This window comes from Rhinatrema bivittatum, chromosome 7 (assembly GCF_901001135.1).
Source record: "Rhinatrema bivittatum chromosome 7, aRhiBiv1.1, whole genome shotgun sequence".
Taxonomy (NCBI): Eukaryota; Metazoa; Chordata; class Amphibia; order Gymnophiona; family Rhinatrematidae; genus Rhinatrema; species Rhinatrema bivittatum.
The window spans coordinates 240049455-240121543 of record NC_042621.1 but is presented as its reverse complement, the minus strand read 5'-3'; positions in this window follow the sequence as shown (position 1 = coordinate 240121543).

Below are 72089 nucleotides of genomic sequence, written 5' to 3'. Positions count from 1 at the left end.
CACTATACAATGTCAATCACTATGAGCAATGTGCATGCAGCCTGCAGATAAGCCACATATGTCAGGGACAGCACACTGCAGCTCCCTTGAAATCAGAGATGGTTGTTTTGCATTTATTGCCAAAGGATCCATAAATATTATATGCAATGCAATCTACAATTAGCTTTCCTCACAATGCATTTCAGACAAATGTAACCTGCATTTCAAGATGTTGATGCTTTGAATTGAAAACTCCTTTGAAATATGTCTTCTTGGAAATAAGCTGCAAAATAAAATGTTTTCAAAGATTGTAGGAAGCATTCAATTAAATCAAAATCCATTTAAAGTGTAGAAAGTTAAAAGAAGATTGTTCTGTAGCTCTTTTCCTGTATTGTCAGTCTTCTGGTCTTTTTCAGTAGACAAGACAAAATTGATGATCTAGAAAGGCATTATTCCAATAACCTGTTTTTGGCTGCAGGAACAAATATCAGTTAAGAGTGTAGGACCTAATTTATCAAGAACTTTTATTGGCAGAGAGGAGGATAATCAGTTAATAAATGAGCAGGAAGTCAATTCATGTTCACCTATCATTTGCCATTTAGAAATTGTCACTTGGGGTTCAAAGGAAAGAACTATGGAACAGGGATCTGAAGATGAGAATCAAATGCCCAGTAGTCAAAAATATGAGTTAAGAAATATAGTAGGGATGGGCATTCAGGGAAACAAAATAGGAAATGGGACGAAATTTCCTATTCCACTTCGGATCATTTTAAAAATGGAACAAGTTTAATTTTGATGAAATTTCATCAAAATCTTGTTTTGTTTCTAAAAGCTTTTTTTTTTTTTTTTTAAAGTCATCAATTGGGCCTAGACCTAGGCCCAAAGCCAGGGGTTCCAGCTTATGCCTGTGACTCTGGCACCTTGGCCTTGGCCTAGATTTGAAGCCTGGGCCTCGTCTAGGCAAATGCAACCAAAAGAAGGGATCTTTGCCTATGCCCAAATGGGATGCCTGGGTCTCGGCCTAGACCAAGACCTGAGCAAAGGCCCAGGCCCAGGCCCAGGAAATTTCCCAATGACCCCCCATACTTACCAAATTCAATGTGATATCCTGGTCCAGTCCTGATGCCTGGGCCTCAGCCCAGACTCAGGCCAAATGCAGCAACATGGCCAGGAGGCTGGGTCCCGACACCTGGGCCTCAGCCCGGACCCAGACCCAATTCTGGGGCCTGGCCTGGAGGCCAGGTCTCTATACCTGGATCTCAGCCTTGGCTTGGGCCTTGCAGGCTTAATGCTGCAGTCTGACCAAGGGTCAAGTCCTAGTGCTGGGGCCTCAACCCAGTCCCAGGCCCAATGCTGATCCATGGACCATGGCACTGATTGGGATGGGTGTGAAAATGCACCCATCCCCGATGTGGGATCTAGAATAAAATAAAAGGGCTCCGTAGGGAGGTGGGTAAAGGGATGGGGGCTTGAGCATCGGGGGGCTGGAAGGGGCGCTGGGTTCTTGCCATCGGTGGGGCCAAGGTAGTGTGGAACTTGTTGTTGAGGTGACCAAGGGGCGGGGGTTGATGGTTCTTGCTGTAGGGAGGGCCGGAGTGCCGAAGGGGTTAAAACTTTGGGGAGCCAGGGGTTGGGGGTGGAGGTGTTAATACTTTGAGATGCCTGGAGGTGTCAAATTTCCACTAATTTGTAATTTTTGGGGGAGTGGGGGCCGCCTTGACTGGGGGCCCCAGGTTGAAACTGGGATCAGCACTGACGCCCACTCAAACTCCCCGTTTGGCTACAGTTTGTTTTCTTAATGGCCCCTTTAAATGTGCGATGGGAGCCTTGGGACCCATGTTAGGGTCTTGGGCCTCCCGCTTCACATCTAACGTTTCCCTAGGAAATGTTGTTATTGTATCATGGTTGACCATCTTCTCAGTTAACCGCGTTAACATATTAGAATCAAATTGCTTATTAATGATATTCTTTGTTTGCAGTTTCATTATTCATTCATGCAAATCACATGCAAAGAAGGTCATTGTAATATGGGAAGGTATTTGGGTGCGGAGATGCAAAATATTGCATATATCACATGACATATGCAAAATAACACATGTTAGAACCCTAATGATGCTTGATGAATGGCCCAGTTAGTTATTTAAAATGAGGATTTTTAAAATATATATATTTAAAAGTATATATTTAAAAGGGGATATATACTATCACTAGGTTGTTGTTTATAACAAAATAGACTTTAAGAACTGTTGACTCACACAGTTGAATTGTTTTTTATTGAAGGAATGCATGTAGCACCATTGGATGATAAAAAAGATTAAAAAAATATGAAATTAGTTACAATAGTTTTAAATTTGTATTGATGACACAGTTAAATTAAACATTTAAAATATCTATAAGAGATTCACTTGAAAATCAGGTTTGTTTGGGTGGTAATGATTAGATCATGAGAAGCTATGAACCACCTGTTGGTACTTTGGCATGTGAAAACCATATTAATTGGTTTCTTAAGCTGATATAACACTATGAATTGGCTAATAATTGGCAAAACACTTTTTAAATCCTAATACGTTGTCCTAATATGTTTTTATTTGACTGTATTTAAGGACAAAGCTTTGATTGGGTTAATATACTACCTATGTTTTATGTGTGTGTATATATATATTAACCCGGGCAGCTGTGACCATCTGTCACCAGTGCAAGGGGGGGGGGGAGAAGTAACAGCAACAAACACTCATGTATACAGAGTACCACAGAGACCAGATGTGGAGCAAATTGGCAGCAGCTTTATTACAACAATAACAATATACAATCCCAACTACGTACCCGAGCCATAACGTAGATAAGCTGTCAGAGCACCCCCTTTCGGTGCAGGCTGCATACCACCTCTGGCCTGGGACCTGCTGCAACCAAGCAAGGCCCTGCCTTCTGGGAGGTAACGACTTCCAGGGCTTTCTAGTCACCCGCCTCATCCAAGCAAGGTGACTGCCCCCTAGAAGGATGGGGGGGCCTCTGGTCTGCCGCCGCACTGGGCCAGCAGGCTCTGGTGACAGACAGACCTCGTAGCATTGAAGTAGGGTATACCACATGCTGTGTACTGCAACTGCCCAATCGAAAGATGGGGGTAGCTGGTCTCTGCCATTCCGGGGCCAGCAGGCCCTGGCGACAGACAGTTCCCCATCGCATTGAAGTAGGGTATACCATGTGCCTTGCACTGCCTAAAACTGGTGCCCCCCCCCCTCCTCGGCTTGGGTACCCCTGCCATAGGGTCCAGATAGCCACATGGCTGATCCAGGACCCTCCCCCAACACAACTGCGGCCAGTGACAAGGAACCAACAGCTCCCTGTGAATAGCACATTTCAAATTGTTCAAGAACAGATCCTGTCCCATTTCTGAGAGATGGACCCAAGAAGCAAAGAGGAAGGTGATCTATGATAGTCGTAGAGGAAATAACTGGCCATCTTCCCCCCCAAACAGAAAGACCTGGATGCACTCCCTGAAGGTAGCAAACAGCACAGTGAAATACAAAAGACCCAACTAGACACCACTAGCCTCCCACTGCATGCAGCCTTGAGGACCAGGCAAACGCGACAGGAAACACAGAAATTCTTCCCTCTCTCCATTCCCCTAGACTCAGGAGAGCAAGTGTGATATCCAAACACATCCTGCAATGTGGGTTGAGAGTACCAGCAAACCAAAGAAGTTGAACCCTTGCTGAGAATACCACATGGCCCAGCGAAACATCCCGCTGAACACTTCTTCCCACAGAACACTTCCTCCCTGCTATTCCCTGGAATCCAAAATGCAAGCTGCAATTCATCAGTGCTACTGCCTGGACAATGCTCTCCAGAGGTATGGTGGAATGAGCCTTGAAATGCCAAAATAGTGAACAAGTATGGAGGCTAGCCATACTCCTCTGACTCCAAGCCAGGACAAACCTTCCAGGGAATAGAGTCAATGACCATGAGCCAACTGTAATACACCCTGGCAGAGGAACCCATGTGAAGCGGAAGTCCTCACCCCCAAGAGAGTCCATGGGGTAATCCACACAGTGCGGCAGCCACCACCCCCAACAGAAATATGGGGGCAATGTGCAATGAGTGGCAGCCACCACCCATAACCATAAAGGGGGGGGCAACCCACATGGTGAAACAAAACATGGGGGGAGGGGGGGTGAAACCCAACTCCACATTCATGGCAGCAGTAACTCACCTTTCATCCAGAGCATACACACTCAGATCCCCATCTCCGCAATTCACCAGATCGACGCCCACTGCAGGACTAAATGCATCTGATCTACATCTTCAAAGTTGCGTCTGTCACCCCACTGATGACATAGTGGGGGGGGGGGGGGGGTCATTGATGCTGGTTCAAACATAACCTCCCAAACTCCAAAGCTGGATTCCCATCAATTCCAGGGACCCAGATGAAGCCGCCACTTGATCTGGTCCAACTGCCGCTGCAAGACAACTCAAAGAAACAAAACCCAATGCAGAGGGCTTTGGAGCAGTACAGGAAGACCTTGTGAGACTGGAAAATTGGGCATCAAAATGGCAGATGAAATTTAATGTGGATAGGTGCAAGGTGATGCATATAGGGAAAAATAACCCATGCTATAGTTACACAATGTTAGGTTCCATATTAGGTGCTACAACCCAAGAAAGAGATCTAGGCGTCATAGTGGATAACACATTGAAATCGTCGGTTCAGTGTGCTGTGGCAGTCAAAAAAGCAAACAGAATGTTGGGAATTATTAGAAAGGGAATGGTGAATAAAACAGAAAATGTCATAATGCCTCTGTATCGCTCCATGGTGAGACCGCACCTTGAATACTGTGTACAATTCTGGTCGCCGTACCTCAAGAAAGATATAATTGTGATGGAGAAGGTACAGAGAAGGGCAACCAAAATGATAAGGGGAATGGAACAGCTCCACTATGAGGAAAGACTAAAGAGGTTAGAACTTTACAGCTTGGAGAAGAGCCGGCTGAGCGGGGATATGATAGAGGTGTTTAAAATTATGAGAGGTCTAGAATGGGTAGATGTGAATCGGTTATTTACTCTTTTGGATAATAGAAAGACTAGGGGGCACTCCATGAAGTTAGCATGTGGCACATTTAAAACTAATCGGAGAAAGTTCTTTTTTACTCAACGCACAATTAAACTCTGGAATTTGTTGCCAGAGGATGTGGTTAGTGAAGTTAGTATAGCTGTGTTTAAGAAAGGATTGGATAAGTTCTTGGAGGAGAAGTCCATTACCTGCTATTAATTAAGTTGACTTAGAAAATAGTCACTGCTATTACTAGCAATGATAACATGGAATAGACTTAGTTTTTGGGTACTTGCCAGGTTCTTATGGCCTGGATTGGCCACTGTTGGAAACAGGATGCTGGGCTTGATGGACCCTTGGTCTGACCCAGTATGGCATGTTCTTATGTTCTTATGTTCTTACAGGCACACAGATCTGGCAATGTCTGCAGAACTAGGGCCTGCCCAGTGTGTGGGGAACTCAACTCTTTCAGGGGAATATGCCACCAAAAAGGAAAAACTCCCATTACCGCCGCAGGGCCCACCCCTTCTCCCCATAATGCATGCTTCCAGTGCAATCTGCCACAATAGAAGGGGTGGGGGATAGCACTCCCAGTGGTCCCAGCCTTGGTTTGCATCATACCGGGCTGCCGAAGTCATGAGCGTGAACTCCATGCCCCATATATACCTCCCTGGGATTACCTCTGCACCTGCAGGGGAGGGCTTCTGATCGGTGGCCACCCTAGTTGCCACTGCCAAACCATGGCACACACACTGGTGGGGCTGATCCTATCATCCGCTCATGAGACAAAAGTATCCAGACCCCCAAGAGCCCCCTCAGTCTCGTGGACTGCAGTGAGCTCCCCCAGCATCGTCTGAGTGTCCCATGGTATGGGCAGCTCCCGGATGAAGGCATGTCTGGTGAAGGACTCAACATGCAGGAGCCCCCAAAGCCCAAAAATGGAGGAATGCCATTATACATGGGAAAGACCTGCAGTAACAATGCCAATGGGGCAAGCAAGTCCTCCCTACCAACCCGACTCCAGTGCCACAGCCAGCAATGTACTCAAGACAACACAAAATATGCCTGCACAAGCTTAATATCACCCTGCACACATGCTGCATCTCTGCACCTGGAGACAGATTGACTAGGGGAGGGACCACGGCTCTGAGCCCGAATTTCCAAACAGTGTAAGCTCCTTTCGGAACCCCGCCCTTGGGCCTACGCCATGTGCTTCAGAAATGCATTTGCCACTGTTATGCTCCCCAAACTGCTCACTCCACTCATCTCAGGTCAGCTGAGATGCAACAAGAGCTCCCCACAGTGAAGGCAGCAGCATGGGGAGCAGGAGCCAAAAGGGATTGAGCCAGGGTGTGCCAGCCAGGTAGTTCCCCATGCTGCTGCCCTGCCCCTCGGAACGGCCCCTGGACTTCAAATGGCCAAATGAGCCATCCCAGCTGTCTTGACTTGCTCCCCCATTGCCGGGACACTCCCCCTTCCCTCAATTGCCTTTCCCTTCGCAGCTTCCCGGCACTTGCCGCGCTTGTCTGCGCCAACGGTGGGGGCAACGTCGGCGCATTGGCGGTATCATCATGCCTGCGCCGATGCCGCTCCCACCAGCAACACCGATGCCGCCATGCCATGGCTAAAAGCCATGTTTTCCCCTTCACTCGCTCTAGGCGCAGTGCCGGGTTATCGGCGGTGCTTTGTGCCTATATATGAATATCTGTGTATTGGGTCATTATACTACCTATTTTTTATCTGTGTGCATATATTATATATATGAATATTTGTGTGTGTGCTCATATAGTACATACACCTATAAAAATCTCTCAGAAGTAGAGTACATTGCCATAAATATAGAAGTATTTATTTATTAAATATTTACCATATGCCTATATCAACACAGTTTAGAGGTTGATATTCAGCACCATTTGTCCAGTTATATTCAAACTTAGCTGCATAAATAGTAAGATTTGAAAGTCCTGTTGCTGACTGCTCCAAGTTAGCAAGATAATGTGTTATCTGGCTAGGTCAGGGGTAGGATGGGTCATTCCAGGGCAGAGCTGGTTATCCTGCTAAATTAGCTGGTTAATTACTAGGGATGTGAATCGTTTTTTGATGATTTAAAAAACCGTCCGATATATTTTAAATCGTCAAAAATCGTTAGAGGGACGATACAATAGGAATTCCCCCGATTTATCGTCAAAAATCGTAAATCGGGGGAGGGGGAGGGGAAGGGGGAGGGTGGGAAAACGGCACACTAAAACAACCCTAAAACCCACCCTGACCCTTTAAAATAAATCCCCCACCCTCCCGAACCCCCCCAAAATGTTTTAAATTACCTGGGGTCCAATGGGGGGGTCCCGGTGTGATCTTCCACTCTCGGGCCACGGCTGCGTTAATAGAAATGGCGCCGGCGCCATTTTGGTTCCTGTCCCCCGACGTCACGAGCGCAGGAGATCGCTCCCGGACCCCAGCTGGACCCCCAGGGACTTTTGGCCAGCTTGGGGGGAGCTTCCTGACCCCCACAAGACTTGCCAAAAGTCCAGCGGGGGTCCGGGAGCGACCTCCTGCACTCGGGTCGTATTGCCGTATTGCAAAATGGCGCCGGCCATACGGCCATACGGCCAGCGCCATTTTGCAATACGGCAATACGGCCATACGGCCGGCGCCATTTTGCAATACTCGGGCCGTATTGCAAAATGGCGCCGGCCGTATGGCCGTATGGCCGTATTGCAAAATGGCGCCGGCCGTATGGCCGTATGGCCGGCGCCATTTTGCAATACGGCAATACGACCCGAGTCGTATTGCCCCCCACTGGACCCCAGGTAATTTAAAACATTTTGGGGGGGTTCGGGAGGGTGGGGGATTTATTTTAAAGGGTCGGGGTGGGTTTTAGGGTTGTTTTAGTGTGCCGGTTTTCCCGCCCTCCCCCGATTTACGATTTAAACGATTTTTAAAAAAAACAAAACCGCGACGATCAGATTCCCTCCCCCCCCAGCCAAAATCGATCGTTAAGACGATCGATCACACGATTCACATCTCTATTAATTACTGATTTTCAGCATTCTGCAGCTAGCATAGCCAGATAACTGAGGTCAGCTGATGAACAGACTTAAAATTAGCCAGATAAGCTTATCCAGCTAACTTTGATAGCTGTGTATATTTAGCAATACTGGCATGCTGTTAAATATCCCAGCTAAATTAACCATATAGTCTATGCAGCTAACTTTCTAACCAGCCAGCAGATAAATATGGACTTCATTGTTTACTGCATTTTAATAGTTTACTATTCAACTGAAATTGTGGTCTTTAACATGTAAATAATGAATAAGGGCATGCAATATTAAAGGAACCTGAATCATTGTCAGACTGTTGTGAGTATGATCTTGTGAATTGAAGCCATATGATCTGAGGCTTGACACACTATCTTAATAATTTTTCTATTGTATAAACTAGAAAAAAATATCATTAATAGGTTAAACATTGTTTCTCAAGATCATGGACCACACAGGAAAATAATAGAAGTATTAATTGCAGTAGGCCAGTGTTTCAATAATATAAAGTGAACACTGAGTGCATGCATGTTCTTTGTGTTTGGTAGGCTATTCTATTTTGGAAGTAAATAACATAGATTTTTCAGACCACAATGAAACAGACACAATTTATGGTATTCATGTGTAGATAAAACAGTTTTAAAACTCTTGCCTTCATTTTATGTAACAGGAAACTAATTGTTGTTCATCAAGTTTCTCATAGTTCTAATAATTTTGCTGATGAATTTTAATTTTATGCTTTGTTTATTAATTGTTGTTGGTGTTTACTGTTTTATTTACAAATGATTACAATTGCTGCATGTATTATTTCCCTCTTGGAGCCTTTGATTGGAAAGGTGGTATCAAAAATCAATCAATCTATATATGCATGTACTAGAATGATTTCATGTATGTACCCATGTCCCCAGTTTAATTGATTTTATGTAGACTTATAAAAAAATAAGAATAAGTAGTACTGTATGTACTCTCAACTTTCTGACTAGCTGACAGACAATTGAAAGAGAAGGTAATTGCTTCTGAATAAGAAACGGGTCTGAGTTATCCTGAGGGATATCCTTGCCTAGCACACCTCTAATTAACCTCATTTCTCACTGGATGTCAGCATTGCACCAACCAAAGTAATATTCTGTAATTTAACAAAATTAACAGATTTTGCAATAGTAAAAGATTGGAATTTCTAATATATTTCACTTTTCAAAACATAAGCAAATATAATCATAGAATGTGGCAGCATGTTTTCCCTCTTTTCAGTTTCAATACCTACTCTCTAGCCATCCAAACTCAGTATTTATGTGTACCTGGTGTACACATAAAAAAAAAATGTATGCTGAGATAACATTGGGACTTCAGAAAGCATGCAGATGGATGAGATTTTGACTAAAATCAGTATGAAAGCAGCATAATGATATGTACAGAAGAGGTGGGGTGGGATTTAACCTAGCTATTCCTGTTCCCTTTTTAGCAGTATCAAAAGGAATTTGGTTCTTTGCTGTTTCAATTCTTGAATTTTCTTGGTGGACTAACTTGGGACAGAGGTGACCAACACAGATATGGTCTAAATCACCTGACTAAGCTACATTCAAATATTAAACCTTTGCATACTGTAGAAACATCTCAAATAACATGAGGCAGAATACTCTCTGTCTTACTGTTCTTTGAGCTGTCTCTTATTTGTTTCACAGAGATCTGCTCCTTGGTCACCTGGACTCAGCTGTTTTGATAAGACCTGCACCTCTGAAGCATTCATTCCTGACGGCGTTTCACTTTGTGCTTCAGCTTTGGCTGGTATTTTGAATGACTTCAAACAAAGTGCTACAGCTCATCACTTCAGTGATTTTAATTTCTTAAACACCAAAAGAAAATTTTATTTGGAGTGCTTAGTGCTAAAAAGCAGTGATACTGTATCAACAAGTATTGATCTCATGAAAATGCAAGAATAAAATACTAGCAATAAGCTTTTCAGTGCCAAATGTAAAAGGAGAGGCAGTGTGCCTATACTGACATGCAAGTTAGTACTTTATTCCTGGGAGACGCTCAGAATACAAAGGAGTCAGTGTTTCATCTCCTACTGTGATTTTGTCAGGACTCTAGCCTTTTTTTTTTATCTTTTTTGCTTCCTATTTATACCCACTTCACAATGAATGATGAATGCCAACACATCAGAGCTGGTGTTGGACACTATCTACAGTTGTTGAAGTGTGATTCAGTTTTCTTCACTGTTATCACAGATATCTCCTTTCCTGCTTTAATATTTTCTATTCTCTAAGATGCTATTTGCCTAGATGTAAATTTTAGAAGAAAAAAAAAAGAGAAAAGTGAAACAAAAAATGCTGCTATTCAACCTGTTTGCACAATTTTAAAATCACACATCTCTTGCTCAAGGATATAATTTTCCTGGTTTTATTTGGAGTCAGCTTAGTCCCCAGATGGCTGGGTTTGAAGATTTTTATTTGAAATGGAAAGTATAGGGTGCAGTTTGGATTTATCATCCACCAGAGCAAGCTAGTATTGATCCTCATGAACTGGTGGATTTAGTTACAGCATTAAAGATAGAGATGCATAATTAGGGGACTTTCATACAGGTGGATATGAAACATTTATCTGCAATGTCACTGACTGGGTTTTTGCAGGTCATTAATTTCCAGTTCATACATCCGGCCATATCATTTGATCTCTTCTCTCAGCAGGATGTACCTCTGGTTTCATTTGATATTTTGGAGATTACTTCAACTTTGCCATGGACCATTTGTTGATCAAATTCAGGCTGACCACTATTGCTAACAAGAACACTCCTATGATTAAAAGTGAGGTTTCATCTAGAGGTACTATTAATAGTTTTAAGTTTAAAGAATTTTATTTGCAGTTAATTCATGAACTAAATAGAGAAAGTTCTGTTTCCCTTGTAGACTCCTGGAATTTGTTGATGCATGCTAGATTCTGTGTCTCCTTTAAAAGGGATGCTTAAGTTCATTGCAAAATGTGTGACCTGATATTCACAGGAGATCATTCAGACTAAGCAAATGTTGAAGAGGTCAGAATAAAGGTGGAAGAAATCTAAGGCCTCTATTGACAAAAACATGCATTTGTTGCAGCTGAAGATATATGAGGTGGGCTGGGGTAATCAGGTAATCAGGGGTAATCAGGATATCTGAGAATTAGATTTCAAGTGTCATTGACTAAGCCATGTGTATTATTTACCTTGGTAAAAATTTGAACGCTAATCCCAAGATGTTGCATTTCAGGCCTGTTTTGGATTTTGAATCCTTAGTCTTTTATTTTGTAGATAAAGTGATGGCTTCTTTACAGAGACTGTTTTTCCACAGGAGGTGTCAGAGGTTTCATCTTTTGCTCCCTGGGAAACTTTTGTTAGGGTGGACTGTAACTGGGTAGTTCAAACACTATGGCAGATCAAACCCACTTCTTATGAGACTGCCCCTTTCTGTTTTGGTGGCTGAGGGCCTGTAAAGTCTCCATTTCCTAAACGTTGGTTACTATTGTTGTTAGCTCTTCATTGGCTGAAAGGATATTCCCTGATCCCCGTAAGAGTGCAATAATGCACCCCAGCTTTATAAAAAGCCTTTGCTGGATGTTATGTTGGTGGATAGTTATAGATCAATCTCCAACATTTCAATATATTTATGGATGATCTAGAAAAGAGAGTAAGGAGTTGGGTGGTCAAATTCATAGATGACACAAAATTATTCAAAGTTGTTAGATCATGAGCTGATTGTGAGAAATTGCAAGAGGACCTTGTGAGACTAGCGGATTGAGCATTTAAATGACAGGTGAAATTTAATTTTGAGAAGTGCAAAGTGATGCATATAGGGGAGAATAATCCAAGCATGATGCTGAGTTCCATATTAGGTGTTACCACTCAGGAAAAGGAATCACTTTGGACAATATTTTGAAATCTTGACCCACTGTGCGGTGGCAGTCAAAAAAATCAAATAGAATGTATTATTAAAAAAGGATTAAGAATAGAATGTATTATTAAGAAAGGAATGGAAAATAAAATAGCATGACAACCCCTTGGGATCACCACTAAATGACCCTATCTTCAGACATGAGTTAGGAGTATTACACAATGTACTAGGGGTGTGAATCGGGCCCCGGACGATTGAAAATATCGTACGATAATTTCAAAATCGTCAGAAATCGGGGGCTCCCCCAAAACGATAGGAAAACCCCACGAAATTGTTTGTGGGGGTTCTCTTATCGTTTTGGGGGAGGGCGGGAAAAACGGCACACAAAAATAACCCCTAAACTCACCCTGACCCTTTAAAACTAATCCCTTAGCTTCCCCCACCCTCCCGACCCCCCCAAAAACATGTTTAAAGATGGCGCCGGCCATTAGGGATGTGAATCGTTTTTTGACGATTTAAAATATCGTCCGATATATTTTTTATCGTCAAAAAATCGTTAGGGCCACGATACAATACCAATTCCCCCGATTTATCGTTAAAAAATCGTAAATCGGGGGAAGGGGGAGGGCAGGAAAACCGGCACACTAAAACCCCCCAAAACCCACCCCGACCCTTTAAATTAAATCCCCCACCCTCCCGAACCCCCCCCCCCCCAATGCTTTAAATTACCTGGGGATCCGGCGGTGGTCCAGAACGGCGGCGGTCCGGAACGGCCCCCTCAATAGAATCGTGTTGTCTTCAGCTGGCGCCATTTTTCAAAATGGCCGCCGCAAAATGGCGGCGGCCATAGACAAAAACGATTCGACGGAGGAAATCGTTCCGGACACCCGCTGGACTTTTGGCAAGTCTTGTGGGGGTCAGGAGGCCCCCCCAAGCTGGCCAAAAGTTTCCTGGGAGTCCAGCGGGGTTCCGGGAGCGATTTCTTGCCGCGAATCGTTTTCGTACGGAAAATGGCGCCGGCAGGAGATCGACTGCAGGAGGTCGTTCAGCGGGGGTTCCGGACCGCCGCTGAACGACCTCCTGCACTCGATCTCCTGCCGGTGCCATTTTCCGTACGAAAACGATTCGCGGCAAGAAATCGCTCCCGGAACCCCGCTGGACTCCCAGGAAACTTTTGGCCAGCTTGGGGGGGCCTCCTGACCCCCACAAGACTTGCCAAAAGTCCAGCGGGTGTCCGGAACGATTTCCTCCGTCGAATCGTTTTTGTCTATGGCCGCCGCCATTTTGCGGCGGCCATTTTGAAAAATGGCGCCGGCTGAAGACAACACGATTCTATTGAGGGGTCCGTTCCGGACCGCCGCCGTTCTGGACCACCGCCGGATCCCCAGGTAATTTAAAGCATTTGGGGGGGTTCGGGAGGGTGGGGGATTTAATTTAAAGGGTCGGGGTGGGTTTTAGGGGGGTTTAGTGTGCCGGCTCACGATTTTAACGATTTTTCACGATAGTTTACACACCCAAACGGCAACAATAGGATTCCCTCCCCCTCCACCCGAAATCGATCGTTAAGACGATCGAGGACACGATTCACATCTCTACCGGCCATCCAGTGCTCCCTCCATGTGACAGGGGCCGGCCAATGGCACGGATACCCTGTCACATGGTAAGGGCAAAGGCCATCTGCGCCATTTTTATTAGTGGCAGCTGATGGCCCGAGAGCGGGAGATCGCTCCCGGGACCCCCACTGGACCACCAGGTACCTGTAAAATGTTTTTGGGGGAGTCAGGAGGGTGGGGGAAGCTAAGGGATTAGTTTTAAAGGGTCGGGGTGGGTTTTTTGTTTATCGGCTCGGGCGCAGCCGATAAACAAAACCGCGATCGGGCCGGACAAAAAAAAAACACGACGTGAATCGGAACCAGAATCAGAACTGATTCCGGTTCCGATTCACATCTCTACAATGTACTATTCTTAACAGCAATGCCTATGAGGATGCTTGAGTGGTGAGTCCCTGCCTGCATAACTATAGATGGGTGTAAAGAATAGTGTGGCAATTTTTAGTTTACTTTTGATGGAGAAGTTATTCATTATTGAGTTCCCTTGCTCCAATTTTATGTCCCATGATCAGAGATTAAGGAGAAAGGGAGAGGCACATCTCTGTCCAGTACACAGCTTGTCTGGAAGGGTTTGTCTCAGGTTTTTGATAAGTGATATATTCTTTGGAAATTACATACCAACCAAAGCCCAAAGCAAGAAAGGATATAACTAATCTAAACAATAATCTTCCTCCAAAATTGTTTTATATAAACCTCAAGGGTCTTAAGTTACTACATTTCACTGGTAGGTTCACATTATGATAGTTCTTTATTCTTCATACAAATAAATCTGTTGGTGGTCTGTACCAATAACCATGTTGGACACTTAATATGGGTGTTTACTGTAGCAAGTCTTCAATGATTATCATCTGGCACCATATACATTTTTCCACTGTTACATCCATAATTTGTCCCCAGTTAATATCCTACTTTTCTGGGTAAGTGTCCCACAGGGGTCACTAGTATAACCTCTCCTCCCAGCCTTGAGTAACTTTGATATAGTTATCAGTATTCTTTAGAAAGTCATTTTTGGATTTTTCGTTTGTGAATCCCTGGTCCTGGCCCAGAGAAGAAAGAGCCTCGGAAAAGACAGGAGTAGAGAAGACCTACTGTGCCCTCTCTCAACACATAGAAGAAGAGTGGTGACTCACTTCAAGAGGGCCCTGTTTTGATATTTTTGAGAAAGTTTCCCTTTTAGAGATGGAAGGAAGTTTTGACCACCTTTCCTGCTCAGAAGAGGAAAGTAAGGATTGTCCCTAGCTGTACTGATGGTTGGGACTTTCTATCCAAAAGATGCAGTGTAATATCACAGACCAGAGTTGTAAATATAAAAAACTTCATTAGGAGACCCCCATCAGAGTCTATACTCCAGGAGCAGAGAGGAGTGTGCATATCTGAATCTTTGATAGTCATCTGTGACTCCAGGTATATTTTTTGTCTTGAAAAGTGAGACCTATTACAGATAGGGGACCCCTACCCTACTAGGAGACCTTCTTCCAACACCTGGGAGGAGAGGTTAATACTAATGCTCCCTGAGGGTCGCTTATACAGAGAAACAGAATATTGACTGGTGAGAAATTATAGATGTAACAGTAGAAATGTGTATGTGCCAGATGATAACCATTGAAGACTTGCTACATTAAACTTTATTTTTGGAACTCTCAGCTCAAGTGTCCAACATGGTTATTGGTTCAGGGACAGGGCTGGGGGCTGTTTTGGACTTATGACTGTGTATGGAAAGTTAGCACCAGGACTGCGTGTGCCCCTGACTTTAAGGATAAATTTAAAAAATGGACCAAATATAAATGCTACCCAATATGGGTCCCAAGGGTATTAGGGTTTAAAATGGGTATAAAATATGACTTTGCGAACTTTGGGATGTTTTGGAAAGCCTGAAAAAAAAAACCCTTCATAGGAAGGAATGAACTAAAGATGATCACCATCCCTGTCTTTGGGGGAAGGGATGAGAAGAAAAAGATCACATGGTACTTACCAGAAGGAGGAGGAGCTGATGTCAGTCCATGAGGAGCCTGAAGGTTCTGGTGATTTCAGCTTGAAGATGGACAGGAATTTGCTGGGACCTGTTGTGTGCTGCGGCTGCCTGCGGCCGTGACCACCTACCTGAGCTGTGGCGTTGGGCCGCTGCAGCAGTGCTGAGGAACCCAGTCCGGGCATCTCTGCACCCTGCTGCACCTTTCCGCAGTGATGGCCAGCGGGGGAGACACCCCGGCCTCCCCTCGCAGCGTTGGGCCAGTCTGCAGGGCTTCCGAGGATCCAAGATGGCCGCCCTGCCCTTAGGCACGAGGCCATGCCCCCTTGACTGATTTAAAGGGGCCTCGCCCTCCTAAATTGCCTGCACCTGTTTCCAATGGACCAGAACAGGGGAAGTATATAAGGAGACTTCCTCCGCTCACTCCTCGACTTGGCAACTTCGTTGTTACGAGTCTGCTTGCTTCGGTGAGTATTTCGGTTCCTCGAGTTCCTGATTCCTGGTTCCTGCTTCTTCTCGGTGATTCCTTGGTGTGTGACTTCGGACTGGCAAGCGGTGATTCTTCGGTGTGTGACCTCGGACTGGCAAACAGTGATCCTCTTGTATTTGACCTTGGACTCATTCCGGACCACCTGTCTTCAAGGGCCCACCTAAGTCCCAGCGGCCCGGGTCCCTACGGGCTCCTCCCGGGGGGGGGGCCCCGGGCTTCCAGTCAAGAAGATCCAGTTGGCCCTTGCACCGACTTCATGCCTCGTCGACCTCTCAAAGGTCCACCTAAGTCCCAGCGGCCCGGGTCCCTACAGGCTCCTCCAGGGGGGCCACGGGCTTCCAGTGGCGAAGATACAGTGGGCTGCTCCGATGTCACTCCTCTTCGCCCTCTCAACAGTCGCCTCAGTCTTCAACACCGAAGGGCCAGCCAGCCCCATCTTCTGTTCCGCCTCGCCACCCGACGGGGGAATCTAAGGAGCCATCTCCTAAGGTGATAACCTCCCGTCGGTCCACGGGTTCACGATCCCTCCTGATCATAACAGGACCCCTGAGACCTGTTGTTGTGAAGACTGAAGAATGCAATGCGCTGAAGATGGCAGTGTCACCAGCCACAGAAATTGAAAGGAGAGTGATACTCCACTATTGGAAAAACAACCTTCTCCAGTTTGGCTACAGTGCCCAGAAGAGACTGAATAAACAGAGTGGGTGTGCACTAGAAAAAGAGGAGCTACTTGTTACCTACAACATATAGCTGTAGGCAGGCCACTGAACCCAGACGTGCTCCAACAAAGAATCTGAGTGTGGAACTTCACTTGAATCAGGGATGAGAGTTACATTCCCCTGGTCAGAAACTGGCCTTTACATGTCAGGCCATGGGGCCAGGATGCTGAAACAGTGCTGGCCCACAATGAAAGAGACACCATCATCACTGCTCTCCTGATTCAGTCCTCTTTCTGCTACCACGAGACCAAAGATGCTAGCAAGGAGAGAGAGAGAGAGAGAGGCATGAAAGGGAGAGGGAGAAAGTTTGTGCCTGAGTAGGTTAAGAGAGTGCACATACCAGGAAGCAGACTTCTCATTCCAGTTCTCGTGCGCAATGAGGAAAGACTGGCCACAGGAGAGTATGAGGCTGCATCAAGGGAGTGAGACCTGAGTACAGCAGGTGTGAGGAGAGCCGGTGATGGGTGGAGAGAGAGGCTGTTTGTGCCACCAGCTGTGGCAACAGGAGTAAAGCCAGGAGAGTAGAATATGGACCCATACAGACTGCAGGTGAAACAGCTGCTGCAGCAAGAGAGCTGGGATTAAACAGAGCATCTCATAAAGGGGCAATGTGCAATTTTAGCTGGAGCACACTGGAGAAGTTTCCTGCCTTTGTTCCCTCCCATTCATTGGAACCTGAAGGTAGATCATTGCTCCAGACCTGTGTGGTAGCCTTGAGAAGAAGAAGGTAGAGAAAATTCTTTTTCACTCCATGCACAATTAAGCTCTAGAATTCATTGCCAGGGGATGTGGTTAGTGCAGTTAGTGTAGCTGGGTTTAAAAAAAGGTTTGTATACGTTCTTTGAGGAGAAGTCCAGAAACTGCTATTAATCAAGTTGACCTATATAACAGCCTGTGCTATTACTGGCATTAGTAGCATGGGGTCTACTTAGTGTTTGGGTACTTGCCAGGTTCTTGTAAACTAGATTGGCCACTGTTGGAAACAGGATACTGGACTTGATGGACTCTTGGTTTGACCCAGTATGGCAACTTCTTATGTTCTGATACCAACCCAAGAAGTGAGTAAAGTCTGCTGGGTATCACCCTGCTGTCTGGAACTCATGGAGTTCGTTGTCATGTTGAAGCCACTGAGAGAACCCAGGAAAATTGTGCTGTGACCAAAGTCCAACTGGAGGATCCACAGAGGAGATCTCCACAAAATGGGAAAAAAACCATAAAGATGAATTTTAAAAGCCTAGCATGTGCCAAAACCGGGAGATATATGCACAAGTCAGGCTCGAGTGCACTGAGCAGATTTTAAAAGCCACTCGGATATGCGCATACTTGCCACTGCACGAATAAATGAAAAGTTCAAAAAAGGGTGGGGTTTGAATCGAGGAACGGGACGGGGTTTGAATCGAGGAACGAGGCAGGGCGGGGCGTTCCTCGATTCAAACTTGAGATTTGTGCATAAATATTTACATGCACTGGTGCTCGCCGGGGTCCCCAGCCATGTAACTTACTTCTGCTATGGATAATGTGTAAGTTGTAAAACAAAATATTCTAGGCAGATCAGCGGGGTTTTAAATGTTGGGGCTTACAGGGGAGAAGGGAGATTATTAAACTTCGGGGGGGGGGGGGGGAGGGGCGGTTGGAAGTCCTATCCCTTACCTAGGTAAACTGGGAAAACTGGAAATGGCGTTGGTGTGCTGTGTGCCTATCTTTTAAAATCCCCCAAGTTAGCTGTAGAAGCAGCATTTGCGGGCAGAGGCATGCATCCACTTAAAATTACATGCACACGTGCACATGGACAGGCTATTTTATAACGTGAGTGCATATACGCACGTACTTATAAAATGGCCATATTCAGGGTTTGGGCTGATGAACGTGTAAACACGTGCGCCTGTGTGCAGGTTTAAAAGTTACCATCATAGTGAATTGTGCCCAAAATGGGAAGAAACCCTTTTTATCCATGTGGGCTCGCAACAAGATTTCAAATCAAAACTATTTATTTATTTGTTTGATTTATATTCCGATTTTTGAAGCTTCAAAGCAGATTACAAACAAGAGTGGAATAGCTGTCAGTGGTTATTTAGTCTAATCAAAAATCTACTCTGTTGCTGGATAAATGCCATTATAGTCTATAAGAGCCTGGAATCTCACAAGTTTTGATCTTAATTAATTTCTAGTAATAGGCCACAGTAGAAAGCCTTGATCTCCATGGCAAAGCAGATTAACAGAAAAGCTATAATCTCTAAACAACATATAGTCATATTTTTTCAATAATGAAGCCTAGTAATGAGAAAACACTCAAATTAGAGGGGCCATTCACAAGAAAAGGAAGGCATAGGAGGGGAAGAGAAAAAATATCTAATTATGCTTCTTAGCTTCACTTTTCACAAATAACTCAGTAATGTATTGCTTTATGAGGCTGGGAATAGAATATAGCAATGTACAATGAAGAATATGTTTGCTGGGGAGAAAAATATGTGTTATCTGGATAATGTGCATAACAGCAGGGTGCCATATTGCATACTTAGGGAACTGAGGTTTGTCAGGTGTTCACAGAGCAGGTTCTGCTCAGAGAAAGGCAGTGGAGGCCTCATCAGTGCATCTTGCTAAGGTATTGACAAAGCATCCTGTGGGAGGGGGAATGTAGCTCAGCATCTCTGCCATCCATTCTGCTCTCTCTGCTGAAGCTCCCAAACGAAGATCCCACTTACTGACAGTTGTGGAATTGCTTTATCAAAGTGAACCTCTGGCTTCTGGGAAGTGGATTGATACCAGCGCTTTATTTCACATAATTCACCGGTCTTTGAAATGATGATTTGCATGAAATAATGAGTAAATGTACCCTTTTGCTTGCGACTGTAGTAAGAAGGCAACATTACATTTACTAATGAGCTCCCATGCTTACTGCTTGCCCACTAAACATTATCTAAATGCTCCATTATTGCACATCCTCATTGTTTCTTTCTAAAAACACGGTTCAATAAAGTTTGCTACTCTAATGAGAGAGTGTCGCCAGATTTTTTATTTCAATTTTCTTTCTCATATGGGGATAATTATGTTTAGTCCATTGGCTCAAATTCTGTGTACGGAAAGGATAGCTTCTTAGCCTGCAATTTAAAAAAAAAAAAAAAAAAGTTTATACAGAATAATCAAATAGGGTAATATCATAGTTTATATAATGAACTTAAAAGATTTATGAAATAATCATTAAGCATATTATTATAAAACTGTACGAGCATTAAAGATTTAACATTCTCTTTTGTGTTCCCCAGTCTGTTTGTCACTGGATCTAGAAAAAAAACTAATCAGTGATGAGGTTGTGCTGGACTGGAAATCAGTTCACATTTGTATTGCATTAAATAGCTGCTTCCCGGAGCCTGGCTTGAACAGTTTGCTAGCATTCTTACCATCACAGTCAAGCAGGGGACCGCAGGTGACTGTTCTGACAGCTGCTGCCCGATGCTTTAATACCGTGCTGTTTTGCAATATTTTATGTGAAGGGTTTACTTAGGAAGGATGTGCAACATCGGATGTTAATGGTGGTCTTCCCTACCAATACAAGCCTATAGTTTTTCAATTTTTTTTTTCTTTATGTTTGCTTAAGTGGCCCAAAACATTGATAAAGCTACAAGCAAATAGGTTATTTTACAGATATTCATGATCTCATGCCAACAGGATTCTCTGAAAAGTCCCAACCCCTACCTCTTCCCTATCCAATTCTCCCCTCCCCTGCCTCTCTGCACACTCTCCCTGTGATTAGAGGAGTCATTTCATTAACTAATAAGTATGTGCCATCTATTTATTTATTTAAAGCTTTTTTTTTTTATACTGACGTTCGTAGATACATCACTTCGGTTTACATAGAACAGGAGATAAAAGTATAAAAAGGCAAAAATCTTGTTTTGAATTACTGTATCTTTTATACTCAGAAGATAGACGTAAATTAGTGTTGGTATTGGAAAATGCAAATTAATTTACGTGTTTGATGTCACCATGTCTTTTCTTGTTACCTTTGTCTGATTACCTTTTGAACTTACTCTTTATTCACTGGTGGCACACCCATATCAATCATTTCTTATACAGAGGAGAAGTGCAGCAGCCTTTCACTTTTACCATGCTCCACAGCACCAGCTCCAGCCCACTCTCCCCCCAAATAATTATGTGACTCTTGTGCTGTTGCTATTTTCACAAGTAATATTATATGGCTGCAGGTTTTTTTCCAGGGGATATGTGCCGATACTGAGAACTAGAAACTTCTCCTCCACCTGCTTGATTTGCCCCATGGTCCCTGAAAAAAAATATGCACCCTGCATGTGAGTACCGCCAGCTTTTTTCCAGAAAGAAAACACCGTGTGGTTTATTTGTTACTGTCTACTTCACATATCATAATTAGCGCCAACTAATGTGAGTTGGTACAACTTTATATTTAAAACAATATTTGCTCATCTTGTGATTAAACCATCTCAGATTTAGTAATAACAATTAACTGGAAATTTGGATGTTTAATTAATCCCTACCCAAGACTTAGAAACATTTCTGGAAAAAATTATTATTAAACACTGAGGGTGAATAAAAATAATTATATCCCATGTTTTACACTGTAAATGCTGCCAAGAGGCCCCCACACATCTTATCAATCCTGAAAAATCTTCCTTTTCTGTGGGATTTTAGGCCTTCCCCCACTTTCTAGCACATACTATATTAATGGCTTCATTATAATATACATGAAGCAAAATATGCTGCTGACATCTGGAACATCTGGAACTGGGTAGAGAAAGCATGGAACATGTTCACAGCATGTCAATGCAATCAAAAATTGTTTGCCCAAACTACTTGGCTCACTACCTCATTTAAATATCTTCCCAACCTTATGAGGGCCAGCTCCAGAGGAAATAATGAGGAAAAGTACCAACTGAGGGGGCAATTTTCAAACTGGGTTTTGCACTAAATTTACTCACACCTCTATCTGCCCTTCCCTCCTGCATTTATCTCTCCCTCGTTCACCTCCCTCCCTCTCTCTCCTTCTAACTTCTTTCTACTGCATTTATCTCTCTGTCCCACTCAGTTCTATTCCTCTACCCCTCTTTTGCCTCCTGCTCACCGTCTTGCTCTCACCTCCCCCCACTCATATCATTTCTCTATACCCTGCTTATCTCTCTCTCTCTCTCTGCATCTGCCCACCCCAGTCACTCTCTTTCTTCCCCACCCCTTGCTCTCACCTTTCTCCCCTCCTCTCCACACCCCCTCCACTCCATTCTCACTTCTAGAAGCAACAGAAGCGTCAGGGATTTGGGAGATGGGCTATGCTTCTAAGCATGCTGCTGCTTGCTCCAGCCTCCTGAAGATATCGGGCTTTTGTGAGCAGAATGAGTTTATCAGTCCTGGAAGATGGAAAGCGGAAAGAGGCTTAGAAGTGCATCCTCCCAGTTCCTGCAGCTGCTGAAGTCTGGCTTTCTGACCACCTAGCTCCAGACCTTCTTAAACATATATCTAGCTCCAGAAGCAAGAGAGACATCTTGAAGTGGGGATATGTCGCCTCCTGCTGCTGGGAGCCCTGCGTGTTTTGGCCCATTGTTAGGCCCGTGTCTGTGTAGCCCCATCAGTTATAAGTAATTTGCAGCCACACTGTTTGCACTAGCTTACAGATAGCCCTTTGTGCATTAAACACATTTGCATACATTGGAAACCCAATGTATGCAGATCTACCTCACGCATCTTAATTTTGACTAATCTGAAAACAATACTGGCTAGGTATACCTCTAGGATTGGGTTGAGAAATACCGTCATACTAAATGCTATCCTCTCACTGCCTACTCAGTTTAATAAGGCATCAGCTAGTGCTACTACTATATTTAAAATACAATAAGACTAATTGAAAAAAAAAATGGCCATTGATTGCCAGTTCTATTAGATTTGATTTTTCTAGGTAAAGGCTCAAGGTACTATGTAGGTCTGAGCTTCTCAGATACTTTGAAATATGTTCAGATACATATAACCTAATGCAAAGTGCATTAAAGACATGAAAAAAGAATACTTCCAGCCAAGAAAACATAATAAACAAAATGGTTCTGATAAATTTTTAAAAACCCATTAGTGTGTTCTGTATTATTTAGCTATGTCCCTCCTTGGAGTGCTTGCCTATTTTGATAAATTGTTTATTTCTTTGAATATCAGTTGGATCTTCATTGTTTTGAGGACTTGGAATTAATAGGACATTTCAATTTCTTGTTATTTGACTTTTCTAATTTGATTTATCTAATGTCTATTTTTTGTTTTCCTTTTCGAGTTGATTCTTAGAAACTGTAATATGAAAAAGTGCATAAATATAAAATGTAAAAAATCCCATTAAATTGTAAAACATTCTTTCATTTGAATTATGTATCCGGTTTCTATGTTATTTGTTTACTTTGAAAATTCACATTGCAATTTTAAGAGCATGCTATAAAAATAAAAGAACAGGTTAAGAACAAATATATTAGGCTGAAACTGTGCTAGTTAATTTAAACTTTAATCAAATTGGTCAGGGTCTCAGGCACTGATCTATCAAAGGGTTTCCCCCAAATGGTAAAAATGAGAGAAAGCCTTTTCTAAATCAGACCTTATATGTTTCTAATAAATGTTATACTTTAAGACACTATTAAAGGCTTTACTTTACTTTATTTCCATTAGCACGCTCCCTTCACCGTCTGTGCCTTTAATGATAAGCATGCACAAGAAAAAATCACTGTATAATGTAAAACTCTTTGTGGTAATAGCAGATAGCTATGTAGTGCCCTTTTCAATTTCACTAGTACACATTTGCATTTCTGCTTCAAGGTTGTTAGACTCTGAAAAGTGTATTTTGTCTATGATTATCTTTCTCTCATGGGTTAGTATCCAAGTAGCTCTGGCTGGCAACTATACTTGTTCTACCAACTGTACTTAATGGGGTAAATGTTCAGTAGTTGAGTCTGGATCTATACACAGCATATAGGGTTGTACATGAGCAGGCTAACTGAATCACATAAGTTGCATGAAAGCAATGCATTTTCTTTTATAATACACATACTTTTAGTCATACTGAAAAGTCATGTTCTGGAAGGCATTGCAAAGGGATAGGTAGAAATAAAGGAGACAGTTTTCATAAAAGCACAGAGAGCTAGGAAAGTGCAGAGGCAAAAATTCTGTTTCAGGTCATTTATTTGTTTTCTAGGTCACAATCATTCATTTGGTTCATTTATTCATATTATTCATTCATTTGTTTCCCATGAAAGTCAATGGGGGAAGAAATGCAGCTTATTTTGGGCTCTAAATTGGGGTTTTCTAATCAGTAATAATGAAACTTTTGGGTAGACATTATCAGAAGAGTGAAGGCACTCCAATGAATGAAGACTATGTCAATGTAGAACTAAAAGCAGCGGGGTAGATTTTAAAAAAGAGTGCGATCGCATACTTTTGTTCGCGCAGCAGGCGCAAACAAAAGTACGCTGGATTTTATAAGATATGCGCATAGCCGCGCGTATCTTATAAAATCCTGGATCGGCGCGTGCAAGGCTGCCGATTTTGGGCAGCCTGCGTGCGCCGAGCTGCGCAGCCTGCCTCCGTTCCCTCCGAGGCCGCTCCGAAATCGGAGCGGCCTCGGAGGGAACTTTCCTTCGCCCTCCCCTCACCTTCCCCTCCCTTCCCCTACCTAACACCCCCCCCCCAGCCCTATCTAAACCCCCCCTTACCTTTGTCCCTCGATTTACACCTGCTAGAAGCAGACGTAAATCTACGCGCGCCAGCGGACTGCTGGCGCGTCGTCATCCGACCCGGGGGCTGGTCTGACGGCCTCGACCACGCCCCCAGGCCAGCGCCATGCCCCCGGTCCCACCCCTGAAACGCTGCGTCCCGCCCCCGAAACGCCGCGTCTTTCGGCTCTGCCCCCGACACGCCCCCTTAAAAAACCCCCGGGACTTACGCGCGTCCCGGGGCTCTGCGCGCGCCGGCGGCCTATGCAAAATAGGTGCACGAGGGCCCTGCTCGCGTAAATCCGGGCGGATTTACGCGAGCAGGGCATTTAAAATCCGCCCGAGCATGAATAGTCCAGGGGCTTACAATGAGGCAAGACACTACGAGCAGTAGCAGGAGTTCTGCAAGGAATCATAAGAGAAGCGAATCAACAGCAGAAATGCCTAGAATACCCAAAGGCTCTAAAACTGGGGCAAAGGGCACTAATAAAAATGACATAAACTACCTGAGATTGCACGGGAGTGAAAAATCTGCACCAAGGGTCAGATTTTAAAAGGCCTGGGTGCGCAAAAAACGTCATGCGCGTAAGTAGCCGGCACGCCCGCAAACTGAATTTTGCATAGCAGTATTTGTGCGCGTAAATGAACCTGCGTGCACAAAGTTGCGCGCATAAAAAAGGGGTGTTCCAGGGACATTGGGGGCATATCCATGACTTACGTGCGTATGACGTATTTTATAAGGGACGCGCACATATCCACCGGCACATTCAGTCTATCTCACGTGCATATATTGACTACTGCCTGCCTGTGTGCACATGCGACTGCTTAAAGTTTCCTCGGTTGTTTGCGGTTTCTTGGCCTCATCGTTCAGAGACCCTTGATTCCGAAGGAAGACATAAGGTGGGAGGAAGAGCCCTTGTGGGGCTTACTGGTGGTAACTGGGAAATGGTAATCTATTTACCTATGCACTGTTGATTTGTGTCTAATGGTAAGGGACTGCATCAGGAGGTGACAAACACAAGGAACAGCTATTATGTGGCAGTTTGGGCATTCCTGTTTCTCCACATGATTATAATAGCTGCATGGGTCCTCCGATCTATATGGCTCAGGAGAAGAAGAATACTGAGACTGAAGAGGTACCCTTTACATAGAGTTTGCATGACTCACACACAATTTCTGGATCTGTCTGAGGAGGAAGTAATGCACAGGTTCAGATTTAATAAAGAAACCATACTGTACCGCTGCCAAATGTTGGAGCCTGACCTGCAACCTATCACCCAAAGGGGCCATGCCTTGCCAGCAGCGGCGGACTCATGATGTCGGACCGGCCAGGGTATTCGCCGCCCAGGTCGGCCCAGGAAACATCACGTGGTCTGCCGAGCTGAGGCACAGGCTGAGGCACAGGTGGCTGTCCCACTGTGGGCTCTTCAGCACGGGCAGGTGCAATCCATGGGAAGAGTGGCCCATAAGATGGAGGGTAATGCATCCAGGGCACCATGAAAGGCCATGGTGCTGCTGGTGGCTGTGGCTTCACAGGAGGCAACTGCTGCAGCATCATCTCCCTCCACACTGCCATTTGTTCATCAGTTGCTCGGCAAAGGTCCCATATTGCCTGCTGAATCCCCTGTCCTTCCTCCCTGGTGGTATCATGGAGGGCTTGTGATTCCTCCCTGATGGTATCACAGAGGGACTCTGCTTCCTGCCTCACCACATTAGGCAGGCCTGAGATAGCATCCAAGAGCCTGGCACTTTGCTGTAATAACAGTCTCTCAACCTGACTGGCAACCAGTTCTGGTTCGAGCTGTCTGACGCACTACTGTCCTGTGGAAGATCCTGTAGCAGATCATTCAGTGTGTTCTCCGGCTCCTCTCCCTGCCACTGCTGCTCCTCTTCCTCCTCAGGCTGTTCCAGCTGTTCACAGGCTTCCCCTTCCTCCTCTTCCGAGGAGTCAGGGATTACCCACAGACGATGGTACAGCCTTTAGGGCCGTCTAGGTGCAGGTCCAGGACACTCATCATCTGGCTCCCCTAAAAAAGATCATAAACAAATTAGCACACACTGCCAATCGGTGTGTTATGTACTTTTGTTCATATGGGATGCATGCTACACTAGATAGACCTATTTCCTACTCCTATGGTATAGAGCTATGAATGCCCCAGGCATTCTATATAGCCAACAACCCAGCTTTATACTCCAGGTGGTATTCCTTGTGGCAGAGGGAGGGCTTAAGGCATGCAACAGAGCACTTGGGAAACATGACTTTCAGAGGAGACAGAGCATTGACACTGTGCTGCACAGAATTGGGCCACAGTCTACCAGTTACACAAACACAAGGCCCTGTCCTTGGAAGAATCAGGAAAGTGACTAGATACTTTAACAAAAAACCTGAGACCACAAATGTTCTTTGTACTGCAGGGACACATGACATTTCTTATCTGCTAGGGACCTTGTGAGGTGGGAAGTGGCCAAGGAGCTAGGCCTAGGAGAAGCATATATCTCCTTGTCAATGGGAGACAAGCTAATCCAGTCCAGGTTTTAGCACATTGCTTTCATTGAGAACCTATTCTGATTTCTCTAGTGATCTCCATAAGAAAAGCTGAACACTATCTCATAGCATACATCGTGGAAAGCCTGGACTGGATTTTTGTGTGGCCCGATCGCGGTTTTGTTTATCGGCTGCACCTGAGTCGATAAACAAAAAAACCCACCCGACCCTTTAAAACTAATCCCTTAGCTCCGCCCACCCTCCCAAACCCCCCCAAAACTTTTTACAAGTACCTGGTGGTCCAGTGAGAGTCACTGGAATGATCTCCCGCTCTCGGGCCGTTGGCTGCCACTAATAAAATGGCACCGATGGCCCATCAGCACCATTTTGATTAGTGTCAGCCGACGGCGTCATTTCCTAAGATGGCGCCAGCCATCCATTGCTCCTTCCATGTGACAGGGGCCAACCAAAGGCACCGGTATTCCCTGCCACATGGTAAGGGCAAAGGGCCACTGGTGCCTTTTTGTTTACTGGCAGCCGATGGCCCGAGAGTGGAAGATTGCTCCCGAGACCCCTGCTGGACCACCAGGGACTTCAGGCAAGTTTTTGGGGGGTCGGGAGGGTGGGGGGCTATAAATAACTAAATTTTAAGGGATGGAGTGGGTTTGGTTGGTTTTTTTTTTAAATAGATTTTTACCTCCCCCCCCCCCGTGCTAACCCGAACAACGAATTTTCCCCGAAGTTCGGGGAAAATCCGTCTTGAGATTCGGGTCCTCCGACCCATGCTGACTTGGACTATTTCTTTGAAATTTTCCAATACTGCAAAAATGATTGCACATCCCTAATAAGAACTCCTAGATTGATATGAGTACAGCCTACTTAAAAAATATTTATTACTTTGCTATCTTCCTGCCCTAGATGAGGCATGGTGTCAAGCTGGCCAACTCCGCCCACAGCTGCCTAAGATCAGGTGCTGAGTATCAGCTACTCAGAGGAAGTGAAGCTGATGTGGCTGCCTTCTCCCTTTGTATTCTTCCTGGCCTGCTTCTACTACACATGTCTCCTCAGGTCCCGCCACTTGTATATCAGTTCCCCAATGCTCCGGTTGTGGTGGAACACAGAGGTGACAGCGTGCCAGATCCACTTCCAGATCTGCTCCTTCCTATATGCACCCACCCTCTTAGACTGTGGACCATACAGCAGGTTCTGGTGTCGCATGGCATGCTCAACAAGCATGTCAACCTCAGCTGGCAAGAAGTTGGGCCTGCGAATCAGAACTGCACATGCCTGAGACATGGCGAAGGTGGCCATTGAGTGGACAAGTGATCCTTTTGTAGGATTTGCGCATTTCCCCTCCACACCCACGTAAATTACGCGCACAGGTGGGTCCTATCTGCGCGTATTGCAGTTAAGCATGTCGTCCATTAAAATTGATGTGGAACTTGTGCATACTGGCTGATTTGTGCACGCTGCCTATTAACATTAATGGAGATGTGCGCACTGCAAAATGTGTGTGTACAGCTATTACTAATTATATGCAACATTTGCGTGCGAGTTGATTTGTGCACTTTACACTCGAAAATGCTGGTGCACATGTGAGTGCTGTTTCTTTTCCCCACAGGTAATTAAGATTAATCACCTACCAGAGTCGAGTTTATCTCCATCCACTGTTAAATAAGGATGTGCATCATTTTTTTGACGAATTAAAATATTGTACAATATTTCCTAATTCATCATGTATCGGGTGTCACCGAAAATGATAGGAAAACCCCATAAACTTTCATGAGGTTTTCTTATTGTTTGGGGGGGGGGGGGGGGAGAAAGGGCAAAGGGCACACAGAAAAAAAAACCCCAACCCACCCCAACCCTTCAGATCTAATTATTTACAGTCCCCCACCCTCCCGACCCCCCCAAAACTTGCCTAAAGTCCCTGGATGTCCAGTGGGGGTCTCAGGAGCGATATCCCCCTCTCGCGCCATCGGCTGCCACTAATCAAAATGGCGCCGATGGCCCTTTGCCTTTACCATGTGACAGGGGCTATCAGGGCCATTGGCCGGCCCTGTCACATGGTAGGAGCAATGGATGGCCCACGCCATTTTGTTTACTGGCAGCCAACAGCCCGTGAGCAGGAGATTGCTCCCGGGACCCCCGCTTGGCCACCAGGGACTTTAGGCAAGTATTTGGGGGGTCGGGAGGGTGTGGGATTGTAAATAATTAAATCTGAAGGATTGGGGTGTTTTGGGGTTTTTTTGGATCGGGACAGCTGAAGAAAAACCTGGTCAGAACCGCGGGAAACGAAATTTCCCACAGTTCTACGAAAACGAAACTGGAAACGATTGCTGGTACGATACACATCTCTACTTTTAAACCCTGGGGATGACCTGACTGCCTTGCTGGGTGGGGGAGGGGGGTGATTAGCAGCTGGCCATGATTGAGTTGACCTTCTCTGTGACCCCACAAGCCAGATCCTGCAGTGTTCACAAGTATGTGCACATACTGGTGCGTTGATTGCTGTGGCTATAGGAACCAGAGTAAAATGTCTAGATATGAAGGCTTAAAAAATTCATGTCAAGGGGGAAATGTGTATAATATTTTTATATTCTGGGATACTTGTGTAGAGAGTTTGTATCTCTGATTTGCACTTTTCTGTGCTTGCTTTGTAAGGGGATTCATGCCATACTTTCGCTTTCAAACATGCCTTGCCTGCTTCTTACCTGCCTATGTGAGTTCAATAATCCATGTTTTGTAGCAGCTCACATTTGTATGACACTTGAATCTCTTCCAGTTCCCACTATACCAGCTCTACAGATTTTCTGGTATCCCGAAGGTACTCTATTGTTTGCTATGTTGAAGCCTTTTGAGATGTAGAGGGAACCTGTATTACATACCTGGGACAACTTATTTTTTTCCAGGCTGGGAGCAACCTGAAGCTCTGTAACAGTGGTGAGGTAACAAAAACAATTTTGCTTTTCTTGTCCTAAATAAATATGACCATGTGGTTGGGGTGTACAAGATGAAAAATGTTGATATGAAAGAATTGTCAAGTGATAGGTAGCAATGAGTACTCTGTTTCTATAATTGACTGACTATGTATGTGCTGAGATATTTAAAGAGGGTGTGATTTACTGATATTTTTGGGCCTATGGTTGCCCCCTCTACATGGCTTCATGGTATGTGTAGTACTGCAGAGTAAAACAAGGTATAGGGCTGTTAAGTACAAATTTGTTCTGTCCCTCAGCTGTTCCTCCTTCACCATGTGTCCTTTATGATCCATATGTGCAGTACACCTACCCCCCTGAGTATGTATTTTTTGCTCTGTCAGCTATATTACTGTAACAATGTGTAAAATTTATGAACACATAAACCTATATGTCAGCAAATTACTTTTTGGCTACACTGCCCTGAGTGCCTCCCTGAGTCCCACAGCTATAAAGAAATGAGAAGATAGCTAGGTAATTCTTAGTCATCTCTTTTCCTATATGTCTTGCATGTCCATGTAATTGGACATCACAGCTGTATGTGTTGCTGGAGATGGTGCTGCTAATCTTCATTGATGATGCTGACTCTGCCACCGCTCCTTGGCTTCCAAGCTGGTTGTTCCTCCTTGACCACTGGATGATTAGTTGAAGTGTTACTGTAACTATACTCCCCTTCCCCAACCTCCATACCCTTCCATGACCCACCCATCCAATCCATGACCCCCTTCCATCCATGACCCTCCCATCCAATCCATGACCCCCTTCCCCCTTCCATCCATGACCCACCCATCCAATTCCTGACTGCCTTCCCCCCATCACCCCTCCCTTCAAGAACCATACCCTCATCTGAAATAAACACACCCGTTTTGAAAATAAATAACAATTTTTATAAAACTTTTTTATTAAAGTATTTACAGAATAAAAATGTTTAAAACAAAAAAGGATGGAAAGGGGAGAACTAGGGATGGTTCTCAAATTCCCAAGGTAAACGAAGTTAGAAATTTAGGTTTCATAATGGATACTACTTTATCATTAAAACCACAAATATCCAAAGTCACCAAAAGCGCCTTTTATAAACTTCATTTAATGCTCAGACTTTGACCATTCTTATGTGAATCGGACCTGAGAACCATTATTCATTCCAATCTATTATCACCATTGGATTATTTTAATGCTCTTTACTTTGGACTTCCTCAAAAAACTTTACGTGCTTTACAACTGGTGCAGAACTTGGCAGCTAGGGTCATATCAGGATTATCTTTAAATGAGCATATTTCACCTATTTTGGCTAACTTGCATTTATTACCAATTAAATGGAGAATGTATTTCAAAATAATTATGTTAGTGTTTAAAGGTTTAAATAGAATTACTCCACCTAGTTTGAATGCAGCTCTGAAGCTCCACTGTCCTTCATGTTGTTTAAGGTCTTCAAGTTAGGTCTTACTTTCTGTACCTTCTCCAACATCCCTAATTCATTTGGCTAAATTCTAGCCGGCTATCTTATTAGCCGGCTAGAATTTAGCCAGATAAGTGCCCAAATCTTCATCTAGCTGGATAACTGCTTGGTAAGATGTGCTAATTAACAGGGTCATTTATCTTTTTACTATAAGGGCTTAGCGCCTGCGTTATAGCCTAACGCGCATGGTAATTAGTGCAACACAAGTTAATATGCAAATTACACATTATTTATGCATGTCAGAGGAGTTAGGGTGGAGTTTATGGAAATGATCAACTCCTAACAACAAATGTGATAGGATAACACCTGCGATAATGCATTAATGCTGGAAATAACTACACCTTTTTTGCCTGTACTCTCCACCTAACCTGAATTCTCTACCCGACAGGCTAGGTAGAGAGTACAGTCAGCAAATCTACTTTTATTTTAACTTTCAGCACTGCTAATTACACCAAATCTTCACAGATATGTACTGTGCTGTATGTACCTGACATGGTGTATTAGAGATGTGAATTGGAACCGGAATTGGTTCGGTTCCGGTTCCGATTCATATCTTATAATTTTTATCGTCTGGCCCAATTGGTTTTTTTGTTTATCGGCTGCACCTGATCCAATAAACAAAAAACCCCACCCTGACCCTTTAAAACTGACCCCTTAGCCTCCCCCACCCTCCCGACCCCCCAAAAAAGTTTTAAAATTACCTGGTCATCCAGTGCTCCTACCATGTGACAGGGGCCGGCCAATGGCATGGATACCCTGTCACATGGTAAGGGCAAAGGGCCATTGGCGCCATTTTTATTAGCGCAGCTGACGGCCCGAGAGCGGGAGATCGCGCCCCCACTGGACCACCAGTTAATTTTAAAATGTTTTTTTTGGGGGGGGGGGGTCGGGAGGGTGGGGGAGGCTAAGGGGGTCAGTTTTAAAGGGTCGGGGTGGGGTTTTTTTTATTGGGCCATCGGTGCCATTTTTATTAGTGGCAGCCAACAGCCCGAGAGCGGGCGATCGGTCCCGGGGCTTCCACTGGACCACCAGGTGATTTTAAAATGTTTTTTTTAGGGGGGGGGGTTGGGAGGGTGGGGGAAGGTAAGGGATTAGTTTTAAAGGGTCGGGGTAGGTTTAGGGGTTGTTTTGGTGTACCGGTTTTCCTGCCCCCCCCCCCCCCCAAATAACTCCCATTAGTGGACACAAATCTGATTAACAATTTTTCACGATAAATCGGGGGAATTTCTATTGTATCGCACTCTTTAATGATTTTTGACGATTTAAAAAATATTGGACGATATTTTAAATCATCAAAAAACGATTCACATCCCTATAATGTATCTTAAACTGCCCCCCTGTCCCTCACCACTCTCACCCCTCACCCCGAGTTTAAAGTTCCCCTGGTTACACTGATACAAACTGACCCATTATTTTATGTTGATGCTCTCTCTCACTCACTCACTCACTAAATCAATCAATCAATCAATATATTGCAGTTTGTTTCCGTTTTGTGTGCTTTGTTTCTTTATTTTTGTTTTAAATACATTGTATGATCACTTGCTGTGTTTTCCTGACAAGCAAGTTGATATCAATTAATAAAAAGTTTCTTTTCACTTCTGAGCAGATGACCAGCTCTTAAAATCCTTCTCACTGTTACTGAAGATTGGTTTGGGATTTTTGTGCTTGTGAAACGTGCTGCTGGCTGAGCTGCATGAAACTGTCTATTACACTAGGTCATTTTCTCCCGTTCTTTATTTCTCTCTCTCTCTGTCTCTAGAGAATATGGGTGTGCTGTGAGAGTAAGGATGGTTTTGTTTGTTGTGGAGGGTTGTGCTCAGTTTGTGTAGAAGCTGGAGTTTTCTTCTTTTTTCCTTTATTTGAGGTTTATTTTTTGGTTGGTTGGAGGCTGGGGTAACTGGTTAAGCCAGAGATCTGCATCATGTGGCTCTGTTCATCCCTTCTTGCAGTTCCCTATGGATTAAAGTAGCAAGAGCACAGGGAAATGTTGTCAGTGTAGCCTCGGCAGAGGACAGTTGTGGGGGCTGCAGGAACAGAAGGTTCCTCCTTGTCAGCCCAAGTGGCCCTGGATCAGGGGTGGAGTCGTTGCCTGGGTTGAAGAAGCATCATCATCAACCTGCTCAGCTCTGGCTGAGGGGCAGATTTATAACTCTGCGAACTACAGGAGCCTCATGAGCCCTCACAGCTCTAGCCGATGGGTGTTATTGCTGCGTGGGCTGCAAAAAGAAGCAGCATCTTCATCAACCTGCTTTGGCCCCAGCCATCATGACAGGAGTGTAACCCCCATCCCCAGGTGTGGACTGCACTCCAATGGTGCCATAAAATAATTTGTAAGTTCTTTGGGCCAGGAACCCATGCTAGCTCTCCAACCTCCCTTCCTATCCAGGGTGTAGGCTCTTTCAACTGGGGGTGAAAGGAGTTCTCTCGGTTCCCAGTGCGGGGTGGCTAACTCTCCCTCTGGAATTCCTGGGATAGGGAAATTCTGATACTCTGTGTGCTGTGCACCAAAGAAATCAAAGGAGCCACTGCGTTAGTGTCCAAATAAATCTTTACTGTTGCAAATGGTTGGACGATGGCAGAATACTGATCCATAGCACCACTAAATATGTTCTTTACAGGATTTTCCTCAATCTTTACAGGAATATGGGTTGCCAATGTCTAGGGAACTACTATCATCCAGGGTTTTGGAAAAATAGAGTTCCAGGAAGGCAGGATGTCCTTTGAATGGGCAAGATGCTCCTTCCAGATGGCCAAAATCCTAAGCTGCTATACAGAGAGTTAAAAGTCTCTCTTTCCCCAGGGTTTGCTGAAGCCCTGAATGGGTAGCTCCATGGATGTTAGGTTTTGCCTTTTACTCACTGTTAGATGATTCAAACCTTCTTTGTTCTTGTGTAGTCCTTATTCTTTCCATTGAATCCCAGATGGAAGGGATCCCTTGGGAGCAGGATTCGCAATGCTCCCAGCAGGAAGGAAGGGCAGTCAGAGCTTCCAACCTGGATCTTGAAATTAGGTTTAGAAAACTGAAGATAAATCTGGGGTTGCTCACAACAGGTCACTGGCATCCCCTTCCTCACCCAGAAAAATTGGGTTAGGTCTTCCTAACCTGCCCAAGCTCAGACCTAGAGCTCCCCTTGCCCAGATCCCAGGAGCAGAACAGGCTCCAGTGAGGCCCCTACATTCAAATGATAAAAGTTCAAATAATGTTCCCAGAGAGAAAACTCCCATCAGATAGGTTGTGTACTGGCTGAGCAGAAACCTTCCTGGACCTGTCCAGAACCACCAAACAGGGTTTGCTTGGCTGAAACTGGCTGGGCCCGTAAAACAACAAAAAAAATCTTAATTCCTCTCTTCCTCTAAACACTGTTCCTAACACAAAGGACAGGACAGCCCCCCCCCCCCCCCCCCCCCCCCAAGCTGCATCAAGAGCATAGTTATATATTGTTACAAATCGGCTGGCCATTCCCGACACCACAGAAGGAGTAGTTGCATTTGAACGCTTCCTCCCTTCATCCATCCATCCTACTTTAGCTAGTTGATGCTAAATACCCAGGACATACTAGTAACCCGAGAAGTACCTGGGCTACAGGAGCATTGATAGGTGGCCTCAGCCAGCAAATGAACAGAGGGAGGTGGCTCCAGCCATCACTAGTGGAGCAGAAGGAGGAAGCAACGTTTTCCATATGGGCTGCTGGAGAAGGAGGCCCACATTATCTCACAGCCTGCAGGAGAAAGTAGTTATCAGCCAGTGCTGGCCAAAGGTCAGGAGGCAGTGTATTTGGCTTGCCCTGGCTTGCTGTGGGAGGAGGTTAGAGGTGGAATTGACTGGGGTAGGGAGGGAAACAAAAAGGGAAGAAACAGGTGTTTTTTCTTCTGCATTTCTGTGCATCTGTGGAAATAAGAGGTCTAAGGAAAAATTACCAGCCTGCTGGGTAAAGAAAGTTGAAGTAGGAGGTGTCTTTAGCCCATGCTGGTGTGACTCTGTGATAGAGAGAGGACTGAGGTGCCATCATTAGGGATGTGAATCGTTTTAGGACGATTAAAATTATCGTCCGATAATTTTAATATCGTCTTAAACCGTTATGGAACACAATACAATAGAGATTCTAACGATTTATCGTTATAAATCGTTAGAATCGTGAGCCGGCACACTAAAACCCCCTAAAACCCACCCCCGACCCTTTAAATTAAATCCCCCACCCTCCCGAACCCCCCCCAAATGAGTTAAATAACCTGCGGGTCCAGCGGCGGTCCGGAACGGCAGCGGTCCAGAACGGGCTCCTGCTCCTCAATCTTGTTGTCTTCAGCCGGCGCCATTTTCCAAAATGGCGGCAAAAAAATGGCGGCGGCCATAGACGAACACGATTGGACGGCAGGAGGTCCTTCCGGACCCCCGCTGGACTTTTGGCAAGTCTCGTGGGGGTCAGGAGGCCCCCCACAAGCTGGCCAAAAGTTCCTGGAGGTCCAGCGGGGGTCAGGGAGCGATTTCCCGCCGCGAATCGTTTTCGTACGGAAAATGGCGCCGGCAGGAGATCGACTGCAGGAGGTCGTTCAGCGAGGGTTCCGGCGCCTCGCTGAACGACCTCCTGCAGTCGATCTCCTGCCGGCGCCATTTTCCGTACGAAAACGATTCGCGGCGGGAAATCGCTCCCTGACCCCCGCTGGACCTCCAGGAACTTTTGGCCAGCTTGTGGGGGGCCTCCTGACCCCCACGAGGACTTGCCAAAAGTCCAGCGGGGGTCCAGAAGGACCTCCTGCCGTCCAATCGTGTTCGTCTATGGCCGCCGCCATTTTTCGCCGCCATTTTGGAAAATGGCGCCGGCTGAAGACAACAAGATTGAGGAGCAGGAGCCCGTTCCGGACCGCTGCCGTTCCGGACCGCCGCTGGACCCGCAGGTTATTTAAGTCATTTGGGGGGGGTTCGGGAGGGTGGGGGATTTAATTTAAAGGGTCAGGGGTGGGTTTTAGGGGGTTTTAATGTGCCGGTTTTGCGATTTTTTGATTTTTAGATTTTTCACGATTTTTCACGATTTTTCACGATATTTTACCCCCCCAAACGGCAACAATACGATTCCCTCCCCCTCCCAGCCGAAATCGATCGTTAAGACGATCGAGGACACGATTCACATCCCTAGCCATCATCAACTTTTGGAAGCTGTTGGTGACATGCTCATTGACCAGGAAAGTACCTGCGGGTGAATTGTTCACTGCCCAGTGAAGGACCCTTGCCAAATGGTGACGTGTCTGCTGGTGAAGTACCTTTAGTTGAGTGCTCTTTGATGCACCTGCTGGCGAAGTGTCCACTGCCTGGTGAACTGCCTACTGCCCAGTGAAGTGATCACTGTCTGAAGGGCCTACAAGTAAAGTGTCCCTTGAAATGCCTGCTGGTGAAGTACCCACTGCCTGGTGAGCTGCCGGCTGGTGAAGCACACTTGCTTGATGGTGAACTGCCTACTGGTAAAGTGCCTGCTGCTGAAATAGCTGCCGGTTAAGTGCCCATTATCTGGTGAAGTGCTTATTGGTGAAGTGCCCACTGACTGGTGAAGTGCCATTTGCACAAGGAAGGATCTATTGGTGAACTGCACATTGCTTGGTGAAGTGTCCGCAGCAGTGCCTGCTGCCTAGTGAAGCGCCCTTTTAGCAAATCGGGTTGCATGGCAACCAAAAAGAGAAAGATCAAAGATGAACACAGAGAATTTCGAACAAGTGGACTGAATCTTATGCATTTATAGTGAGTTCAGCCAGGCTTCCAGTTTGCCACAACCGACAAGAAAAAAAATCTCCAACAACAAAAAAATCAAAACTTGAAACACATTTTTTAATAAAACACAAAATGTTTGCTGCTAAGTATCCAGTTGGTAATCTAAGAAAAAAAAAAAGCTATTGAGGCATTACAGCACAAATCAGATCAAGGGAGGTATACATTTGCTAAATGGGTACAATCAGCAAGTAATGCTGCTACTGCTAGTTTTGTGGCAGCTCATGAAATAGTGAAATGTGGAAAGCCATTCACTGGGAGAATATGTAAAGGAATATTTCCTTAAAATAATTATTGATTTAAAAATGTTGAATGAAATGGCTCACAAAATAAAGACTATGCCATTATCTGTGAAGACAGTAAAAGATTGAATTGTAAAGATGGCTACAGACATGCAAAAAGCAAGCCCGGGACATTAATTTGGCATCAGTGTTTTCCATTGACTGTGATGAGCCTTGTGATGTGGATGACACGTACAGGTTTGCCTTCCTTAGGAGATGTTAACTTTCAGGGACCTAAAAATAAAATAAATTGATCAAAGGACTAACTTGAGGCAGGGGTGGGGGGGAAAGGGAAGATATTATATCTGCTGTTACCAAGTGCTTGCAACTAAAGGAAATTGACATCAACAAAAGAATCTCTTTTGTTACAGACGGGGCACTTAGCATAAGAGGAGCACACAGGGGTTTTGTTTCATTATTTAAAAAGGATATGGTGGTCGATGTAATTTCCTTTCACTGCATAATCCACCAAGAGGCCCTTTGTGTACAAATCTTTGCAGAGGAAATATCAAAAGTAATGGATTTAATTGTGGAGACTGTCAACAAAAAAATGGCAAAAGGTCTTAATCATTGGCAGTGCTGTGAGCGTCTTCAAGAAGTCAATAGTCAATATTCCGATCTCTTTATGCATAACAAGGTGAGATGTCTTTCCCGAGGTGATGTGCTAAAGCAATTTGCATCCTGTCTTGAGAAAGTGAAGACTTTTCTACAAAAGAATTGCCCTGAATATGCAGAGCTAAAAGATCCTTACTGGTTACAGATATTCTGTTTTACTGATGGACATACAGTAAGTGCTCACCTAAATTTGCTAAATCAGAAACCACAAGGAAAGCGAAATACTCCAATTTTGTTTTTGTAAGAAGTGCTTTCTTTTGAACAAAGGCTGTCTTTGCAAAAGACATGGAGACGTTACGCTGGTCCATTTCCTAACACTGAAGCAACATAAAGAAATATGTCTTTGATATTAATATTATATTTTTTGCTTAAGCAGTTGCTAAGCAGTATTCAAATTGCAATCTGCTCTTGTTGCATGATTTCAAAAGTTCTAAAATGAAAAAGGAACTTTGCAATTTCTGTTGAAACCCCTTGAAGCTGACATTTCTGCACTGATTTTTTTTTTAGTATTTCCTACAATTGATCAAACACAATGTGAGCTTGAATTACTGGATTTACAAGCCAAGGAATTGTAGAATTCTAAAATGAAATATTTTGTCACTGAGCTAGAAAATTTGGAAAGGCAGAAATCTACTCTGGTACTACATCACATGTGGACTGAAATTTATAGAGGTTAATATTCAAAGCCAATTAGATGGATAACTTACAAGTTAGCCATCCAAATGACAACATTTTGAATACTGAGCCACTTATCTAGTTCAATTTTAGTAGCAGAGCAGTGTGAGCATAGTCTGCACCCTGTCAGCTACTAGTTCTTCTTTCACCTCTATATGCTATAGCCATGTAACCTCTCTAGATGCAGGCCATAGCTAAAGCAGCTGACAACAGAGACCCTTACCCCACCCCAGCAACATTTTCTGTGCCATGCTATCTGACAGAACCCATCCAGAACATGGCCATAGATCCATTGGCATGTAGGGCACACAATCCATAGTCTTGCCAGATCTGGCCAAGGTGGCTCAGCATTATCTTTCCTGCCCTCATACCAGCAAGAACAACAAAAGTGTCTTCTCAAAGCAGGGGACATTGTGATCCCTCATCATTTAAGATTGGCCCTAAATTTGATGGAAAAGTTGATCTTGAAAATCAGTTTGCCTTTGCTGAATTTTCCAGAATTTTCATGTGAGTGTTAAAATGACTGAAAGTATCTTGGGAGTCTTGCTCCTAATCTACCTAACTGCCATGCTCCTGATGCTACATCTTAGGATTTTGATGCCTCTATTTTGTTTGCCACTTGAATTCTAGCCTAGTACTTCCACCCTACTTTTTTTTTTGTATTGGGTTGTCTTGTCCATACTATTAAATATAAAAAGAAGAAAAATGCAAGTTTATCTTCCAAACTCAACTCTTTTCTGGTTGTCCATCTTGATGTTTTATTGTATGCTTCAAGGATCCTAGCCTAGTTCTCCCACCCTCTTTTTTCTTGGTTATGATGTGGTGTTTTGTCCCAAAAATAAAATGTGAAAAAAGATTTAAAAATATAAGTTTATCCTCTTACCTTTCTCTATCTTTGCTCTAATCTTGGCTGTGTAAGTCTGCTACTGCGACTGCCCAGCTTTCTCCTGGCTCTCTCATGGTCTCTTAGAGAACACCTTCTACTGGATACTGTTTTGCTGCTTTGCGATGCCATGGGGAATACATGCTTCAGAAGGTGATGACTTTGTTCCTCTTTTAGTACCTTATCAGCTATGGGCTGTTCATACAACTATTTGCTTTACCCCTCTTGTGATGGGGATTATGATGTTTCTGTGCTGTTTTCAATTTTTGCCCATACTTTATATCTTAGTGATTTTGATAACTCTGTGCTATTTGTGATACCCCACTGCAGTTTACACCTTAGGGTTTAGATTTCTCTGTGGTGTTTATGATACCACATTCTATATCTTGGGGATTTGGTGTTTCTGTGGTATTTGCGATACCCTGCCTATAATCTATTCCTCTGTGCTATTATTTCCACCCTCAATCTATGTCTTGCATTTTGATATACATCCCATGCTCTTTGCCTTGGGAGTTGTGATTCCTCTGTACTGTTTGTGATTCCCTGCACTGTATGTCTTATGGGGGTTTTGATGCCACTATGTCTTTCAGTCTCACTCTGTATGCTGCTATCTTGTCTTCTAATCTGCACCTCCTATTAACTTTGAAGGAAGATTGCAGTGATCACCAGCCTGAGCCTTCCCTGCAAATTAGTTTTGTCAGTTTGTGTGTGTATACAAGGAGTCAGCGCATATACACAGTGTGTGAGACATTATTGCACACACTGTGAGAGTTGCTGGGTGTAGTATTATACTGTATACCTGAAGTAATCCAAATAGCATAGCCAGTCAATAGACAACTTGTGCTACTACCAAGCATTCTAACTCTACTTGCTATGCAGTGCCAGTCTTCATGCTGCTTTGCTCTGCACGTGTGTGGCTGAGCCTTGTGCACACCATGTGCATTTTCAGAAGGGCCCACCCATGCACGTAACGCCCATTAAGAGCCGAAGTGCCAGGCTTCTCAAAAGGGGAAGGCCAGGAGTGAGGTCTGGGTGGGGAGGGGCAGGGTGGGGGGTGGGCCAGGACAGCGCCATTAATCCCTATACTGGGGAAACGAGCGCCAGCAGCCAGCTGGTGTGTGGAGGTTACTTCAACTCAGAAGTAAGTATTAAAACAAAGAAAATCTAATAGGGGGGATTGGAAGTCGGGGAGGAGAAGGGAAAAGGTAGGAAGGTTAGGTAGGGGTGTAGGGAACTGGGGAAGGCCTAATCGCCTTCCCCAGTCACAGCTTTGCTTTAGAAATGCCCCCCCCCACATGTGAGTGGCGACTTTCCCACACATGTGCACGCGGGAACCATATTTTGTAACGTGCACGTGCTAACATGCGCACGTTACGAAATGATTGCATCCATTTGTGCGCACTGGGAAACGCACACACATGGACACACTCGCAGACTTTTTAAAATCTACCTTTTGACCACCCTTGCTTCTTCTGTCCTCCTGTGATGGTGCCTTGGAGGTCTTCTTCCACTGTTGGTAATATTTTTGTCCCATTGCACATCCTTTGACTATTAATGCCACTTTTGGTATCCTGTTGATATAGTTTTTGTGTTGACAAACCTTCATACTTCTGATGATGTCTACATACAAGATCCAATTAGAAATGAATTGAAAACCCAAATTTGGGAGTCCAAAATAGGCTACATTGCTTCCCCCATTGACATTAATGGGAAATGAATGAACAAATATAACAGATACACACAAAAAAGTTTTCTTTGAAATGAACCAAAAGAATGATTGTGACCTACAAAACTAATAAGCAAACCAAATCAACATTTTAACCTCTGGACATCCCTTCTAGGGAGTGTTTCTGTTGCTCAACAGGACTGGGAGAGAATATTAGAAACATTTAATAGGGGTGTACAGGTCTAAAGAAATAGTTTTTATTTTCTGGTTCATTTAAGCCTGGATTTTCTAAGGTCACAGAGATGGTGATGTGGGGGGCGGTCCTGCGATCGCGATTGCTGCCGGCTTTCGCATCCAATAGCGCCATTGTAAAAGGTGGAGCTATTGGGCGCAAAACTGGTGGTGAAAAGGGCCCTTACCTTTTCGCCATCAGCGACGTCTTTGTGGCATCCTGCCCGGTGCCGCCCCGACTCCTTCCCTTCCAGTGCAGATGCCACCCAGAACCCGCCCCGATCTAGGTATCGCACATGAAAAGGGACTTTTCACATGCAAAAAGTCTCTTTTTGCATGCGATCCCTTTTGAAAATGACCCCCTTAGGGAGGTATTTTCCCCCAAAATGTTGGTTCATGGAATGTTTGATTCATTTCATTTGTGTAAAAAAATGAATTAAGCATAAAAAAACATTTACAAAAAATGATCTAAAAAAACTGGGGCCTCCCAAGGCCTTCCATCCTGTCCCCACTACCCATCCCTCCCACTCAGAAGGAGGTGGGACCCAGCCTAGCCCTGAGTTACCTGAAGGATCAAGTAAGTGTCTAATCGGGGGGGCTCAGGTCTTGGCTGAGGCCCCAGCATCAGCTTGGGCCTTGGTTGAGAACCCAGCACCTCACTCACTGGGCCTCGTCTAAGGCATAGGCTACAGCCCCTGCTTTGGGTCCCTGCTTTTGGCTGTGGCCTATGCCTTAGGTGAGGCCCAATACATTTATTTTAAACAAATGCAGGGAATAAGGTTTGTTTCATTTGGGGGGGTCCCTCAATTCATTTTGGAGCCCCCCCAAATGAAACAAATTGGCATTATTCATTGCATTTTTTAATGCACATCCCTAACATTTAAAGGAAGGTTACAGAAGTGACAGTAGCTTTGATTACATTTTTCTTTTAGGGAACAAATGCTAAATTAAAAATTTAAATTTATCAATATTGTGGCATAAAGTTATTGTTTTAGATCCATCTCCTTTTCTTTTAGGGAAAATTTAAAGAATTTTACTGGATTTTTTCTAAGCAGCCAGTGGCTAACACAGAATATATTGTATTTGGCTGTAGTGGAAGATGGTCAGGGGCTGATTGACCTTGTGAGCAGAACCGCGGCTTTTAGGATTCAATCCCTGCAGAGATTATTGTTTTCCAAGGAGCCTCTCCTGTAGAGAGTAGGGTTAGCATAGGATAAAAAAAACCTACTTTATTGATTCAGGGAAGACTGATGAGAATGAACTGACTGTGTTTTACCAATCAGCTTCAAACGTATAGAGGTTCTTGAAGATTAGGAAAAAAATAGGGATTAGAGTTACTAGGAATATTAGAAGAACCTCTTTTCCACAACCCTGCTCTGAGATTTTCACTTCTAAAAGCATTTTAAAAGCCAAAAAGTCTTTCTTTTCCTATTGTTCTATCCCTCACTGCTGTTCCTCTTTTTTTCTCTCATGCCTTTCCCTCATACCTTTCCCTTTTTTCTCTTTTGCTCGTGCTTCCATCTCTTTATTTATATTCATTCAATAGTTTCCTTTTTCTAGGGTAGGCCCAAGAAGGATTGCATAAAGATGCTAGGGCTGTGCACAGGAGAAATATTTTTTCATTTGTTTTGTTTTAATTCATTTTTCATTTCATTCAGTGTTTACATTGTTTTTTTTCATTCAGTTGAAATGCAAGAAACATTTATAAAAATGGTATAAATAAAATAAATTGAAGCTTCCAGGTTCTCCCCATGCTCCTGCTGCAAAGGAAAACTCCAGCACCAACAAAATACAAAAGTTACACCCATGCCCTTGATCTTTTCCCTCTCCTCCTACCTTTCCTACAAGATCATACTCCATCAGAGGAGTCAAATAATTCAAAATTGTGCCAGACGAATCCCAACTACTCCTGCCCAGCCTCTTACCTTTGTCACAATGGTGCCAACTAGGGATGTGCAATCGTTTTTCCGAAATTAGGCAATGTCAACGAAATTGCCTATTTCGGAATGGTTTGGGAGAACCGAAAAACAATTGATTTTTTTCAGAAATTTCGGAAAAAATTATTTTTTGAGCTAGTGCTCGCTAACAGGAGTTAGTGAGCGCTAACGGGTGTTAGTGTGCACTAACAGTTACGATCCCGGTCACTAGCCTAGTGACCGGGCTCTTACCTTCCTCCGTGGCGCCGCGAACCGCCGGGTTTCTGGCCTCCAGGGCCGCATGGCAGCGGCGTCTCCTCGTGGAGACGCCGTCAGAAACTCCTCCCCCAAGCCCTGGTACGCGCGCGCGCGAAGAGCCGTGTTTTGAGGCGTCTGCACCCGGATGTGCAGACACGCCTCTTTTGACGTCAGCTGATTGAGCAGGGGATTTAAGCCGGGACTTTTGAAGTTGCAATTCGCCTTGCAACGAGGTTTCTCTTCGGAGTGCTAGTTGCCATCGTTCGTCTGCCTGCCTGGTTCCTGACTTCTGCCTGCCTGAATCTGGTATCGTTTATCTGCCTGTCTGGTTCCTGACTTCTGCCTGCCTGACTCTGGTATCGTTTATCTGCCTGCCTGGTTCCTGACTTCTGCCTGCCTGACTCCGGTATCGTTTGCCTGCCTGGTTCCTGATCTCTGCCTGCCTGACTCCGCTCTCTGCCTGCTTGTACCCCGGTTCGTATCGCTTCCTTGGATTCTTCTGTTATCACCTAAGACCCAGCGGTCCGGGTCCCTACAGGCTCCTCCTGGGGGGATCTCGGGCTTCCAGGGCGAAGACTCCTAAGCCCTAGTGACCCGGGCCTCTACAGCTCCTCTGGAGGGGTCACGGGTTCCCAGGTGAAGATTCATCGTTTCATCTAGTCTGCCTCCCGTCCGTCTCCCTCCGGCGGTCGGCCCAAGGATCCACTTCCGGATTGGTCAATCACAACAGTTTGCAAGACCATGGATCCGGCAGATCTCACTGGGCTTCAGGCCATTCCTGTGTTGGCACAACGCCTGGTGCAGCAGCAACAGGTGTTGGATTCGTTAGTAGCCACGGTTGAGTGCATGGCTACTCAAATGGACAATGAACCTCCTGGACAGGCTCCGCCTCCGGTTCCGGCTCCAGTAGTCACATTCCAGACTCAGACCCAGCTGCCTGCTCCTTCTCGTTATGCTGGGGATGCCAAAGCTTGTCGTGGTTTTCTCAATCAGTGCTATGTGCGGTTCGCTCTACTTCCCAATCAGTTTCCTACTGATGCAGTCAAGGTGGCGTACATTTTCTCCCTGCTGGATGACAAGGCACTGAATTGGGCATCTCCTATGTGGGAGAAGAATGATGCCGCTCTCTCGAGTCTGGACCTCTTTGTGGCTGAGTTCAGAGCCGCGTTCGATGAGCCTGCTCGCCAAACTTCAGCGACTTCGGAGCTCTTGCAAATTCGCCAAGGACCACGTACACTGGCAGAGTACGCTCTGGAGTTCCGCACCCTGGCGCTTGAGGTGGGGTGGCGAGATGATGCCCTTCGGGGGATTTTTCTTGAAGGTCTAGCAGGCCGGATTAAAGACATTCTTGCTGCCAGAGAGCTCCCTGAAGATCTCAATGCTCTCATAGAGCTTGCTGGACGCATTGATCAGCGGTTGCAACAGCGGGCTAGAGAGGTACGCCCACTACGGCGCATGTCGCCACTAGCGCCGGTCTCGTCTAGACCTCTTGCCTCTGTTCCCTGATCTACGGGGGCTACCGCAACACCATCTTCTGATGAGCCAATGCAGCTGGGAAGAACTACCCTGACTGAGGAGGAGAAGCGCTGCCGCAGGACACAAGGTCTGTGTTTGTATTGTGGTGGGAAAGGACATTTCCTGTCTAATTGCAACGAACGGCCGGGAAACGCTCACGCCTAGGAGTAAGGGAGGAGTGTCCCCTGGGCTGTTTGAACGCTGCTCCTCAATGTACAGTACCGGTAACTTTAAAATTTCCCGAGGAGTCTTTTGAAACTCGGGCTCTGATAGACTCAGGGGCTGGAGGAAACTTCATTGCTCAGTCTCTGGTTGAGCGCCTGCAAATAACTACTCAACCTCGGGAGCCCTCCTTGCGAGTCACCTCCATTCAAGGGACTCCATTGGCCGGGAGTATCTCCTTGGTTACAGCTCCAATTTCTCTCCAGACCGGCCTGTTCCACAACGAGGTGATCTCTTTCCTGGTCTTGGAAAAGTCGGTACATCCTATAGTTCTTGGCCTACCGTGGTTACAGCAACACTCTCCTATAATTCACTGGGACAATTTACAGATTGCTCAATGGAGTCCACAGTGCTTCCAGTCCTGCATTACTACTACTGGGAGTTCTCCCATCACTCTGGCACATGCGGGACCAATTCTTCCGGCGGTGTACAGTGAGTTCTCCGATGTATTTTCTAAGGAAAAGGCGGAGTTGCTGCCACAACACCGTCCCTTCGACTGTGCCATCGAGCTTCTTCCCGGTACTACACCACCCCGGGGTAGGGTGTATCCGTTATCCCAACCAGAGACTAAAGCCATGTCCGATTATATTAAGGAGAACCTCGCTAAGGGGTTTATACGTCAGTCTAAGTCTTCTGCAGGGGCAGGATTCTTTTTTGTAGCCAAAAAGGACGGATCTTTACGTCCTTGCATCGACTACCGTGGTTTAAATAGGATTACTAAAAAGAACCACTACCCGTTACCCTTGATCCCAGAACTTTTGGACAGACTCCAGGGGGCTCGAGTTTTTACCAAACTGGACCTAAGAGGAGCCTACAATCTAGTGCGCATCCGTCCCGGGGATGAGTGGAAGACTGCTTTCAACACCCGGGACAGGCACTACGAATATCTGGTTATGCCATTCGGCTTGTGCAATGCTCCTGCCGTATTCCAGCATCTCATGAATGAGATTCTTAGGGAACTGCTAAACACTTGTGTCATTGTCTATCTGGATGATGTTCTCATATTTTCGCAAGATTTGGATTCTCATCGCCGACAGGTCCGGCAAGTTCTTCAAATTCTCCGAGACCAGCACCTTTACGCCAAACTGGAAAAATGTCTCTTTGAGCAGGACTCTTTGCCTTTCTTAGGGTATATCGTGTCTGCCACAGGATTTCGCATGGACCCAGAGAAGGTTTCGGCCATCAAGAAGTGGCCTCAGCCTACAGGATTAAAGGCGTTGCAACGCTTTCTGGGCTTCGCCAACTTTTACAGACACTTTATTCCAGGATACTCCCGGCTGGTGGCACCTTTGACAGCCTTAACAAGGAAAGGAGCGGATGTTCGCCACTGGTCTGCAGAGGCTTGTAAAGCGTTTCAAGATTTAAAGGATGCGTTTCTGTTGGATACTTGCCTACGACAACCTGATCCGTCACGTCCCTTCATAGTGGAGGTAGATGCGTCCAGTGTGGCGGTAGGTGCAGTACTTTCTCAGCACTCTAGTGCAGGAACTTTACTCCCATGCTCGTATTTCTCGAAGAGATTCACTCCTGCCGAAAACAATTATGGTATCGGCGATAAAGAACTTCTCGCCATCAAGTTGGCGTTTGAGGCATGGAGGCAGTGGCTAGAAGGAGCTCAGCACCAAATCACGGTGTACACTGACCATAGGAACCTGGAGTTTCTTTCCCAAGCCCAACGCCTCAATCCCAGGCAGGCGAGATGGTCATTGTTCTTTAGTCGGTTCGATTTTATCCTCAAGTACCGACCCGCCGCTAAGAACATCCGAGCCGATGCTCTGTCCCGTAACACCATCCTTGAGGAAAGGAGTGACTCTCCACAGTATATCATTGACCCAGCCAGGATTTCTCTTGACTGCACTAGTGTATCTCAGCAAGGACGAGTAGTAGTACCTCGACGAGACCGAAGGAAGGTTCTGGAGTGGGCTCACGACTCCCTTACAGGAGGTCATGCCGGCCGAGTAAGAACTCTCACTCTCTTGAATCGATTCTACTGGTGGCCTCGGGTACGTCAGGACGTTCAGGAATACGTGGCATCTTGCCCAGTATGTGCCAGGCAAAAGCCACTTTCTGGTCGACCTTGGGGTCTGCTACAACCGTTACCCATTGCCACAGAACCATGGACACATATTGCCACAGACTTTGTGGTAGATCTCCCTCCTTCAGAGGGTAAGACTGTAATTTGGGTTATTGTGGACCGTTTTTCTAAAATGGTACATCTCGTACCACTGGACAAACTGCCTTCTGCACCTGAGTTAGCACAGCTGTTCGTACAACACATCTTTCGAGTCCATGGTCTTCCACAAAGTATAGTCTCTGACCGTGGACCTCAGTTTACAGCTCGCTATTGGCGAGCCCTTTGCAAACAGTTCGGGGTTCAGTTAAATTTCTCCACCGCTTTTCACCCCCAAAGTAATGGACAGACGGAAAGAATGAATCGGTCTCTCAAGTCTTTTCTCCGCAGTTTCATTTCTGAGAAAAGAGATAATTGGGTGGCATTGTTGCCTTGGGCAGAATTTGCATATAATAACCATGAACACTCTGTCACGGGCCAATCACCTTTTCAAACGGTTTTTGGTCGTCATCTCAAACCTCCTGTCCCAGTTCCAGTGGAGGTGGCATCTCCTGCGGCTCAGTCAGCAGCGACTCAATTTCGTCACCTATGGCAATCACTTCAGCATCGTCTTTCGTCTGCAGCACGGAAAGCACAGACAACAGCGAATCGTCATAGACGGGCTGCTCCGACACTACTACCTGGTACTAAAGTATGGTTAAGTACCAAAAATTTGCACCTTTCAGGCTACTCTCGCAAGTTGGCTCCTAAATTCTGTGGTCCATTTCCAGTGGCAGAACGTATTGGATTGGTATCCTACAGACTTCGACTGCCATCATCATTGCGCATTCACAATGTATTTCATGTGTCCCTGTTAAAACCTGTGGTCCACTCCCGTTATCATCACCTCACTCCGGATGATGTCTCAGCATCATCTCCTGGGGATCCGGTCTATCAAGTACACGAGGTACGGGACGTACGATTTCACAATCGTCGGTGGGAATATTTGCTAGCCTGGGAAGGCTGTGGTCCTGAGGAGGATTCCTGGGAACCTGCGCGGAATATCCTGGATAAGACTCTGCTGTCCCAATTTCACTTGGACAACCCTGGAAGGCCCGGTCCTTTAAAGAGGGGGCGTAAAGTGGGGGGTACTGTTACGATCCCGGTCACTAGCCTAGTGACCGGGCTCTTACCTTCCTCCGTGGCGCCGCGAACCGCCGGGTTTCTGGCCTCCAGGGCCGCATGGCAGCGGCGTCTCCTCATGGAGACGCCGTCAGAAACTCCTCCCCCAAGCCCTGGTACGCGCGCGCGCGAAGAGCCGTGTTTTGAGGCGTCTGCACCCGGATGTGCAGACACGCCTCTTTTGACGTCAGCTGATTGAGCAGGGGATTTAAGCCGGGACTTTTGAAGTTGCAATTCGCCTTGCAACGAGGTTTCTCTTCGGAGTGCTAGTTGCCATCGTTCGTCTGCCTGCCTGGTTCCTGACTTCAGCCTGCCTGACTCTGGTATCGTTTATCTGCCTGCCTGGTTCCTGACTTCTGCCTGCCTGACTCTGGTATCGTTTATCTGCCTGCCTGGTTCCTGACTTCTGCCTGCCTGACTCTGGTATCGTTTATCTGCCTGCCTGGTTCCTGACTTCTGCCTGCCTGACTCCGGTATCGTTTGCCTGCCTGGTTCCTGATCTCTGCCTGCCTGACTCCGCTCTCTGCCTGCTTGTACCCCGGTTCGTATCGCTTCCTTGGATTCTTCTGTTATCACCTAAGACCCAGCGGTCCGGGTCCCTACAGGCTCCTCCTGGGGGGATCTCGGGCTTCCAGGGCGAAGACTCCTAAGCCCTAGTGACCCGGGCCTCTACAGCTCCTCTGGAGGGGTCACGGGTTCCCAGGTGAAGATTCATCGTTTCATCTAGTCTGCCTCCCGTCCGTCTCCCTCCGGCGGTCGGCCCAAGGATCCACTTCCGGATTGGTCAATCACAACACTAACTCCCATTAGTGCACACTAACTCTGCCAGGTTAGTGCACGCCATCGGGAGTTAGTGCTCACTAATGGGAGTTAGCACGCATTAACTCCCGATAGCACGCACTAACTGAAAATCGGGGCCCCCGAAAAAAAAAAAAAACCCCGAACCACAGGAAAAACGAAATTCCTGTGTGTGTGTGTGTGTGGGGGGGGGGGGGCCTGAAACGAAGCCCGACACGAAACTTTTACCCGAAGCACATCTCTAGTGCCAACTGGCATTTTTCTATATGGCAATACAGCAGAATATGGCCATAGAATAGAATGGGCCAGCCGGTGAAATGTTTGTACAATGGGACTCAGTGGAGCAAGAATGACTTGAGGTTGCTTTTGCTCCATTTTAACTTATCCAGTCCCACAAATGGGGTAAGATCATGCATCTGGGGATGGTGGGAGGTTAAGGGAATAGGGTGAGAAGGGGGGGGGGCATCATTTTTATCTGTCTGCAGCACTGGGGGTGTTTGGTGGCAGAGGTGGATGCATTCCAAAACAAAGGAAAAAAAATAACAACTAAAACTGTTGGCTTTTTCTTGTGGCTTAGTTTTCAAACAACGCACAATGAAAGGCCGTATTGCATTACATTTTTCATGTTGTTTCAATATAAATATACACCCCTTAAAGATGTGAAATACACTCAGTGAGCACAAAGTCTAATGCTTACATAAATATATGAAGTACATTAATATTAAGAATAATGCTAGATGCATTGAGCATAACAGGGAGAGGACAACCTAGGAATAAAGGCAAATTTCGGGAGTTACACACAGTTGGGAGGTGGACAGACAAGTAGTGAATAAGGTCTTTTCAATACAGTCTAGGAGAAGGCTTAGTGCCACATTTTGATTTTTTTTAATGGTGAGTAAGAAGTTTCCTTGTATAGTTCCAAAGGTATTTTGTTCCAAATGTTGAGTGCAAAGCAGCTGAATGCATGAAGCCTTGTGCATGTTAATGTTTCTGATTACTGAGGTGAGGAAGACAGAAGGGCCTCCTGAGAGGACAAAAGTTTCCACATGGGAGTTTAGGTGATCAGTAGCTGAGATAGATACTCAGAAGATAGTTGATTCAGATATTTGAAGATAAAGCAAAGTGTTTCAAATTTTTATCTTACTCTCCATGAGAAGCCATTGCAGCTTTTGCAAAATCGGTGTTACAAGGTTAAAGGATTTGCCCCTAGCAACAGTCTTACTGACGTTCTTTAAAAACTGGAGGTACTTGAGACTGTATTGAGATACCATGGAATAGGGTTGTAAGAGCTGGATAAGTGCCCAAATATTCAAACAGCTGGATAACGTCTGAGTTATCCAGCTAAATGCTTCTGAATATGGAGCTCTGTAATATCTTGATTGCAAATATATCAAAAATTTCTATTCTTTATCCCAAAAGACTTTTAATTGCTGAAAGGTAGGGATAGGCATTCAGGAGAAATGAAATAGGAAATAAGATGAAATTTATTATTTCATATCAGCTTGTTTTCAAAATGGAACAAGTTAAATTCTGAGGAAATCTTTTTAGAATCTCATTTTATTTTGAAAACCTATTAAAAAAAAAAGTTGCTGTTCAGACCAAGGCCTAGGACCAAAGTTGGGGCCTCGCCTAGGCATAGGCTGCAGCCTATGACCAAGCCTATGCCCGAGTACAATGACAGCTTCTCGGCTTAGGCCCTGGCTTGAAGTCATGGCCTAGGCCAAGGCCCAAGCAAAGGCCCAGGCCTGGGAAATTTCCCGACCCTCCCCTTACTTACCAAATTTTATGCTATGTCCTGGCCTAGACCAGCTGGTCCCAACTCCTAGGCCTAGGCCAAAGCCTCGGCCTTCCATAGGCCTAGGCCATGGTAGGTCACTACAACCTTGGTGTAGGCTCCATGCAAGGCCCTGGCTTAAGCAGAGGGCTAGCCTGTGGGTAAATGGGAGCTGGGGAGGCTCTTGGCCCTGGCATTTTTCCATGTGGGAGGGATGGGTGGGGGCCATGGGAGGCCCTAGGAAGCCCTGTTTCTTTATTTTTCTGGGGGGGGGGGGGGTTATGTCTATTTCATTTTTTTTTAAACTAAAGAAACAAAATAAACATTACATGAAATGAAATTTTTCCACCTTCCCACTCTTCCTGAAAGGACTGTATTGCATTCTTATCATCTTAAAATACTTGTCCCACTACCTTTAATCCTTTAGTCTTCCAATCCATAAAATCCTTATTCCCCCTTATTGGAATGTCCACTTACTGCAAAGGTGATAGCACTGTTTTTTCCTCACCCAAACTCATATCTTATGTATTGGACTAATTAGCACACTAGTCTTCATCACCAATGTCAATTCTAAGGCCTTAACATGCAAAATATATGCTGAATATTGAAATATATATTTCCAGGGATATACTATCTGTTTCTTTAAGCCAATGTCAGTTAAATGTGAGATTCCTTTTGACCAGTCCCTTACAACTCATTAAACAAGCCTCATTGTCTACCTTAATATCTGGAAAGCCCACAGCCAGATTCTCTGCTGTCAGCTTGAAATTCTTTATTCATATTCTGGGTTTCTTACCATTCCAAATAAATAAGGAAGCTATCCTGTTCCATTTTATCACATCTGCTCTACTCAACACATTATTGTCAAATGCTGTAACATATACAGCCATAATGGGAGTATAATCATCTTAAGAAGTTAAATTCTATACTCATTGATATTGACAGTTGTTTCCAGCTATTTCTTCATTCTTTTCATTATGGGTACTACTTTTAATTTATAAAGATGCCCATGTGTCTGGCAATGTTTAACCCTAAATAAATTAATGACTTACCCTCCCAGCTCAGAGGAAAGTACTCTTCTCATCTATCTCTTAATTTCCCTGTTAAGTCTAATGCCAAAGACTTTCCAAAATGGACTTTTAAAGCAGAAAAGGCATCAAACTCTTACAGAATTGCCATCAACATTTTCAATGCTTTATCCTGCTGCAGTAACCCTCACCCCCAGCAAATCATCTGCAAATAATGTTAATTTTGTTCTGATCTAGCATTTCTTATGCCTTTTATTTGCCTATGTAGCGCTATCCTTCTTGCCACCGGCTCCACAATATAAACAAAAGAGGGGAAAGTGTGTTCCGCAGCCGTGGCCTTCCACGGCCATGGTCCCCTATGTGCCCGCGACGGCGACCCACCGCGGGAGCTCTGGGGGAAGCCCCTGACCCTATGCCCATCACTCTGGCATGGGCCCCAGTGATGGTTGCAGGGTGGGAGCTGTCCCTGCTCCTCCCTCGTGGCGTCCAGAAGCGTTTCCTCCGCGGAGGAAATCCAAGATGGCCGCCGCCATCCTTAGGCACGAGGCTGCGCCTCCTCGTCATATTTAAAGGGACCTGATCCCTTTAACTACACTCAGCTGTTCCCTATGAGCCAGAGCAGAGGAAGTATAAAAGGAGGCTTATTCTGCTCATTCCCTGACTTGACAATATATTCCTACTCTGTCTAAGTCTGCTTGCTTCGGTGAGTCTTCTAGTGTCTTGAATCCTTTTTCTTGGTTCCTGTTTCGTCTTTGTGTTCCTGGTTCCTGACTTCGGATTGGCGAGCAGTGATTCCTGGTGTGCGACTTCGGACTGGCAAGCGACGATTCCTTGGTGTGTGACCTTGGACTAGTAAGTGATGACCCTCTGGCACTTGATCTTGGACTTCTTCTTGACCATCGCCTCCAAAGGCCCACCTAAGTCCCAGCGGCCCAGGTCCCTACGGGCTCCTCCTGGGGGGACCACAGGCTTCCAGGGATGAAGCTCCAGTCAGCCCTTGCACTGAACACTCATCTCCTTGACCTCTCAAAGGTCCACTTAAGTCCCAGTGGTCCGGGTCCCTATGGGCTCCTCCTGGGGGGACCACGGGCTTCCAGTGGCGAAGACACAGTTCCTCTCCTCGACGTCACGACTCTTCTTCTGCCTCCACAGTTGCCTCAGTCTTCAGTGCCAGCTGGTCACATCTTCTGTTCTGCCTCGCCACCCGACGGGAGAACCTACTGATCCTCCTCCTAGGTATAACATCCTCCCATCTGCCCAAGGGTTCACAAGCCTGAGCATAACAGATTGCCAAGTCCTTGGACCCAGCGGAGGCATCTGCCCGCCAGGCCATTCCGGGAATGGCCCAGCACCTGATGGACCAGCAAAGGACCCTGGATGCCCTTGTTTCTGCAGTGGAGGGCATGAACCAACGCTTCGAGGCATTGGGGCCCATGAACCCCACGCTGCCATCTCCGCCTGTGGCTTCCTGGGGCCATTCCGTAATCTGCCTGCCTACACCGCCATGTTTTTCTGGGGAGCCTCGGGCCTGCAGGGGTTTCATTAACCAGTGCAATATGCACTTCCGCCTGCAGTCGGCCCTCTTTCTCGACGACACTACTAAGACCACCTTTATTCTTGCTCTCCTCGAAGGGAAGGCCCTAGAGTGGGCTTTCCCCCGTGGGAATGGGATGACCCCGTCCTCAGTAACCTAAGAGACTTCTGGGAGCTATTCCAGATGAACTTCGGTGATCCTACTCTTGAAGTTTCCGCTGGACCAAAGCTGCTTCAGTTACGCCAAGGTTCAAGGACATTGGCTGAATATGCCATAGATTTCCGGACCCTGTCTTCAGAGCTCGGCTGGGGCCCCGATTGTCTGCGTACCATCTTTCTTCAGGGGCTTAGTCCCAGAATCAAGGACGAGCTCGCAGGTCGGGAAATACCTAGATCCTTGAATGCCCTGATCAACCTGGCAGGGCGAATCGATAGGCGCCACCAAGAACGCCGCCAAGAGGCCCAAACTACATCAAAGACTTCTACTCCTTCAAGACATCCTCGCCATTCTCCTCCTCCCAAGGGTGAGTCGGGAACCCCCCGAACACTGGTTGACAAGCCCATGGATTTGGGTCATGGGAGACTTTCCACCCAAGAGTGCCGGCGACGAATGAAGGAGAGGCTTTGCTTCTACTGCAGAACAGTGGGCCATCGGATAGCCGCATGCCCGGTGCGACCGGGAAACTCCCGGGCCTAGGACCTGAAGGAGGTCTCTTCCTGGGCCTAACCTCACCTAGACCTCCACTAACACTACCAGTGGCGCTAACGTCGACAGCGGGTGAATTCCATACATTAGCCCTGGCAGACTCTGGTGCCGGCGGCAATTTTTTATGCAGAGCTTGGTGGAGCACTTAAAGATCCCACTGCTCCGTGTTCCAGCTCCTTTGGTCCTCTCTTCGATCCAGGGTAAACCCCTCCCGGGTCATGTGACACACATCACAGAACCCATTCAGTTGAAGGTTGGACTTCTCCATTGAGAACAGATGGCCTTCCATGTCCTGGAGCATTTGATACATCCTGTCGTCTTGGGCCTCCCCTGGCTCCAGGAACACGGTCCCCAGTTTGACTGGAAGACCTTGCAGTTATCCCACTGGGGGCCAAATTGTCACGGCAATTGCCTCCAAACAGTGATCCCAGTCTCATGTTCGATTGCCTCCACCAGTCTTCCAGGCCTGCCGGCCTCCTATGCCTCGTACGCGGATGTTTTCTCAAAACAAAAGGCCGAGATACTTCCACCTCATCGATTGTTCGATTTCGCCATCAACCTCATCCCTGGTACTGAGCCTCCTCGGGGGCGCACCTATGCCCTCTCTCCTGCAGAGACGCAGGCCATGACAGAGTACATCAGAGAGAACCTGGAGAGGGGCTTCATTCGAAATTCAACGTCCCCAGAAGAGGCTGGGTTCTTCTTCGTCGGGAAGCAGGACAGAAGTCTTCGCCCTTGCATTGACTACCGGGGCCTGAATGCTATAACAGTCAAGGACTGTTACCCCTTGCTCCTCATCTCCGAGCTCTTCGATTGGCTACAAGGTGCGAGTATCTTCTCCAAGTTGGATCTCCGAGGGGCCTACAACCTGATCCGCATCAAGGAGGGTAATGAATGGAAGACGGCCTTCAATACCCGAGACGGCCACTATGAGTATTTAGTGATGCCTTTCGGGCTCTGTAATGCTCCAGTGGTGTTCCAGAACACCATGAACGAGATTCTCCGCGATCTCTTGTATAAGTGCGTGGTCGTGTACCTGGATGACATTTTGATATTCTCGGACTCCCTGACCGCTCACCGACAGCACATCGTCCAAGTATTGCAACGCCTCTGAGAGCATAGACTGCATGCGAAACTTGAAAAGTGCCTTTTTGAACAGGAGTCTCTTCCCTTTCTGGGTACATTGTCTCCAGTGAGGGATTCCGTATGGACCCCCAGAAGCTGAAAGCCATTCGGGAATGGCCGCAGCCGACTGGATTAAAGGCACTTCAACGGTTCTTGGGTTTTGCCAATTACTACTGATCATTCATTCCGCATTATGCGTCCATTGTTACCCCGATGACAGCCCTGACCCGGAAAGGCATGGACCCCAAGAATTGGCCTCCAGGAGCAGAGGCCACCTTTCGCTGCCTCAAGGAGGTGTTCCTGCAACAACCGTGCCTTCGGCATCCGGATCCTCAGCGGCCGTTTGTCACCGAAGTGGACGCGTCCTCAGAAGGCATGGGGGCCGTTTTGAGCCAGACTTCCGAAAGTCATAAGTTACGTCCGTGTGCCTTCCTCTCCCACCAGTTTTCTCTGGCAGAGTTGAACTACGCCATAGGTGACAAGGAGCTCTTAGCTATTAAGGTAGCCTTAGAAGAGTGGCACCCTTGGCTAGAGAAGGCACCTTAAAAACCTAGAGTATATGCATCGGGCACAATGACTCAACCCGCGACAGGCACGTTGGGCCCTATTCTTCACCAGATTCAATTTTATTCTCCGTTACAGACCCGCCGGGAAGAATATCAAGGCCGACACCCTATCACGTGTTTTTGAGTCTACGAGAATTCTGATGAACCGCAGTTCATAATCGAGCCGTCAAGCATCCTTTTGTCTGCCACCACGACCATCCCTCCCGGGAAAACTCTGGTCCCGCTGCACTTGCAGAAACAAGTCCTGGCTTGGGCTCACGATTCCCGCTGTTCCAGTCACCCAGGACAATCCCGGATCTTACAGACCCTGTGCCAATACTACTGGTGGCCAAAGGTCAACAAAGATGTCCAGGTTTACGTAGAGTCCTGCCAGTCATGTACTCACCACAAGAGGATCCCCGGTTCGACCCCAGGCTTGCTTCAGCCTTTACCAGTGCCTTCAGAACCATGGACTCATATGGCAACTGACTTCGTGGTCGATCTGCCACTATCCAGTGGCAACACGGTCATGTGGGTGGTCATCGACCAGTTTAGTAAAATGTCACACTTTGTGCCACTCCCAGGATTGCCATCTACACCACAGCTGGCCCAGCTGTTCGTTCAGCACATCTTCAGGCTACATGGCCTACCAAGAAGTATCCTTTTGGATCGAGGACCTCAATTTACTTCAGGTTTTGGAGGGCCCTCTGCCAGAAGTTCGATGTTACCCGTCTGCTTACCACCCACAGACCAATGGCCTTGCAGATAGAATGAACCAAACCTTAAAGCAGTTCCTCTGTATTTACATCAATGAGAAATAGGATGACTGGGCTAGCCTGCTACCCTGGGCAGAATTTGCACTTAATTCTCATCTCTCCATGGCTACCAGATCCTCGCCATTTCAGATAGTGTATGGGAAGCAGCCACGCCCACCACTGCCAGTTCCCATTTCAGTTACGTCCCCGGTAGCCCAACTCTCTGCAGATGAGTTACACCGCCTGTGGGTCTCCACACAATGCGCACTGATCAAAGCCAGTCAGGCGGCAAAAAGGTATGCCGATCAGCGAAGAAGACCATACCCGCCTCTCAGGTCGGGCCAAAAGGTATGGCTGAGCACACAGTTCACCCACCTGAAGCTGCCATCAGTGCGACTGGCCCAGCGATTTATTGGGCCGTTTCCCATCATCTGACAGGTTGGTGCCGTTTCATATCAGCTTCATCCTCCGCCTTCCCTCAAGATACACAACACGTTCCATGTTTCCCTCTTGAAGCATCTGAAGTTATTATGGCCTTCCAGCATGCCTCCGACTCCCTAACCTATTGCCTCCAAAGATGACCTCACCTATCAAGTCCGAGAAGTCTTGGATTTGAGGAAGCATAGGAAGAAATGGGAATACCTGTTAGCGTGGGAGGGTTTGGCCCCGAAGAAAACACCTGGGAGCCTTTGGCCAACATCTTAGACTGGGGTTTGCTTGAGTAATTCCACAGAGACCATCCGTCTAAGCCCAGGCCTCCGGGAAGGTGCCCTAAAGAGGGGGGCACTGTTGTGTTCCGTGACCCGCCGCGGGAGCTCCGGGGGGAAGCCCCTGACCCTATGCCCGTGGCTCTGGCACGGGCCCCAGTGATGGTCACCGGGTGGGAGCCATCCCTGCTCCTCCCTCATGGCATCCAGCAGCATTTCCTCCGCAGAGGAAATCCAAGATGGCTGTCGCCATCCTTAGGCACGAGGCCATGCCGCCTCGTCAGATTTAAAGGGACCTGATCCCTTTAACTACACTCAGCTGTTCCCTATGAGCCAGAGCAGAGGAAGTATAAAAGGAGGCTTCCTCTGCTAATTCCTTGACTTGCCAACGTCTTCCTACACTGTCTAAGTCTGCTTGCTTCGGTGAGTCTTCTAGTGTCTTGAATCCTTGTTCCTGGTTCCTGTTTTGTCTTTGTGTTCCTGGTTCCTGACTTCGGATTGGTGAGCGGTGATTCCTGTTGTGTGACTTCGGACTGGCAAGTGGTGATTCCTGGTGGGTGACTTCGGACTGGCAAGCAGTGATTCCTGGTGTGTGACCTCGGACTGGTAAGCGACGACCCTCTGGCACTTGACCTTGGACTTCTTCATGACCATCGCCTCCAAGGGCCCACCTAAGTCCCAGTGGCCTGGGTCCCTACGGGCTCCTCCCTGGGGGAATGTGGGCTTCCAGTGGTGAAGCTCCAATCAGCCCTTGCACCGAACGCTCATCTCCTTGACCTCTCAAAGATCCACCTAAGTCCCAGCGGTCCGGGTCCCTACGGGCTCCTCCTGGGGGAACCGCGGGCTTCCAGTGGCGAAGACACAGTTCCTCTCCTCGACGTCACGACTCTTCGTCTGCCTCCACAGTCGCCTCAGTCTTCAGTGCCGAGGGTCAGCTGGTCACATCTTCTGTTCTGCCTCGCCACCCAACGGGAGAACCTACAGATCCTCCTCCTAGGTATACCATCCTCCCGTCAGCCCAAGGGTTCACAAGCCTGAGCATAACAGAAAGTGGGCAGTCATGCATGGTACTTTATTTACCTAACTGGCCATATCACCTTCACCTTTGAGTTAAGTACAGTCCAGCACTGACTTTATTAGTTACTTGTTCAACTCAAGAACATCCAGAAAACTGCAGAAAAATGATTTTAAGCTGAGACGACTCCTGGAGCTGTTCCCCCATATGACTGCACAACTCACTGCATCATTTGGGCTCTCATTCTTACTCTTTAAAGGTTCATAAGATATTGTATATAGACCATAGCCCTTCAGCCCATAATGGTCACAATGACACATGCAATAACCATGCAGTAAGAAGTAGCAAAAATAGCACATTGATGCAATAAACCAATTTAGTATTTTGGTCTACTAGTTGTACTGTCAAAAGAGGATTTCACATTAGATCAATAAAATGCTTGGTGAAAGACTCATGAAATAACTTGCTGGGTCTATCCTGTAAATGTTAAGCAATTCCATATTCAGATGTTAATTTTATAACAGCCTGCCTAAATTATGTGATAAATTTGTGTAAAACAAATGCTAGTTTCCAAAATGGAATTATACACACAAGTTTATTTTGAAAATTATCGCACAAAATTTATCAGCACACAGAAACATTTCATGAAAATGTACTTGTGTGTAAGTCCAAACCTCTTTACAACTCTACTCATGGGAACACCTCCATTTAGTCTGGGTAAATATGTTGTTCAAACAGGCATAGGGGTAGATTTTCAGAGCCCTGCTCGCCTAAATCCGCCCAAAACCGGGCGGATTTAGGCGAGCAGGGCCCTGCGCGCCGGGAAGCCTATTTTACATAGGCCTCCCGGCGCGCGCAGAGCCCCGGGACTCGCGTAAGTCCCGGGGTTCTCGGAGGGGGGCGTGTCGGGGGGCGGGCCCGGTCGTCGCGGCGTTCCGGGGGCGTGTCGGCAGCGTTTTGGGGCGGGTACGGGGCGTGGCCGCGCCCTCCGTACCCGCCCCCAGGTCGCGGCCCGGCGCGCAGCAGGCCCGCTGGCGCGCGGGGATTTACGTCTCCCTCCGGGAGGCGTAAATCCCCCGACAAAGGTAAGGGGGGGGTGTAGACAGGGCCGGGCGGGTGGGTTAGGTAGGGGAAGGGAGGGGAAGGTGAGGGGAGGGCAAAGGAAAGTTCCCTCCAAGGCCGCTCCGATTTCGGAGCGGCCTTGGAGGGAACGGGGGGAGGCAGCGCGGCTCGGCGCGCGCAGGCTATACAAAATCGATAGCCTTGCGCGCGCCGATCCAGGATTTTAGTGGATACGCGCGGCTCCGCGCGTATCTACTAAAATCCAGCGTACTTTTGCTTGAGTCTGATGCGCAAGCAAAAGTAGGCTGATCGCGCTTCTTTTAAAATCTACCCCATATTGTAGTGCTGGAGTGGACCCTTGGGCTGGTGCAGGATTGGTACGGCCCTCCGTTCGGACCTGGAGAGCGCCTGCCACCAGGAGGCGGAGCACAGGAGGAGACAGAGGCTAGCTGGAGCTTCACCAATAGCAACCCGGGATTCCCTCAGGTTGAGCCCTTGGTTACCTGGGCCGCCTGGTCTTAGGTGGGCCTCACAGGGTCTCTTAGAGAGGAAGTTCAAAGGAGTGCCCAGGACGAACAAGGGTGCATGGTCGGTGTTCAGATAAGGAGAACTGGAGGTCGCATGAGGCCAGAATAGAGTGTCCGAGTGTATTGCTAGAATCAAGGCCAGAGTCTATGGGTAGAATGGTCAGCCAGGCAGGGTCAGTAGCAAGGTCAGTCTAGACATAGTGAAGTCAAGCAGGAGGTTGGGTTCCAGGTGGTAGACGAGAGTAGTCAGTGTTCCAGGCAGAGGTCAGGTCAGGCGGTGATCAAAGATAGAGTTCCAGGCAGAGGTCAGGGCAGGCAGTGATCAAGGATAGTCGGAGTTCCAGGAAGAGGTCAGGGCAGGCAGCGATCAGAGAGAAGTCAGAGTTCCAGGCAGAGGTCAGGGCAGGCAACAATCAAGGAGTAGTTAAGAACAAGCAGAGGTCAGTACAGTGAGATCAGTCCGAAGGCTACTACCAGGAATAGAGAGATGAAGGAACTGGAGACACAGGAGATGCTGGAACTGGAGACACAGAAGATGCTGGAACTGGAGATACAGGAGACACTGGAACAGAGATACTGGAACAGGAGACACAGGAAATGCAGGATGGCAAACTTGCTATTACAGAGTGATCAACCCGATTGCCAAGGTGAGGTCCTGGGGACAGGGCCTCACTATCTATGCTGGGATTGAGTGATGTCATCGGGGCATGTCTCGGCTGGGTTTCCCACGCTAGTCCCTTTAAAGCAGATGACGTCGGCCATACGCTCGCCTAGGGGCGGGGCCGAGGAGACGCTGGATGCAGAGCCCCGGTGAGAGCTCCGCTGGGAGGGCTGGGATGCCGAGGAAGCCTGAGAGCAACAAGGATGGCTGGAACCAGCAGAGGAGATGAGACTGGAGCTTGTAGACTGCTGGGAGAGGTGAGCAGGCCCGGCCGCAGAGCGGCCGCAGCCGGGAAGCGCAACCCATATCAGGTGAGTGATTTTGCAAAATGCCATTTCTGTGGATAAAACACTATTTAACTCATGGAAATGCCTTTTAAAATTACCCTCTAAAAGTGTAATTCTATTTTTAGCAGAAGGCTATAACGTCTTATGGCATTTAGGCCTAGATTTTTCAATTTGCTGTAAATATTGCATGTGATAGAAAAGGGGTGTGTTTTATGGTAACTGCCTAATTATCACAATATGGAAAGAGAGACAGAGAGAGAGAGAGAGAGAGAGAGAAATTATCTATAAGATCCTTGTAGTAGTTAGCTATTTATATTTCTATAGGAGTCCCACCTAGTAACTCGAGGTGAGGTTTAGGTAGTAGTGTAGGGGTAGTAAAAATGGCCCCTAACCCCTACACTACTACCTAATAGAGATGTGAATCGGGACCGGAATTTGATCGGTTCCGGTTCCGATCCAAATCTTAAAATTTTTATCGCCCGGCCCGATTGGATTTTTGATTATCGGCTGTGCCCGATCTGATAATCAAAAAACCCTCCCCCACCCGAACCCCCAAAAAAGGTTTTAAAATTACCTGGTGGTCCAGTGGGGGTGCGGGGAGCGATCTCCCGCTCTCGGGCCATCGGCTGCGTTAATAAAAATGGCGCCGATGGCCCTTTGCCCTTACCATGTGACAGGGTATCCATGCCATTGGCCAGCCCCTGTCACATGGTAGGAGCTCTGGATGGCCGGTGCCATGTTTAAAGATGGTGCCGGCCATCCAGAGCTCCTACCATGTGACAGGGGCCGGCCAATGGCACGGATACCCTGTCACATGGTAAGGGCAAAGGGCCATCAGCGCTATTTTTATTAGTGGCAGCCAATGGCCCGAGAGTGGGAGATCGCTCCCCGCGCCCCGACTGGACCACCAGGTAATTTTAAAAGGTTTGGGGGGGGTGGTCGGGAGGGTGGGGGAGGCTAAGGGGGTCAGTTTAAAGGGTCGGGTGGGGGTTTTTTTATTGGGCCATCGGCGCCATTTTTATTAGTGGCAGCCAAAATGGCGCCGATGGCCCGAGAGCGGGAGATCACGCCGGGACCCCCCCCACAGGACCACCAGGTAATTTAAAACATTTTGGGGGGTTCGGGAGGGTGGGGGAGGATAAGGGATTTGTTTTAAAGGGTCGGGGTGGGTTTAGGGGTTGTTTTGGTGTGCCGGTTTTCCCGCCTTCCCCCCTTCCCCGATTTATGATTTTTCACGATAAATCGGGGGAATTTCTATTGTATCGCAACTCTAACGATTTTTGACGATTTAAAAATATCTGATGATTTTTTTAAATCGTCAAAAAACAATTCACATCCCTACTACCTAAACCTCACTTTGAGTTACTAGGTGGGCCTCCTATAGTAGCATAAATAGCTGCTTACTATGGTACCTCCAACCAGAAGTTCTAGCGCTTCTCTCTCTCTCTTTCTCTCTTTCTCTCCCCCCTCATCTCAGGCTGTTCTCCAGCCTAAAAATGCCCAAAACATAATTTGTGAAAAAAATCACAAATTGCATTATGGGCATAATGCATGATATTGCACAGCTTAACACAACTGAAGAAGGTGTAGCTATTTTTGGCGTTAAAACTGTGCTATATCATGCTTCGTGAAGCCAGCCCACTTTTTCAGAAATCCCGCCCCTGACTCCTCCCCAATCCTTCCCCTTTTAAAAATTTGCATCGCACCATGCGTTATGATGCTTATTGCATGCGTTAAGGTTTTTTTCGCATGCGAAAACGCCATAAAGCGATTTGATACATTTATTTATTTATATGTACCGATATTCAAAACGAGTGTCACATTGGTTTACACTGTAACTTGAGGGATAGTTTGACAACAGGTCATCTTATCCTTTTACATTGAAACATTGTAGAACAGGGTAACGACTTATCTTAACAGTATAACATGATTTTAACTAGTTGTCTGAACAGTATAACATGCATTTTCACAGATTATCTTAACAGTATAGCATGACATTTAATGAATTATCTTAATATAATAGTGTGACTTTTAAGGAATTATCTTAACAGTATATCATTGCATTTAGTGCTACAAACATTATGAGGAGAGTTTGATTGTAGCAGATTGGGAATTTGCAAAGAGTGTTATGCTTTGTCGGGTTAAGTGTGGTAATGAGTTGTAACTGTATTGGTGGGATGATTGTTAGTTGTGTAGGCTTTTTGGAATAAATGACCCTATTATATTGCTACTGCATGTTTGTAGATATCTACTTATTGTTGTACTAAATTTGCAATGCATCCTGAAGTCATATGCTCTGTACTTGCTGTATTCAAAGTGCCTGAAGCTTCACTTTCACTTTTGGACAATGTTTTGACCCTTGTTTTGATAGGAGAAGTTACAAAAGACAATGGAGTTTATGAATGTTCATGATCTGGAGGTGTCCATGATTCAGTGGACAGGAGGGTATATACTCTGTTATCACACTTGGTCTTTAGTTGATTCTGCAAAGCAATGATTCTTTTTGCTGACATTTTACAAGGAATACTCTAGAATTCGTCTTTCATAACTACAAAATCTAACAGTGGTAAAATTCAACTTTTAAATCTGCATTTTCTTTTTCTAAACTACTAGCTTTATATTCCAGTTCAGTATTTTTAGAGCTGGGGCTTTGTAAGTATAAAATCAGTACTGTAGATGACTCTTCTCAATTATGGAGAGCCTACAGCTCTTTCTTCAAATCACCTAATTGCAATGTGCGTGCAACTCTTAGTTAGAAATGACTTATTTGCCTATGTGGCATGTCTTTCAAATTTTTATTTTTCTTGCTTGACACATTCCAAATACTGATTTAACCCAGTAATTTGATGCATTGAATCTACAGCTTCATTTGTCAATGTAGAAATGTCTTGAATGAGCCCCTGAAGCAGAAAGTATTTCTGCTATTTCTACTGCTGTATTCCTGTAACTTTTTTCCAGTTTCAATTTTCACTTTAAAACCAGGAACTTCAAGATGAATAATCTCACTCAAAGAGTTTACTTATGAACTGTATTCAATCATTTAAAAATTCAGTTACTAGAGTGAATTTAAAGCCACACAAAAAAAAATTCATTGTCATAAATCTATCAGCGTCTCATTTACTAAGCATTTTTCCCATTGACACAGAATGGGAGAAAAGCCTTACTAAATCAGATCTTAAGCTAGGTTATGATGTCTGCTTAAAAATTTCTAAAAGATAAAATATGACAGAAAAATTGAAAGATTTTGCCTTATTGCTGAATCCTAATTAGACTCTAGTCTGTAAAACAACTTGGTGGATAATTTTAAAAAGTCTTTACACATTTAAATCTGGGTTTTACATATGTAAATGCACTTTATACGCATAACTAGGCATTTGAAAATTGCTATGATGCAGGCTATTGAATTGTCAATAGGTTTCATGCGTGTAAGTGCATTTTAAGAATGTAAATGGATTTCTGAAAATTGCTATGATGCATGCTACTTTTACTCAGGTAAATTCTTTAGAAAATTACCCCCTCAATGTGCCAATGAAATTCCAAACTGAAGCCCTTTCTAAGGAAGGGTTGTACAAGGAGAGTCACTAAATACTAGGGATGTGCAGAGCAAAATTTTATGTTCATATTTTTTATGTCCGAAAGGGGGTCCCACTTGCGGCCAATATGGACATAAAAAAAATCCAATGAGTTGGGTATATGTACATATGTGCAAAAAAAAAATTTAAACCCCCTCACCCTCCTTAATCCCCCCCCCAGACTTACCACAACTCCCTGGTGATCGAGCGAGGAGTGAGGACGTCATTTCTGCAATCCTTGGCGAGAAGCATGTGACGTCGGTGGCACGTCGAGTGACGCGGCGTCACGTGATTCCCGGCTCGTTCGCGCCGGACGGCTCGTTCGGCCCAAAAAGAACTTTTGGCCAGCTTGGGGGGGTCAGGAGGCCCCCCCAAGCTGGCCAAAAGTTCTTTTTGGGCCGAACGAGCCGTCCGGCGCGAACTCGCCGGGAATCACGTGGCGCCGCGTCACTCAGACGCGACGTCACGTGATTCCCGGCTCGTTCGCGCCGGACGGCTCGTTCGGCCCAAAAAGAACTTTTGGCCAGCTTGGGGGGGCCTCCTGACCCCCCCAAGCTGGCCAAAAGTTCTTTTGGGCCGAACGAGCCGTCCGGCGCGAACTCGCCGGGAATCACGTGGCGCCGCGTCACTCAGACGCGACGTCACGTGATTCCCGGCGAGTTCGCGCCGGACGGCTCGTTCGGCCCAAAAAGAACTTTTGGCCAGCTTGGGGGGGCCTCCTGACCCCCTCAAGCTGGCCAAAAGTTCTTTTTGGGCCGAACGAGCCGTCCGGCGCGAACGAGCCGGGAATCACGTGACGCCGGCGGCACTCGACGTGCCGCCGACGTCACATGCTTCTCGCCAAGGATTGCAGAAATGGCGTCCTCACTCCTCGCTCCATCACCAGGGAGTTGTGGTAAGTCGGGGGGGGGGGGATTAAGGAGGGTGAGGGGGTTTATATTTTTATTTTGGCTCAACAATCGCGATTTCCCACATATCGAACATATCTATGTTCGATATGTGGGAAATCCGATCGTTTATGTCGAATCAATTTTTTAAGTAAAAAAAAAATATGAGTTGCGTTTTACTAATGCGGTCAATCCGAATGCACACCCCTACTAAATACCAGAAGAGGGGCTACAGTAATATAAAATATGGAAAAGTATGCCCATGTGTGTCTGAATTTTCTAATTTTTTCCTCAGATTCTATCCCAGAGCTGCCACATGAAACTGTGGATTTGTGGCTTGAACCTTCTGCTCTTCTGATTCCTGTTATATGACCTTATTGGGGGTGTGGGACAACAATACCTATAGTGCATAGGAGTGGCAAAACCTTTAAATGTATCACTATCTGGTCCCTTTTATACTATTTGAGTAGGTAACAGAAATTTATCTGGGTAAAGGGGAAATTTTGAATAGGGAAGATTCATCTAACTAAAATCCAGTTTTAGTAGATCCCCATTGTATCTATACACTATTTTTTTATGAGTGTAAGTTAGTATATTAAGTGCCAGCATATATTTCCTTTTTGGCCTAATTTTATATATCCCTTTTTATCTATTTAGGATTTGGTAGGTAATAATTTTTTTAGGTAGATTATCTAATCTTGTTTTTCCCCATTTCTTTCTTTGAATCCTGCTGACTTCTAGCAGAAGTCATTGCTCCTACAATGTGACAGGGGCCGACCAATGGCACCGGTAGCCCCTGTCACATAGTAAGGGCAAGGGGCCACCGGCGCCATTTTGATTATTGGCAGCTGATGGCCCAAGAGCAGGAGATCGCTCCCGGGACCCCTGCTGGACCACCAGTGACTTTTGGCAAGTCTTCGGGGGGGGGGGGGGGTCAGGAGGGTGGGAGATTGTAGTTAATTAAATTTGAAGGGTTGGGGTGGGGTTTTGTTTTTTATTTATTTTTTTCATGAAAGAGAATGATAAAAGTTTTCTGATCCAAGAAGTGGACCGAAATAGCCCTCCCCAGACCCGACAATGAAACGGGGACAAAAAAAAATGTTTGCACACCCCTAATTTGCTCCATAATATGCACAGAAGCCTGGAAACAGAGCCGTTTTAGCATATAATTTTTTTTTTAATTTTCCCCCTCTGAATCCTAGGTGCGTCTTATGGTCAGGTGCATCTTATGGAGCAAAAAATACGGTATATGTCAGTGGTCATCAACTCATCAAGATGGACATTTTGAAATTTCAAAGATTGCAAAAAAACTGTTGGTCTTACAAAGTACTAAATGTGTGACATTAGTAAATTAATTGTATCAAATCTTGGACATTGGAAGCACCAGCTATCACATGGCATGCAAACTTTGCCAATTGCTACAAAGTGTTTAGTTTCTTGCATGAACAATGTTCGTATGATTTGGAAAGCTATAAGCCACTAAGACAATTGCTGAGAGAACACTTACTCACTCTTGAAAGAACCTTTTTACTTACTAACCAATTCACTTACATACAACCAGCTCTGTTTAACTATAGTAACAAGTTACTGTAATACCAGAGTAATACATTCAGCTATAATAGAGATTCACAACACTAGCAGCAATACTAACAGAAATGTACACACACATTCTGCAGCATTCAGAGTAGCAGCCTCATCATCATTGGAAGCAGAAAGAGATAGAGAGACCCTCATGAGGGAACTTTGGGACATCTGGGAAGAGATGGATAACCACTGGCAATTCCTAATTTCCAGCTTGTGGGTAAGAAATTTCCATGAAGGGTGGGATTTGCAAATGTTGTTTTCCTATTTTAAAACAGAGCTGATCACAGATTTCAAAGGTAGTCACAAGTTTAAGGTAAGAGGATACAAAAAATTACCTTATGTTTTCAAGGATATATTTGATTTAGACCGGGAGTTGCAGAGATTGTAGTATAGAGAATTGTTGTTGGCCAATTACAAGGTTTTAAATCAAACTGGGGGTTGCTTAAAAATGTTATAATGATGTATCTTGTGTACTATTATGAAATATATTTTGCTTATGTCAGAAAGCCATACTAATAAATCTGGGTGCCCTCTTATCATTTATCTGCCTAACAGTATGGTTTACTTTTGTTGTATTTGATGTGGAGTGTGGTCTTGAGATAAACAAGATGAAGTTTATCAGGGTAGTTCCACATCAAATTAGTGGATTTAATACAATTCAGGATTTCTTCCCTAGTAGTTTACATGAGCACTGTATAGCATGTAGATGTTACACAAAATAATGGGATATTCAAAGCTGAATGTGTAATTAACTTATCAGATTAGATTAGAACTTATCCAGCTAAATTACAATGTATATTCAACAGCATGCACTTAGCCAGATAAGTCTACATGGCTAAGTTTAGACCTACTCTATGGGACATCTAAACTTACATGTATACTTATGCGACTTACTCAGAATATTGGTAGTTAGCTGTATAAGTTATATGGGTAACTTGCTCCACTCCCGATCCACCCAGTACAGGCCTACGTTTTCTTCGTGTAACTTTTAGCCATATAAGGGCTTTATATGGCTAAGCACATATTCAGCAGCCACTACTTATCCGCATAAGTCCTTGTCCAGCTAAATAGTACTGAATGTGCTTTGAATATCAAGCCCAACATGTACATGCTAATTGGAGCTACTCAATCCTCTTTTCTTCATGGCTCTGCCTCCTTGCTGTAAACATGAATAAAAGTTAGTTCAGCATTATGGATGTGCATTTGTTTAAAATGAGGAATCTAAACCGAAAAAGCCCTTTTTTTCAGTTTCCTTTGTTTTATATGAACCAAATCCCTGGAGGTGCTGAAAATCCCTAAATTATTTGGGCTGTTCATTTCAGGAAAAAGTGCATACTATTTTTGAAATGTATGTTCTATTACCCAAAATAAAAAAAAAAAACCCAAAACCCACAATAAAACAAATTCAGCTGGAACACCCCTCCCCCAACAGAATGAAAGAAAGATGTTTTTCTGCACACCTCTACCCAACCCAAGGTACTTGTTGTCAGTGCGGAGGGGAGAAATGGAAAAGCCACTGGGGCACAGGTGAGAATATTAAAGAACAGATGAGTGTGCCATAAAAGAAAAAAAAAAAACATAAATCTGCTGCTTTTCTGTTTGACATATCCTTTGTCTATTGTTCCAGGTCTGTGTGTGAGTATGTTTTTCTATCAGTCTTCTGTGTCAATATAGTGTAATGAGAGGGCAAGTTTGGTGAGAGAATGGAGCATAGAAGGGGGCATGCGACTGTGTATGTTGGTTGACATGGAAGGAGTGCAAAAAGGTAAAAATATACCACATCATTCATCAAAATGCATTATGGCGTTAATGCATGCAAGAACACATTAACACGTGCATTAATGACATGACACATGCCAAAAACACTGCGGCGCATGGTGCGAATGCAAATTTTGGGGGGGGATGGAATCAGGAAGGAGTTTTGGGTGGGACTTAGTTAAATTAGGGGCAATATTATACGGTTTTAATGCCGGAAATAACTACACCTTTTTCCTCTGGAGTTAAGATGTACTGTGCTGTTTTAGTCCTTCTCAATATTTTGGATATCTCGATGCTTGCAACACTCACCAGTTAAGCTAAGTTTTTATGGACACATATTTCACTTGTTTTCACAGGAGTGGTTGGTGGCATAAACTCGATGATTATATTAAAAATATATGGACAAGTGAAAGTTGCTGTGAAAAGTGCAACAATAGCCTATTGTGTATGAGAGTTATGCCACTTTCACAAAAAAATGTTTAGATATAAATTTACTGGTTCATTTCATTAGTTAAAATTTAGGACAAAATGTTTGGGGGGCTGGAATAATTAGTGTGTGCATAAAATGTTTACATTTAATGTTAAAACAAGACAAGCAATATAAAAACAAACACTAAAATAGAATGAAGAAGGAGTAGACGTACAACAACCATTAGATTTTATTTATTTATTAATGGGCATTTGATCTTTCTCTCTTTCTTTTTCCCAAAGTTAGTCTCAAGGCAGATTACATTTAAAAGAAAAGAGTCAGCGATCAGTGGAGGAGAGAGAAAAAAGAGCCATTGGGAGGATTGGTATTTCCTTAAGGGTGTATAAGGGAAGAGAAATTGGATAAGGTATTTAGGAGCTTGTCCATTCATGTATTTGAAAACAAAGCAAAGAGTTTTGAACTTTATCCTGCTTTCCACTGGGAGCCAATTAAGTTGATGTAGAATAGGCTGGATGAGGTCAATTGCGTTTGCACTTACCAAAATTCTCACAGCAGTACTTTGCATGAGCTGGAAGTACTTCACACTGTATTGTGAAATGCCATTGTATAGGGAATTGTAGTATTCATTGATTAATTCTGCTGATTAGTAAGACTGTGACTATCAAGGAAATTGCAGAGTTGGTGTTTTAGATGCAGATACATGAAGGAGGACCTTACCACTTTACCATTGTGATGTTTTTAGGTCAAGTTGGACCCCTAGGCCACGAACTGATTTGTTGGGATGTGAAGTGGTATCTGCTAACTTGGGAAGGGATTGTAGGGGGTGACCTTGGAGTCTCAGCCAGAGGAATTCTGATTTACATAGGAAGATGCTAACCAGTACAAACATTGCTGTGCACACAGAACTCGTCACTGCATTAGGACGGAAGGCTATGCACAAGTAAAGTGCACTCAACTGCAGGCAAAACTGCACTCAAAAAGGTCTACTAGGTGTGGTATAACATCTAAAATATGCAGCAGGGCAAATCAACATAAACATATTGTCATGTTGGCTAATGGATGAGTCTTTGGGCCATTGTTAAAATGATACAGGCAGCAGCTGAATCACCAAGGAAAAAGACCTTCCATCCAGCCAACTCCCCACCTTGAGTTGAGCCCACAGGTTCTGGCGGCTGACAGGACTTAGAGGTGGAGTTCAAAAAGGAAACAAGCACTAGGACTAAGGCTGAACTGAGGTCAAAGTAAACAGTGGATGAAGTTGAGACAGGATCCAGTCCGGGGTCAAGGCAGGCAAAGAGGCAGATCCAAAAGGAGACAATATAGGGCAGGCAAGAGGAACTGGAACCATACAGACACAGGGGCACAAGCACAAGCAGGAAAGGAATTAGAACAAACTGGAATCAGGCAGGAGCAGACAGAGAAAAACAGGAAAATGTTGCAAATTAGCACTGCTGAAGGCGAGCAGGAGGCCAGTTGCAAAGGCCCTGGCCAACTGGAATAACAGTTTTTAAATGCCCTGAAGTTCTGATGTTATTGGGAGGGCATTGTGCTGACAGTTTTCTGCCACGGGACCTGTAAGAACAGAAAGTGCATGTGCAATAGAGATGAGGCAGTATGGTGATCCTTGGCTTGATGAGGGTGCATACAGACAGCCACAGTGAGTTACCGCAGTTGGTGGAACATGACACATATCATAAAATAGCATAATAAAACATACACATATTATTCAAAATAAAAGAAAAAAGCAAAAGCTGTTCCAAAGATAAAATGAAAGCCTGTGAAAACGAATAACTTTCTGAACTGAAGATACCTCACACAGGCACGTGCTTCCAGAGGAAGTGAGCTCTACAGGAAGAAGCCAGGCATATAAATAAATTCTTCCATGTGCACGCTAGCCTAACAGTTTTAAAATGTGGCTGCTTGAGATGACTGTAAAAACCATGAAGAACTATACAAGACCAAATGACCCTTCAGAAATCCTGCCCCCATGTAACTAAATTAATTTAAAGGCTAAACAAACAATCTTAAAATGAAAACATGATTCAAAGGAGAGACAGTGCAAAGTATACAAAACAGGATACATTTTGTCCTGGTACCTACATCCAGTTAATGCCCACACTGTATCATTCTGGACCAATTGCAGACATCTAAGGAGCTTTTTAGAGAGACTAATTAAGATCAAATTGTAATAGTCATGCCTGGTTGTCATAATGTGTTGAATACTTTGATTTGATTAGCTATTTTTAAAAATAGCCTAAGTTGCTTGAGTAGGCAGAAGTAGACAAAGCAAATCTTGCAAAGCAGTCAGAACCACTGAAACTTGTGTTCAATAATCACAAAAAGGTTGTGAACCTCAGTTGAATTAGAGATGATAGGACCACTGGGGAAGGAAAAGGCTCCAGAATGGATTCCAGGTCAAAGGCTCCTGGCCTAATCACCCTAATAACCCCTTTTTTAATAGTGTTCCCTAACCTCAATGACACAGTCAATAAGGATTGACAAGGCTATTTGACAATCCTTGCCTAGAGGACTATACAACTGAAAATCTTCAGTGTAGGAGAAACACCTGCTATTGTATTTCCAAATTATTTGCCTAATGGGGTAATATATAGATTGAACAAAATTGGGAAGATGTCAGACCCATGAAGAACACCATTAAAAAAATCACCACTATTTGCGATTGATCTATAATAAATGATATATAGAAATTCAAGGCTACCCCCTGGATGCCACACTCAATAAGAAATGCACA